General features: G+C 55.1%; 1 protein-coding gene and 1 long non-coding RNA gene across 4 annotated transcripts; one reads left to right on the forward strand and one right to left on the reverse strand.

Moving 5' to 3' along the window:
* Window positions 1-275: 275 nt before the first annotated feature.
* LOC128828922 (uncharacterized) lies at window positions 276-21,430 on the reverse strand. Of its 3 annotated transcripts, none has more exons than XR_008443257.1 (4): window positions 21,216-21,430; window positions 20,669-21,059; window positions 15,308-17,382; window positions 276-877 (listed from the first exon to the last, which is right to left on the reverse strand). It is a non-coding gene; the product is annotated as an uncharacterized LOC128828922 (long non-coding RNA). The 3 variants fall into 3 exon arrangements; XR_008443256.1 differs by having other exon boundaries at window positions 14,925-17,382; XR_008443255.1 differs by lacking the exon at window positions 276-877 and having other exon boundaries at window positions 13,659-17,382.
* Window positions 21,431-25,703: 4,273 nt separating this feature from the next.
* MFSD12 (major facilitator superfamily domain containing 12) lies at window positions 25,704-47,888 on the forward strand. The gene is made up of 10 exons (XM_054013580.1): window positions 25,704-26,143; window positions 38,132-38,342; window positions 40,179-40,302; window positions 40,504-40,701; window positions 41,755-41,847; window positions 42,119-42,211; window positions 44,819-44,989; window positions 45,497-45,591; window positions 46,024-46,154; window positions 47,389-47,888. The coding sequence occupies exons 1-10, from the start codon at window positions 25,876-25,878 to the stop codon at window positions 47,475-47,477; spliced, it is 1,473 nt and encodes a 490-aa protein (XP_053869555.1). The 5' UTR covers window positions 25,704-25,875; the 3' UTR covers window positions 47,478-47,888.
* Window positions 47,889-61,803: the final 13,915 nt, after the last annotated feature.

Genomic DNA, 61,803 nt, shown 5'->3' on the forward strand with positions numbered 1-61,803 from the left:
TCCTTTGAGGTCATGGATTAGTCCAGGAAAGGAGAGACGAATTAGGTGGCCCATGCTAGGAGATTCCCTATGCATCTACCAGAGGGGGGAAGAGAAGAGATGGAGGGCAGGGAATAAGTCAGTTCAGCCTGCTTATGGAGCTACAGCAATAACTGCAGTTGTGTATCCAGTTGTGTATCCCCACTCTATCACTGAATTGTTTTCTTTCTAACCAGGAGTCAGATTCTATTCTATTCATGTTCTTAAAACAATGCCCATCCCTGACTTATGTGAGCCCTGGGGCCTTGACAATTTGTCCCTTATATGGACTAACCTCATTCCTTGGATTTAAGCAAGTTATGTTAAATGATCACATTAATTTACATTTTGATAAAACAGCCAAAGTTTTATGGGTGGGGTAAAACATAGGAGTACTGTTAACTTTCTATAGCACTTTATGCTCTAAAAGAAGTTGGTGCCTAACTTCCCTTAGGCTACCACTTGTTCACAGAGGCTTACAAACATGCTTTATTTGGTTATGTTGACTGAACTGTAAAACCCAGCTCAGCCCTTTGGCCCCCACACCAGTCAGCTGACTCCTGGGACAAGGGACCAGGCTGGATCAGAGGTGCTGGAACAATTTTTATAGTGGGGTGCTGAGAGTCAGTGACCCAATCTGTAAACATAGGATGGAAACCACTTCAAGCCAGGGGGTGCGCACTTCAGCACCATGGGCTGGAATGGTGGTGGTGGAGGGTCTGGCTGGAGTCAGGGGACAAAGAGACTTGGCTGGGGCGGCGCATGACTACCATGATGGGGTGAGAGGCTGAAGATCCTCACTGGAGTGAGAGAAGATAGGAGCCCAAATGATTGGCCAACAGTATACGATTCACATCAACTAGAATAAAAAATAGAAAAAAGAATACGTTTATAAAAAGTGCAAAATAAATTTAAAATAGTAATAATGAATAAAATACAAAAATATTAACAGACTTAAAAAAAGTAAAATAATAAAAACTGAAAAATAAAAGAATTGTAAAATACATAAAAAACCATAAAAGGGGAAATAAAATTAAAAGAAACGTAATATATATATATATATATATATATATAAACAATAAAATAAAAAAGGAAATACAAGTAAAATATATTTAAAAGGTAAAAATATAACTATTAAGAAAAAACACACACACAAAAAGAAAGAAAAAAGAAGTACAATTGTAAAACCGAGGGCGAGAGTCCATGGGGCTTGTGCTCCTATATCATAGGTGAGGAGCTCTGATGTGTGCCCCCGTGTCCCCCTCTCTGCCCCCGTGTGGACAGGGCTAGACAGCAGTCTCACTCCGGTCATGTGGCCACCTCAGCCTGGGAGTGAGGGGCGGTGCCCTCCCGGGCTTCCGGACCCACAGACAAAGCCCGGGGGGAACCACTCCCATTTATACTTGCTGGACACAAGGCTCTTTCTCGTGTTGTACAGGAGGCTAAGCGACCCCCCTGTTATACACTGAGCAATGAGGGCTCCCTCCGTGTGGGGCAGAGGCGAGACCCTGCGCTCCAGGGACGAGGTAGCTGGTGGACAGACCCCGCAAGAGCGGGGAATGTCGGCAGGCGCCACTCTGCCTTGGACGGAGTCATCTCCACTTGAGCAAGCGAGACTCCCCGCAACCGCCAGGCACCTCTTCCATCAGTGGACGGTGACCCTGACTCCGAGAGAGACCCCCGGGAGAGCGAGAGAGAGACGGGGTGTCCCTCGGCTGGGCCCCCTGGGGCGAGATTCAGCCCAGCCGCAGCGGGGTACACAAGGTACTAGGTGGAGAGGGGAAGGAGAGAGAGAGCCAGGCTGGAGGCCTCTGGGCTCTGTTCCCCTCTCTGCACCAGCCTGAGTCCCCCCACTCAGGGCTTTTCCCAGCGTGTACCCAGCTCACCCAACCTTGTGTCATGGATCCGGGCCAAGCCTTCGGAATGAGGGGAGAGAAAAGGGCAACGCTGCCTCTGCCCAGGCTGTGCAGGGAATCACCCCGCCCTTCTGGAACTACCTCTGGGGACCCAGCTGGGATTGTAGCTCATTGAGACTTCCAGAGCCTGGCCCCATTGTGGTCACTAGATGAGGTAGAACAGAAACACCTGCCTTTAAAATTCAACTGTATCTGGGGTGACCCCACCTGTATTTCAAGTTCTGTAATAAAGGACACTGCTGCGGGGGGAGGGGGGGAGCTCGAGGGGGTATTTTGGGGTGCTGGAGGGGTGTGTCTGTACTGGGAGATGGTATTTGGGAGGTCCTGGACAGAGTATTTGGGGTGTGTAAGAGCAGGGGCGCCTCTCGGGACCGGGGGACCTCCCGCAGTCATGCTGCCCAAGGCAGCCTGACTGCCGCCCTCAGGGCGACCGGCGACAGCACCCCAGGCAGGTGCTTGCTGCGCTGGTGCCTGGAGCCGCCCCTGGTTGTCCCCCATAACGTCCATTCTTCTCCCCCCCACACCCCACGGAGCACTCCCCTTTTCTCCACCCCAAGGAGCACCCTGCTCTCTCTCTCCTCCCCTCCGGCAGGGCTGGGTTGGGGGAGGTGTTGGGGGGTCGGGGAGGCTGGCTGGCTGCCTGCTGAGGAATGAAAGTGAAAGTAACTCACTTCCTCGGCAGCCAGCCAGGACTGGAAGGGTCACGCGTGGCTGGGCTGGGGCTAGCCAGATAACATGTGTGAAAAATCAGGAGGGGGGGGGGGTTGGGATAGGGTGAGCAGATGTCCCACTTCTATAGGGACAGTCCCAAATTAGAGTCTTTTTCTTATATAGGCTCCTATTACCCCCCCCCCCCCCGTCCTGATTTTTCACATTTGCAGTCTGGTCACCCTAGGTGTGGATAATTGGTGCCTATATAAGACAAAGCCCCAAATATCGGGACTGGCCCTATAAAATCAGGACATCTGGATCTGGTCACCCTAGCTGGGGAGCGCATCTCTCCCCCGGGCTGGCAGCGATCTATCCCATCCGGGGGGAGCTGCGCAGGGCAGGACGCGCTGCTGTGGTTCCATGGGTGCCCCGTCCCTGAGATCAGATGCTGGGCTAACTTCACCATGGTCCGTGGGGCTGGCGGTGGTGCCCATTGGCGTGTGATCGGACCTGAGGGTTTGCTGCTGCTGTTGCCACTCTGCACCCCAAGAGGTGGATTTTGGGGTCCTGCAGTTTTCCACCGATCTCCTCCTCTACTGTAGCTGTTGGACCAGCAGGCTGGGGGGTGAGCCAAGCATGAAAGCAGGACTGTGTTGCCATTTAGATTGTCATTTAACAACTTTGTTTGCCAAAAATGCTGGCTAACAATCCCTGAATTCAATTTCAATATTTTTTTTTAAATCAATATTTTAGCCAAAAACAGAAAATTAAGTTGTTGACAATTATTTGTGACAAGTTTGGTTTGGGGCAGGGAGTGGGCCAGTTTTCATCAGAGAAACAAAAAATGTTGACTGACTTTCCTATAGCCCTGTGTAGCGGGGCGGCCTGGCTCCCAGGCGCCCCTGGAAGGGACGAGACAGAACAGCCGCCAGAGTGGGTGGAGCCACCGCCGCCTGTCTCCGCCCCCCGGAAGTCAAGGGGCGGGGCCGGAAGTATAAAGGCCAAGCCACAGCGCTCAGTAGCTGGCCGGCAGTGGGAGAGGACAGACGCTGGTGCCCGAGCTCCCGCGGGCCTGAGCCTGCCGAGAGCCCGGTATCCGGAGGAGGACTGGCCGAGCCTGCCGAGAGCCTGGTGTCCTGAGGAGGACTGGCCGAGCCTGCTGAGAGCCCGGTATCCTGAGGAGCGGTCTGAGCTTCCCCCCGCTGAGGGCCCAGAGGGAGCGACAAACCTACTCGGGGCCCGGAGGAGCCCATGATCTGGGACACGGCAGACGAGACTCAGGATGGACAGGTACCCATGGAGGAGGAGATGGGAAGTGGCCCGGGGATAGCAGACCCCGAACCCATGTCAGTGTGTTGCGGTCAGGATCCCCACTGACTGCGCGGCAGACGGACTGCTGCGGATAGGGCCCCGGGCTGGAACACAGTGGAGTGGGTGGGCCTGTGTTCCCCCCTGCCACCCCGTGCCGGGTGGCAGTCTCTCCTCCTCCTTGTCTAAGGGGCTTGGGCCTCTGACAGACTATTTGTTTGCTGCCCCGCCTTGACCTAGGGCCTGGGCTATCACAAACTGACCCAGCCCCTGCTACAAGGCCTGGGCCGCTGATTGACTATTGGGTTGCTGCCCCGCCCTGATCTAGGGCTGGGGCTGCTAATTGTGTGCTCCATTCCTGCCTAAGGGCCTGAGCCCTGAACTGTTATTAGCTTTGTAGCGGGGTGGCCTGGCTCCCAGGTGCCCCTGGAAGAGATGAGCCCCACCCTGGAACTACTACACCCTGTTACTGCTAAATAGAGCCTCCAACAACTGTGATATGCTCATCCCCTTACTAGTGTCTAGAGCAGGGGTCGGCAACCTGCGGCACACGTGCCAAAGGTGGCACGCAAGCTGATTTTTGATGGCACGCCGCGGCGGGCTGAGCGGCTCAGCCCACCGCCGCTCTGGGGTTCCGGCTGCTGCCCCATTGCCAGCCAGGGTCCCAGCTGCCGGCCCCACTCAGCACCTGCTGCTGGCCTGGGGACCCCCAAGGAACCCCAGGCTGGCAACGGGCTGAGCAGGCCGGCGGCTGAGATCCCGTCTGAGCCACTCAACCCGCTGCCAGCCTGGGGTTCCATTCACTCAGCCAGCAGTGGACTGAGCGGGGCTGGTGGGGGGCTGAGCGGGGCTGGCGGCTGGGACCCCGACTGGCAAAGGGCCGGCAGCCGGAACCCCAGAGCAGCAGCAGGCTGAGTGCTGCCGGCACCCCAGACTGGCAACGGACTGAGTCACTCAGCCCCCCCGCCGGTCCCACTGAGCCTGCCAGTGGCCCGCTCAGCCTGCTGCCAGCTGAGTGAATGGAATCCCAGACCGGCAGTGGGGTGAGTAGGGCCAGTAGCTGGACCTCAGACCGGCAGTGGGCTGAGCGGGACTGGTGGCTGGAACCCCAGACAAGGATCCCAGGCAAGGATCACACTAAATTGATAAGATCTGCATTTTAATTTGATTTTAAATGAAGCTTCTTAAATATTTTAAAAACCTTATTTACTTTAAATACAACAATAGTTTATTTATATAATATAGACATAGAGAGAGATCTTCTACAAATGTTAAAATGTATTACTGGCATGGGAAACCTTAAATGACAGTGAACTTGGCACACCACTTTGGAAAGGTTGCTGACCCCTGGTATAGAGTGACTGTCACGGAGTATTGGGGGACTCAGGGCCCTGCACCCCCGGCTTCCTGCGATTCACCATGACTCTCAGCCAGCCAGTAAAGCAGAAGGTTTATTTGGATGACAGGAATACAGCCCAAGGCAGGTCTTGCAGGCACAGACAACAGGGACCCCCTCAGTTTGGTCCATCTTGGGGTCCCAGCCCCCTTGGGAGGTCAGAGCCATCTCTGCCCCCCAGCCATCTCTCCAGCCTGCTTCCCACACTCTCCCTTCAGCCTCCCCTCCCACAGCCTTTGTTCAGTTTCCCGGGCTAAGGAGTCACCTGGCCTTCAACCCCTCCCTGGGTTCTCGTGTTACACACTTAGGTATGTGCCCTCGGGCTGTCTCCCATTCCCCAATGCAGACTATTCAGCCACACTTCCCTGTCCGCATTCACAGACCACAGTGAGAACAGGCCCAGTTCGTCACATCTCTCCCCCCTTCGAGACCGAACTGAGCAGGGTCACTTTAGCCAGTGACCTGGGGAAGTTCGAACTTACCCCCGTTCCCATGGATGCCCCCGCATTCCTCCAGTTCCTTGGTGGGAATTACACCAGGCCCCTTCAGTTTCACGCCCCCCCTTAGGTCGGGGTGCTTGATGGCACTCGCAGTTCGCATGTGGGAAGGTTTATGCGGCCTGTGCCCTTTTCCCACCCCCATACCTCTGGGGTTCCAACTGGGCTGTGGTCTTCTCCCAGCGCTCCAGTCTGGAGGTCTGTGCTTTGGGCTCTCTTGGTTTAGAGCCGCCCTTTTAACCTTGGCCACCCTCCGGAAAGGATCCTTATTGCTGGGCAAGGGTCCTAAAGCTGTTTTCCCCTTGTCCCAGGCCTTCCTCCCCCTCTGACAGGGGTCACAGGATCCGCAGTACTGTTGGACAGTAACAAAGACCCCAGGCCAGTAAAAGCTCCGTAGCAGCCTCTGCTGGGTACGCCAGGTTCCCTGGTGCCCTGAGAGGGGAATGTCATGGGCCCGGCACAGCAGCTGGCGGCGATACTTCTGGGGTACCACCAGCTGCCTCCTGATCCCCCCTGACTCCATTTCCCCTGGGGGAGCCCATTCTCGGTACAGGAACCCCTTCTCCCACAGGAACCTTTTCCGGCCACCTCGTCCCATGGTCTGTACCGCATTGAGGTCGGCCAGGTCCCTTATCTTCCGCAAGGAGAGATCTCTCTGTAACTCGGCCTGGAACTCAGCAGCTGGGACAGGGATGGCCACCTGCTCTTTCTCGCCCGCTGGGTCTGAAGCTGCAGCCTCCCTGAGCCGTGTCCCTGGGCGTTCCCTCCCCACCAGGTTAGGGTCCTGCGCCTCAGGCAAGGCACCCCCCCCCCAAGGCCAGGGCGCAGTGCCCCTCGCCGGCTCTGACTGCGGGTCACAACCAGTGCCTTTTGGGGGTTGCTTGGCCAGTTCTCCAGGTCCCCCCCCATCAATACCTCAGTGGGCAAATACGGGTGTACCCCCACATCCTTGGGGCCCTCCTTGGCCCCCCACTTCAGGTGTACCCTTGCCACGGGTACTTTGACTGGTGTTCCGCCCACCCCCGTCAGGGTCAGGTAGGTGTTGGGCACCACCTGATCTGGGGCCACCACCTCGGGCCGGGCCAGCGTCACCTCTGCGCCCGTATCCCAGTATCCATTGACCTTCCTCCCATCCACCTCCAGGGGAACAAGGTACTCTCTCCGGAGGGACAGCCCCGCGCCTACCATATAAACCAAAAACCCTGAGTCTGGAGCATCCAGCCCCCTAGAGGAGCTGGCCTGGAGCTCTCCTCCCTCCTTAGCAGGTGGTACTCTGCCAGCCCCTCTTCCCTGGGAATGCTGCCTTTCGCCGGGCTGGGTCTCTACCCAGTTAACCCTCTGTGGGTTCGGTCTGCTCAGTCTGTCCCTGAGCCTAGGGCACTGGGCCCGTATGTGGCCCTTTTGGCCACAGTGGTAGCAGCCCATGTCCCATGGGTCCCCTTGAGTAGGTCGGATGGTCCTGATGCCGGATGCTCCCCTCTGATGGGTTTTTTCTGTATTTTCCCATGGGGAGGTCCCATGGTGACTCTCTCTCTGCGTTGTGGTGGGACTGTTCCTTTGGGACTCCTCCCTTTTGTCTCCTGACCGGCTCTTTACAAACTCATCGGCCAGCTGCCCGGCGTGTCGCGGGGTCTCTGGCTTTCTGTCCACCAACCACAGCCTCAGGTCGGATGGGCACCGCTCATATAGTTGCTCCAGTACCAGCAGTTTAATCAGGTCCTCCTTCGTCTGGGCCCCACCAGCCCACTTGCTGGCGTATCTCTCCATGCGGGCGGCTAGTTGCAGATATGAGATCTCAGGGGTTTTATCTTGACTCCGGAACCTTTCCCGGTACATTTCAGGAGTCAGCCCAAACTCACGTAGCAGGGCCTTTTTGAATAGTTCGTAGTCCCCTTTCTCTGCCTCTCCCAGTTGGCGGTACAATGCCACGGATTTGGGGTCCAGTAAGGGGGTAAGGACCTGGAGTCTGTCCGCGGGATCAACCCGGTGCAGCTCGCAGGCTGTCTCAAAGGCCTCCAGGAAGTCATCCATGTCCTCCCCCTCCTTGTATGGGGCCATGATGCACTTATCAAAGCTCCGTGCAGTCCTGGGTCCCCCCTCACTCACCGCAGCCGGGGGTTCGCTGCCCTTCAATCTCGCCAGTTCCAGGTCATGCTGACGCTGTCTCTCATTCTCCTGTCTCTGTCTCTCATTCTCCTCCCGTTCATGCTGTCTCTGTCTCTCTTCACGCTGATGCTGTCTCTCTTTCTCCTCCCGTTCACGCTGATGCTGTCTCTCTTTCTCCTCCCGTTCATGCTGACGCTGTCTCTCTTCACGCTGATGCTGTCTCTCTTTCTCCTCCCGTTCATGCTGTCTCTGTTGTTCACGATCCTCCAGCTCTCTCAGTTTTAGCTCTTTCTCCCATTCCAGCCAATTCCGCTCCCCGGATGCCGAACGTAGCCGGGAGGATCCTCTGCTGGCCGGCGAGCTTCGCCGGGGGGACCCCCTGCCGGCCGGGGGGGTCACGGCGCCTTCGGTATTTGCTGGGCTCCTCCCCACCCTTCCCCTAGGCATAGGAAGGAGGGGTCTCGGGAAGCCCTCAGCAGCCGGCTGACCACTCCCAGCTGGGACAGACACTGGTGCCTGCGCTGCATTTGCCAGGCTGCTTCCCTGAGACACAGGGATCAGTTCATTCGCGCGATCTTCCGCCTCCAGCCGGGCAATGAGCTGTTCTTTGGTGAGCCTCCCAATGCGCAGCCGCCTCTGCTTGCACAGCTCCACCAGGTCGCTCTTAAGCCGCTTGGCATACATCTTCCTGCTGGTCACTCACCGGCCTGTGTGCTCACAGCTCCCCACAGTTCCCAGGGGGCCCCCTAGTGTGCCAGCCCTTCTCGAGGTCACCGCCTCTCTGCCAGGGTCGAGCTGCAGACTCCTCCGCCCCTGGGACCACTCGCTGCGATCCCCCCGGGGGACCCTGTTACTGCAAAAGTCCTTCTCGCTGGTCACACACTCCCAGGGGTAATAACCATCTCTCTCTCACTCTTCAGCGCGCCTGGTCCCCGTCAATCCCCCTTCGTTTTACTGCTCCCCAGTCACTTACTGCAGGAAGCGCCGTCCACGGGGTGCAGTAGATCCCGCCGCTGCCACCAGTTGTCACGGAGTATTGGGGGACTCAGGGCCCTGCACCCCCGGCTTCCTGCGATTCACCATGACTCTCAGCCAGCCAGTAAAGCAGAAGGTTTATTTGGATGACAGGAATACAGCCCAAGGCAGGTCTTGCAGGCACAGACAACAGGGACCCCCTCAGTTTGGTCCATCTTGGGGTCCCAGCCCCCTTGGGAGGTCAGAGCCATCTCTGCCCCCCAGCCATCTCTCCAGCCTGCTTCCCACACTCTCCCTTCAGCCTCCCCTCCCACAGCCTTTGTTCAGTTTCCCAGGCTAAGGAGTCACCTGGCCTTCAACCCCTCCCTGGGTTCTCGTGTTACACACTTAGGTATGCGCCCTCGGGCTGTCTCCCATTCCCCAATGCAGACTATTCAGCCACACTTCCCTGTCCGCATTCACAGACCACAGTGAGAACAGGCCCAGTTCGTCACATCGACCATATCCCATCCCATCTCCTAGAACTGGAAGGGACCTTGAAAGGTCATTGAGTCCAGCCCCCTGCCTTCACTAGCAGGACCAAGTACTGATTTTGCCCCAGATTCCCAAGTGGCCCCCTCAAGGATTGAACTCACAACCCTGGGTTTAGCAGGCCAATGCTCAAACCACTGAGCTATCCCTCCCCCCCCCTTATGTTGTACTAAGATTCTCTTGCTTTTTTCCCCAGTGAGTCAGTATAGCTTTTGCCAGCCCAGAGGTTGGGCAGCCAATGTCTTACGTTTTCACAATGTTTTGTCCAACTTTCATAAAGTAAATACATGGTTAATATGAGTTAAAAAGGCCAGGGACACGTCCTTGTGAAGAATCTGTGTAGCAGATCATGCGAGAGCTGTGAAAATGTCAGTTTTTGATGGAACTTTAGAGGCCGTGATTTATCCTGTATTTCTGGCAGTGCCCAAAATGTGCTGCTATTGCTAATGTCTTTCCAAACAAAAATGAGGCACAATAGGACTTCTGTAACATTTCTGTGCTACCTTCATCTAGAGGAGATGATTCTGTGCTGACTTCATTTTGGTCACTTTGTGTTTTACCTAGGAGTAAAACTAGGGTTATGTTTTCCACTGCTTGGAAACCCAGCTCATTAAACTGGATAATGCCATTGATCTATTTACAGTAGAAGGTTGATATAGAGTTGTAACTAACATTGAGACTGATGCCCACTATACATTTAAAACTAAAAAGTGGCTTTGTAAAAATGACCTGGGTTTCCAACTCTATTGTGTCTCAGTCAGGGCGGAGCGCCTTGTGAGGTGTCTTCACACTAGCTCAAGGTCACAGCACAAGAACCTAGAGAGCCTCCTGAAGCACAGTGATAGTTTTGATTTAAATGGACTTGAACTGGACGAAGAATTGAGGACACTGTCACCAATGTTGCCACATGCAAAATCGGTGATGGACATTGTACATTTATTCATACCAGCAAACTTGTTGACATATATCCTAATGTGTACGTTGCCCCTCGTATGCTACTGACAATTCCTGTAACAGTCGCATCAGGAGAACGGAGTTTCTCAGAACTAAAGCTCATTAAAAACTCTCTGCGTTCTACAATGAGTCAGGAACGCTTGACTGGTCTTGCTAGTCCTGCAATCGAACAAGACATCACTTTGTCTTTGTCATACAATGACATTATTACTGCTTTTGCAGCCAAAAAAAGCCAGAACGATTGCTTTGAATTCAAAACAAATCCTTGTTTCAATACCTCTTCATATCAATTTCCAATAAAATGTTGACAAAAATTATATTAGCATCATTCTGTCAAATCAGAATTTTTTTCTATAGCGCTACTTCTTTAGTGCTAGTCCATCGGCATTACAGTGGGCTTAATTAAGTTAAACTGGGTTTAATAACATGCATGTGGCAAGTTTTCCAATACTGTAAACTTATGTTTGTGTTGTTAAGAGCAAGTCAGGCACAGGGGCACCAGTTTAATAATCCCGCCTAGGGCACCATAAATCCTAAGGACGGCCCTGGCTGTGAGCAGTGTTACCATAGGGGGTGGTGACATGTTGTCATTTTTGTGTTGGGAATATAATTGTCTAGTTATACATGCGTTATTACTGGCAGAGGTGGCATCCGGTGAGCTGTTGTGTGTGACCTGAGAGAAGCCAGGGCCACGTGCTTACACAGAGCTCTCACAAATGACCTCTGATCTGGAAATCCTGGGTTTTATTAAGTCCCTCCTAGAACATATCCTGGTTCACTCTAGTCACTGGAGGACAAAGAACTTTACAAGTTCAACTAATCTCACACTTGTTGGCCCAAAGGTGCTTCTAAGGCCCGTTCCCACAGCATTCCATGTCACCAACCCCAAAAGTTCAAAAATCACAAATCAGGCCTCCAAAAATCACGAGTCTGTTCAATTTTAGGTTCTTTTAATTCATCTGCTGGTTTTTGACCCTTTGGGGCTCTCGTGTTCAAGCTTTTCACTGCAACCCTCAGAGCTAGAAACACACGAGTCAAACAAATGCAGAGATTCTCCGGTAATCACCAGCCTCCATGAGCTGAGGATTTAAGGAAAAAACTACCAACTATCAGGAGATTCTCTAGGAAGTCAGGAGAGTTGGCAACACTGCTGTGAGGGCCCCAATCCTGCAGACTCATGCCTGCTTCACACGTGAGGAGTTTTGAGGACTTCAGCGGCAGTGCTTACGTGTAGAGTTATGGACGTGGCAAGGGTTTGCAGGATTGGGGGCTATTAGGAAAGAACCGTGTTTAAAAGGACATTGTCAACTTACAAATCATACCTGATGTCAGTGGCCTGCACTGAGCACCTCTGACTGACAGAGATGAGAGATACAAACATTTCTTGGGTTTCTGTTTGTGCGCAACGCGTTCTCAGTGAGCAATCAGTCTCGTTGTTCGCCCTGTGTAAGCATTTATCAAGCACTCTCCCTTGTCGCTGTTATTTTTATTACAGGCCCGCCGGAGGGCCGGCAGAGAACAGGGCCCCACTGTGTCGGGCACTGCACAGAGTTATAGACAGGCCCTGCCCTGGAGCGCTTCCTGGCGAAATTAACCAGACTGACCCCCAGGAAGCAGGAGGGATGTAACTGATGAGCAGAGTATGGTTGCAAATATCACGTTAGTGCTGGGAGTTTTTTGGGTGAGGAGTTGAAACAGTTCAGGCCAACTGCACCTGAATTTCCTCTTCCTGGGCACCCACCCAAGGCTCCCGGCTTCTCAGCCATCACCTCTCCTGGGTGCAGACCCGCGTCTCTCTCTCCTTCCCTCCAGTCCGGGGTTGTTCCAGGCTGCACAGTTCCCTGCCTACACTGTGAGTTCCCCAGCAAGCCAGACGGCCTGACCTGGCCAGTGTCTGCACTTTGCTCACTCCCTTCAGGGGCGATGAACAAAGGAACTGCCCAGAGTGATAAGCTACCACCCAGCTCTTTCTAAGCTAGCGCATGTATTCTTAAGGTGAAACAATAAAAGAATCCCCGGAGCTCCCACAAGGGCTCTGCTAGGAGTCAGCCCTTCAAACCCCACCAATGGGGTTTTCTGTGATCACAAGTTTGTAGCAGCTTTTGCTCTGAACAAGAACACGCGTATCTAGGTCAGCCTTTCGCTGGGGACTCTGATCTTCAGAGATGGTAGGGAGGTAATCAGCCAGACACTGGGTCTCTCCTCAGGGCGTAGCTTCAAAAGAGTCTGTCCAGAGGTGAAATTTGCATCTCTCTCCCCTCCCCCCCCCCCCCCGGTATTTCCTAGGAAAACCACTTAACTTCGTTTGTCCCCAAAGTTCCTTCTTGTCTGGCACATTGCTTCCAAAAGTCCTTTGATGCTCAGAACACTGGTCACATCTCCCCTAGAGAAGTCAGAGGCAACCCCCCAAGAATACATAAATGTGGCCTCCAAAACTATTTAAACTAAATTGAAGATCTTGGAACGATCTTGGAGGAAATGGCTGTGTCTGTCCTGGGGGGGATTTACTAGATGGGGAGACCAGGGGAGGGAGTGGGGCAGTGGGAGGCAGTTGGGGTGGGGGGGCAGGCGGGGAGCATGCTGGGCAAGGGAAGTGAGACTAGGAAGGAGGGGTTGGAGCCAGCCAGTCAGTACAGGGGTGAGAATAGCGAGAGTCAAAGCGGCCTGGTGCCAGGATCTCTGTTTCTGTGGCTGTCCCTCACTGGAGTTTTTCTTCCCCAGAGTTGGCCACATGTTTCAGGGGAAGAGGGCACTGCCTGGGTCCTAGTGCCCCCAACTAGGAGTGTGTAGGGGGGGTGTCACCATTGCACAGCTGTGGGGCTTGCAGGTGTGTGAGGTGGCCCCCGCTGAGGGTCCTTGTTGCGGCTGCCCCTGCTCCCCGTTGTTTGATTGGGTCTTTCACACAACATCAGGGGAGAGAAAAACCCTACGTAGAACATGGGACTGCAACACCCACGCAAACCGGCAGGAGGATGTGGGGACCAGGCTACCTTGGGGCCCGAGCTATGGAGCAGAAGCTCACTGTGCTGGGGGGGCTGCACGGACATGCAGCCCCAAACGGCTCACAAGCAGGAGCAGAAACTGCTCATGTGGGACTGACTAGGGGGCCTGTCTCTGCCAGACGGTTTGTCCTGGTTCAGCCGCATCGCTGCAGCTAGGTTTCTTGGGCCCCTCAGCCAGAGCAAGTGGGGAGCCACTCCCCACCCCTTCTGCCTGCAGCCCCACCCACAGCCCCACCCCTTTTGCAGGCGTGCCACCCCTGTTCCATCCAGGATCCCCCCATTCGGCCCCCCCAGTGCAGTCCTGCAACCCTTTTTGGTATGGAGAAGCTCTGTCCCAGTGGGGAGTGAGAGCTCCTCCAGTCCCAGGGCCCCAGCAGGGGTCCAGATGCTGGGGCTTCCCCCCCCCCCGCCCTGCACTTCTGCGGGGGACCAGGGTCGGGTGCAGGGGCTTCCTTTGCTGCCCCCGGCTTCTGCTGGGGATGGATGGCAGGCACTGGGGCTCCCCCTGCCCGGGAACATCTGCTGGGGATGGGGTCAGGAGTCGCTGGGGGGGTTTCCCCCATCCCGCAGCTGCTGCCGGGGATGGGTCAGGGGCTGCTGGGGGGTGGGTTCTGGGGGCCTTTCAGTTGGCCCTGGGCACGGGCCCCATCAGTCCACTGGCTAATGCGCTACTGGGTGCACACGCCCCTCATGCACCAGTCTGCAGCAGGTGTTCTACTGGGGTGGGTTATAAGGTGTAGCCACACCTGCACAAAGTCCCTAATGCACACAGGCCCTGGACTTCACACTGCAGGTGTTCCCTTCTGGGGGGGCTGGGGAGCAGGTTAAGCTGTCGGGTAGATTCTGCCCTAGAAGGAGACAAAATGTTGTTTCCGGAGCTTTGCAATTCACGAGGTGTCTCCCGGGTAACTGGCTGGGGGGCATTTCCTACCTCGACTCGGGGGAGATTTTCCAAGGCCCCATGGCAGTCGGGCATCCATCGAATGTCAATGGGAGGCTGGAGCCTCAAAATGGAAACTCTCCATTTTGCCTGGGGCTCGTCCAAGGATGGCACTGCCTGCGGCGGCGTTTGCGCTAGAAAAACGGTGCCGCTGTAGCTATCCTGGCGAGCCCTCCTAGCATTGCCGCCTGGCTGCTCCAGGCAAGAGCTAAGGAATCGGAGACTGCTGGCCACAACACAAAGAGCTGTTCCCACGGGTGGATAAGGAGCAACGCCCACTAGTCACAAAGCAGGGCCCAGAGGGAAGGAGAAGGCCAGAGGCCAGACCAGACTCATTCACAGCAGCCCCCTTTGGCTGACACGCGCTCCAGCCCCACCAGGGAACGACGCAGACAGGGGGGAGGATTTCCAGAGCCCAGCCCCATGGGTGGCTGTTCATTCCAGACGTGCCACGGAGTCAGGAACCGGGGGCTTCCTGCCAGCACCCCCGTGAGACCTGCCCTCCTGCGTTTGTTCCCAGAGGCAAGGAAAGAACGCCTGCCTCCCGTTCAGCTTTAACACTCTGAGCTCTTTAGATGGGGAACGGATTTCTCCAGCCTGCATTGCCAGATTCGCCGTTTTCACACTTACCCTGGGGCACCAGATTAGCTGAGCAAATGATGTAGAGCGCGAGCCTCGCCCAGTGATCAGAGCAGGAGCCGGGTGTCAGGACTCCTGGGTTCTAGTCCCAGAGGTGCAGCTTTGGTTGCTACATGAGTCACTCCAGGAAATCTTGTGGCTGGATTTTACCTATTAAAGGGCTGGATCATTTGATTACCTCTAGTCACATTCCAGGTGTGATGACAGCGAGCAAACATCATGCTTCGGGGAACAGGCAGGTTATCTGTAGGGCTGGGGCAGGCAGGAAGCCTCAGTTTACCCTGCTATAAAATCATTATAATAATACCTACTTCCCAAGGCAATAATGAGGTTCTAGCCCAGGCTACAGTTAAAATTGAGGTCGATTGACTTACCTATGTCACTCAGGGGTGTGAAAAATCCACCCCCACCCCCCGAACGCTGTAGCTATTCTGACCTACAGCTAGGTCAGTGGAGGAATGCGTCCATCAATCCAGCTACTATCACTTGGGGAGGTGGAGTTCCTACAAAAACGGAAACCCCCTTCCTTCACTGTAGGCTGCCTCTAGCCTCTACACAATAGGGTTAAACCACAGTACACCCCAGAGGGTAGACCTGGCCTTAGTTCACTGTTTATAAAGTGCTTTAAATTAACAGCTCTGCATTCTGCAGGCCAAGAGAAGTTTCTCTCTGATTTCTCTTTAGTTTTGTTCCCTAGAAGCTATATTTGTCAGCCCACTGGTTTGTTTTCGCTTCCTTCTAGGTTCACTGATTCAAAAGCCTTCCTCACATGACAGACGGAAACTTTGAGCTGGCTGATGCAATGGCTTGACGATCTTCTTTGGTAACCACGGGGGAGTTTCTGCAAAAGTCACAAGACCTGGTGATAATGGGAATTGTTTGCTCAATGCCTCCCTGGTTCAGCCAGCTGCCCTGCAGAGCCTCCAAGAAGTCTACCTGGCAGAGCACAGGGAAACGAATCGAACAAACTCTGCTCATCTGTGGCTATTTGAGCTTCACTCTAGCAGTGGGCAAGAGAACCCAGATTCCGAGTCACAGCCATTTGAGCTAAAGGAGAATCTCTGTTAGTGGTATAGGGCCTATGACACGCAGTTGAGCAGTTCTGATTCCACACAACGGAAGGCAGTGGTGCATACACACACTGTCGGGCGCTTTACCATATGTTGCACCTCTGAAGGACTTTCCATCTGAAAGGCTCAAAGAGCTTTACAAATATTAACTAATTAAGCCTGAATGCAGCATGTAGGATTGCCTGCCTTACGGGCAGGTGGCGTATGTGTGTGTTCAGCACAAACAGCTCCTGGCCCTCGGGCACTGAGTATGGGCTCTGGAGACCAGAGTGACTGAACCGGAGGAGCTCAGGGAGACAGCCAGGGACACAGACCAGGTTTTCCTGGACACAGCAGAGCAGGCCCAGCCCCAGTCTGGCTGCTTCTGTGCTGTTGGGGAGGGTGAAAGTCTCGGGGACGGAGAACAGAGGGAAACTGAGTCCTGTAGTTGAGAGCCTCCTTCCAGAAGATGTCCTGGTATCCTCTCGCACTGAGGACACCCCTCCAGGGGAGGGGACCCTGTTGTTAGGAAGAGACAGGAGACAGTCATGGGGGTTGGTTATTAGAGAGTTGGGTTGTGATGACCGGGAGAACCACACGGTGAATTGCCTGCTGGGTGCGAATGTTGTGGATCTCTAGACAGACTTCTGTGCAGTGCTGGGGAGGAGCTGGTGGTCGTGGTACCAGTGATGTAGGGAATGGTAGGAGGGAGTTCCTGGAGGCCAAATTTAGGCTGCTAGGTCAGAGATTCGAGTCCAGACCCTCCTGGGAGCATTCTCTGAAATGCTTCCAGTTCCACGCACAGGTCCAGTAAGACGGGCAGAACTGCAGGGCCCCAACACGTGGATGAGACGATGGTGCTGGGAGGCGGGTTTAGGTTTGTTAGGACCCGGAGAACCATGTGGGGAAGGAGGAGCCTGTACAGGAAGGACGGGCTCCACCGAAGCCAAAACAGAACCAGATTGCTGGCGTGGAAAATTCAATCGTTCATCAAGGAGGGGGACAGCTGAGAGATGCGCAGGAGCATGCGGTTCTGAGACATGCCTTAGGGGAGGATTTATTGAAGGGGATTCGCTATATCCTAGTAGAGAGGAGGGGATCGAGGTTGATAAAGCGCAGGTAGGAACTGCAGAGAAACAGTCAAATGAAAAAGAGTCCCATTCAATTACTTCCCATGAAGGCAGACAATTCACTAGCGACAGATGTTATACGGGCTTGTACACGGACGCTAGAAGTCTAAATATTAAGCTGAGTGAACTTGAGCACCTGGTATTAAATGAGGCTATTGATATAGGCGGCATTACAGAAACTTGGTAGAACGATGATAACCGGGACACTGTAATACCAGGGTACAAAATATCCCGGACTGACGGAGTAGCTGCGCTGGTGGGCGAGCGGCACTGTAAGCGAAAGAAAGCACAGAGTCAAATATAGTGAAAATCTTAAATGAATCAGACGGTACCAGAGAATCTCTGTGGATAGAAAGTCCATGCGTGAATAATAAAAGTAGAGCAGTAGGAATGTATTACCGACCACCTGACCAGGAAGGTGACTGTGACGGGCTCAGGGAGATTAGAGAGGCTACAAAAACAGAAAACCCAGTAATACTGGGGGATTTCATCTATCCCCATTCTGACTGGGGACATGTCACCCCAGGACGGGGTGCAGAGATACATTTCTAGAACCCATTAATGACTGCTTCTTGGAGCAGCTAGTCCCAGAACCCACCCGGGGAGATTCTTGATTTCGCCCTAAGCGGTGCATAACATAGCAACCATAATGTAATTAAATGTAACACCTTGGTAAGGGGGAAAGTACCAAAGAAACCCATCACAGGAGCATTAACTTCAAAAACGGAACTGGCACAAAAATGAGGAGGCCAGTGAAACGGATATTAAAAGAACAGTCACAAGAGTGAAATGCCTGCAAGCTGCATGGAAATTATTTAAAACACCATAATAGGGGCTCAAACTAAATGTATACCCCAAATAAAACAAAAAATAAGAGGACCAAAAAAATGTCACCATGGCTGAACAATAGAGGCAAAAAGGCATCCTTTAAAAATCGGAAGTCCAATCCTACTGAGAAAAATAAAAAGGAGCATAAACTGTGGCAAGTCAAGTGTAAAAGTATAATTAAGCAGGCAAAAAAAAAAAAAAAAAGGAAAGCGCAACTAGCAAAAGACACAAAAATTAACAGCAAAAATGTTTAAGTTCATGCGCAGCAGGAAACTGCCAAACAACCAGTGTGGCCACTGGATGCTCGAGATGCTAACGGAGCACTGAAGGAAGACAAGGAAGGCCATTGTGGAGAAGCTAAAGGAATTCTTTGCATCGGTCTTCACTGCAGAGGAAGAGGGAGATTCTCACACCTGAGCTGTTCTTTTTTAGGTGACAAATCTGAGGAACTGTCCCAGATTGAGGAGTTGATAGAGGAGATTTTGGAACAAATTGATAAATTAAACGGCGATAAGTCACCAGGACCAGGGGGGATTTACCCAAGAGTTCTGAAGAAATTCAAAAATATGAAACTATTACTGTGGTATGTAACCTGTTGCTTAAATCAGCCTCTGGACCAGGTGACTGTAATGTGACACCAATTTCAAAAAAAGGCTCCAGGGGCTGGTGAGCCTGACTTCAGTACCAGGCAAACTGGAGGAAAGTACAGAATTATCCGACACATAGATAAACACGATAGGTTAGGGAAGAGTCAATGTGGCTTTCGTAAAGGGTAATCACACCTCACCAATCTATTAGAATTCTCTGAGGGGCTCAACAACCATGTGGACAAGGGTGATCCAGAGGATACAGTGTACTAGGACTTTCAGAAAGCCTTTGACAAGGTCCCTCACCAAAGGCTCTTAAGCAAACTAAGCAGTCATGGGATAAGAGGGAAGGTTCTCTCATGGATTGGTAACTGGTTAAAAGACAGGAAACAAAGGGTAGGAATAAAATGGTCAGTTTTCAGAATGGAGAGAGGTAAATAGTGGTGTCCCCCAAGGATCTATACTGGGCCCAGTGCTGTTCAACATATTCATAAATGATCTATGAAAGAGGGTAAACAATCAGGTGGCAAAGTTTACAGATGATACAAAATTACTCAGGACAGTTAAGTCCAGAGCAGACCACGAAGAGCTACAAAAGGATCTCACAAAACTGGGTGCCTGGGAAACAAAATGGCAGCTGAAAATCAATGTTGATAAATGCAAAGTAATGCACATTGGAAAACATGATCCCAAGCTAAGTTCCCTGTAAGCCCCACCGGAGCTGCTGTGGCCTGGGAGAGGCGCCTCTCACCCAGCCCTGAGCTGCTGCAGTGAGAGGGAGTTGAGGGAGTCCTCTCTCCCTGCCACAGCCCTGGGGCAGCCTGCACCCCAAACCCCTCATCCCCAGCCCCACCCCAGCACACCAACTCTCTGCCCCAGCCCTGAGTCCCCTTCCATGCCCTGAACCCCTCATCCCCAGCCCCACCCCAGAGCCCGCATCCCCAGCCAGAGCCCAAACTCCCCTGCACCCCAACCCTCTGCCCCAGCCCTGAGCCCCCTCCCATACTCCGAACCCCTCAGCCCCACCCCCACTACACATCACCTCCCTATTGGTGCACATAACAAAATTCATTCCACACATGGATGTAAAAAATTCGAGGGAACACTGGTCCCAAATATATGTACAAAAAGATGGAGACTAAAATAGCTGTTACCAGCCAAGAAGGAAATCTTGGAGTTATTGTGGCAGAGGCGGGTTAAGGTCTCCTGGGGTCCCAGGCCAGAGCAAGAGGGGGGCTGGCGCCAGAATGGTCACCCCACCCCTTCCGCTTGCGGTCCTGCCCCTGTTCTGCCCCTCCCCCCGCAGTCCTGCCCCTGTTTTTCCCTTGTGGGCCCATTGGATAATCCACCACTGCATGTGGGTAGTTCTCTGAAAACATCCGCTCAATGGGCAGCAGCAATCAAAAAAGCTCACAGAATGTTAGGAACCATTAAGAAAGGGATAGCTAATAAGGCAGAAAATATCATAACAACACTCTCTAAATCCATGGTACGTCCACATCGTGAATACAGCATGCAATTCTGGTCACCCCATTTCCAAACACGTATATTAGAATTGGAAAAAGTACAGAGAAGGGCAACATAAAAGATTTGGGGTTTGGAACATATGAGGAGAGATTAAAAAGCCTGGGACTGTTCATCTTAGAAAAGAGATGACTAAGAAGGGATAAAATAGAGGTCTATAAACCCTGAATAATGTGGAGAAAATCAATCAGGACGTGTTATTTACTCCTTCACATAACACACGAATCACAGATTCCCCCAACAAAATGAATAGCCAGAAAGTTTAAAACAAACATAAGAAAGTACTCCACACAACACACCGTCAATCTGTGAAACTCATTGCCAGGGGATGTTGTGAAGGCCAAAAGTATAACTGGGTTTAAAAAAGAATTAGATAAGTTCATTGAGGACAGGTCTGCCAATGACTATTAGCTAAGCTGGTCAGGGATGCAGCCTCATGCACTGGGTGTCCCTAAGCCTCTGACTGTCAGAAGCTGGGACTGGATGGCAGGGGATGGATCACGTGATAATTGCCCTGTTCTGTTCACTCCCTCTGAAGCAGGTGGCCCATGCCACTGTCAGAAGACAGGATACTAAGTTAGATGGATCATTGGTCTGACCTGGCATGCCATTCTTACCTTCCATTTTGCAGATGGGGAAACTGAGGCACGGAGTGGTTAAAGGCCTTATTTACAGTCACACAGCGAATCAGTGGCAGAGCCAAGCCCAGAGGTCAGGAGCCCTGACTCACAGTCCGGTGCTTTAATTTCAAGACCGTCCTCCATCTCAGTTGTGTCAGCTGATCAGCCCTGCGAAGAGGTGGGCAGCTCAATATTCTGGCAACGCATTCTCAGCCCACGTTGTTTTCTTGGGACAGTTTACTTTATAAATAGCGTCATCCCTATCCCGTCACATGCTATCCAGTCGGATGTCCTGCAGGGGCCAATACCAGATAGTGAGGGCCGGATTAACTCTCCTGTGGGCCCGGGGCTATTAGATTTTGCAGGACCCCGTATACAAGTCTTTTTCCTAATTTAAAACAAAATGATCACAATTATGGCATCAAGGCTATTAATGCTATACTAAACTTGCCTTTTAATTAACATAAAGCCGTTCTGTGGTTACATTTCAGTCTTCAAACATGTAGAATATAGTTAAGTTAATTCAAAATAGCCTACTTCTTACCTTAGAGCAGCTGTTAGATTAGTTTCTTTCTGGGAGGGAGATTGGGCGCAGGGGGGGATTCTGACCTGGGGCAGGGGGCTGGGGTGCAGGAGGGGGTGAGAAGTGTAGGCTCCGGCCGGGAGGCACTTACTACAGGTGGTTCCTGACCGGCGGCGCAGCAGGGCTCAGGCAGGCTGCCTGCATGCCATGGCCCCACGACGCTCCCAGAAGCAGCCGGCTGCTGGCACCTCTCTGCGTGCCCCTGAGGGGAGGGGGATAGCGTATCTCCGTGCTCTGCCCACGCCCACAAGCGCCGTCCCCCCCCCCCCCAGCTTCCATTGGCCTGTTCCCAGCGCGGAACCACCTCCCCCTCAGGGGCCGCAGAGACTTGCCAGCAGCCGGCTCCATCAGGGAGTGGCGTGAGGCCATGGCATGCAGGCAGCCTGACTGAGCCTTGCTGTGACGCTGGACTTTTAGCGGCCTGGAGATCACGATCGACGGGCAGAGGCTCCAGGATTGACGAGCCGATCATGATCAATGAGTTGGTGACCACTGAATTGTCTATAATTATGGATTTATTTTTGCGGGGGCCCCCCCCTTAGCCCGAGGCCCTGCGCTGCAGCCCCTAAAGTCCCTGCGTTAATCCAGCCCTGCAGATGGTTAAAAGGAGGATAACCCCCCCACACACCCATGAGTGCCTGAAAACACATCCCACCAAACCTGTACATGAGGGGAGAGACATTCCTGTCTGACTGTACAGGTGATCGGGTTATGGCCCAAAGCACAAAGGGTGAGCACCCCATCGTTATCAGTGCTTGCACAGCGGCAATTCCAAGTGGCCTCCTTTTTAAAATTCGGCCCTGCTGTTTGCCGACACAACCTCCTGTGGCGATGAGTTCGACAAGCTGCCCTCAGACTGCCCAACCGAGCATTAGCCCTCCCATCTACACTGCCACATATGCCCAGGCTCGCACGGAGCTGGGGCCTGGGTTGAGCCAGGTGCCCAGATGTGGTTGATTTGGGGGGTGTAGCCAGGGCTGAAGTTAGAGGTGAAGGAGGCAGCTCTCAGGAAAAGGCGTGTGTTTCTGTGCATGAGAGAGAGAGACAAAGACATCCTGTGTGCACTGCAGAAATAACCATGTCTGAACACAGCTGCAGCCAAAGGATGTTCCACATGTGGACATGCTATCGCCAAGTGAGAGCCTCGGTTTTTAGTCTATGTGCCAGACAGTTATAGCATGGTCTTTAGTCACGGAAATAACATGAAAAACAAACATGCACTGGGAGCATCCATGTTAACATCAGGATGTCTGTGCAGAGTAAACAGGATGTGGCAGGGGAGGGTCCTGGGTGAGTGGGTGGGAGGGGAGTTAGACAATGAGAGCGGGTTGGGGCTGCCACCCTATAGAGCATGGACCCTCCAAACGCCCCCGTGAGGAACCCGCAGAAAACCGTGTTCTTTTCTTCTGCACCTGCTGGGCAGGGCGTGGACCAGGGAGAGGGGCAGGGCTTCAAGTGACCTTGGGCTAGTGCAGAAAAGTCTTCCCAGCCTAGGGAGATTTGCCCCAGGTCCCAAAAGGGCTAGAGGGGTCCAGAGGTCAGAGCAGCAGCAGGAACCCCCAGCCCTACCGAGCTGGCAGCGTTCCCTAAAAATGGACCGACACGACCGCTGCGCTGTGAATGGTGAACTCCACGGAAATCTCTCCGTGCCTCTGGACTCAGGCCACTCGGCTCCGCCGGACTAAGGCTAATTAAGCCAAACAATCCCCGGCACATGCAGGTTCCTGGCTGCTGCAGGGAAATGTGAAAAAGTGAAGCCTGCATTTGCACACCTGGGTGTCTCAGAGGCGGCCAAATCACTTTTGACCCTGGTGCATCTACCGGAGGGGTGTGCACTGGTGCAAAACCCCCAGTACGGAGAAGCCATCGGACGCCTAACAATGGATTTAAGTGCCTGATTTTAATAATACAAATAACACCTCACTATTATGTGGCCCTTTCCATCTGTAGGCACCCGTGGTTGAAAACTGTCCTTAATATTTTTTAAATGAAATGAAATTTTAGGAAGTATTTATTTAGGGCCTGATCCTGCAAACACCGGTGTGTAGAGCTCACTGCCATCAGCTGGCTCATGAAACGCTGTACAGTTACTCGCTGTGGTAAACATGGCCCAGGCCCGCAGCAGTAGTTAGGTGCATAAGGGAATTAGGAGCCTAAATACCTTTGAGGCTCTGGGCCCAGATGCCTGGTAGTGTTTCCAGGATTGGGTCCTTAGGTTGTAACTCTCTTGGAAAAGAGACATCTGGCTTGATTCTGGCCTGCCTTGCACCTTGTGCAATTTACACCAGTCAGTGGGTGTCACGTGCTGGTGACAGCAGGGAATCCTGCTTCGGTGTTTAGCAATCGCTTCGCACGGACGTACAGAATCAGAGCCCTTGTCTCTTTGGTTGTGCCCTTCCTCTCTGTTGTTGTCCGTGTATACCTATGGCATCGGATGAATAATAAGCTCGTCAGAGGGCAAAACAATTACTCATTTAATTAGACCCGTTGCGCCATATTTTTTTCATTGCACAAACACATGCCCATTGAGAGCCCCCTGCTCAGATGTGGTACTGTGGTCGGGCCTAAAATTAGCCATGTGTTTGCAGGATCAAGCATTAGTCACATGAGTAACTTGACTCATGGACTCATCCCGTTGATTGCAATTAGGTTAACGGCCTCCAGAAGTGCTTGAGAGACAGGAGCAGTTAGAGTCGGACATTTACAGCCTGGTTTGCAAAGCATTATTGTGGGGGGCACGTAACCGCCATCTTTCATTCAGGAGCTCGGGGGGGAGGGATAGCTCAGTGGTTTGAGCATTGCCTGCTAAACCCACAGTTGTGAATTCAATCCTTGAGGGGGCCACTTGGGGAACTGGGGCAATATCAGTACTTGGTCCTACTAGTCCAGCAGGAGGCTGGACTCAATGACCTTTCAAGGTCCCTTCCAGTTCTAGGAGATGGGATATCTCCATTTATTTATAATTTAGCAATGTAAAGGGGACGTAAGAACAGCAGGACCAACGAAAATACAGGACACACGGAAAGGCTTGAGTAGGTCAGACTAGATGATCCCAGTGGCTTTTTCTGACCTTGGAATCTGTGCATCTAAGATGAACGTGTGAGCCAAGGGGTTTCAAATGCAGAGGCTGTGGCTCTCAGTGGTGGGACTGTTTTTGTCTGAGTGTGAGGAGGGGCACAGACAGGCCAGGAAGCCAGGCAGACAGTAACAGAAGCGCTGGTAACATGGGCCTGAGAGGATGCTTTTGGGGCACAGTGCTGGCTGGAAAAACTGGCTTGGAACAGCAAGCAAAGGAGCTGTCTGTCTTCTGCTGCGGGCTGAGCCCTGTGTTCAGGGAAACGGGACTTCGTGTATAATCTTTGTAAGTAAACAAGATTGCATCAAAGAACATACCTGACTCTAGCATCAATTTCTCCTCCTAATGGAAACAACTCACAGGGCCCCGTTTGGGGCACAAGGGTAAGAGTAGTATCCACAATGCCCCTTGAATTCCCTGAGAAGTGGGACTTGCTTCCAGAGCCCCGTTATTTTTACTCCTTCACCTTTTGCCTCAACTCTACGGAGTCTAGTAAGTCTGGTAAGAGACTCCTTCGTGTATGGATTAATTGCAAGGCAGCTGCTTATCTTACTGGCTGGCCTTGGGCACTTCCTCTGCCCAAGTTCGTTTCCGCGTTTGTACACTCAGTTGTTCTCTAGACAAATCTTACCGGAGCCAACCAATTTTTGGCAACGAGCCCACAAACTCCAGGGCCTCTGGCGCGCCTGATGCATCCGATGGAGCAAAGATTCCACTGCCTGAATAGGGAGCCAGGGCAGCGGCTCCCACCACTGGGACTCCACTACTTCCAGTGCAACAGCCCCACCGCAACCTTGCTGTGTTTACTCTGGGACCGGTCAGATGCCCGCAGTGACCCCAGGATCTGTCGGGGCGGGGCTTTCTGGGGAGCCCAGGGAGCACCCCTGCCCTAGTTCGATGGAACAATTTGGGGTGTAGAGCAAAAAAAAAAAAAAAAAATCCAGCAAGATGCAGGTTTTACTTCCCCCTGTCAATGGACGCAGCGAGGTAGGCCGGGCTCCTGGGGAGCGGGTAACATGGACCTCGCCGAGCACCGGGGAGGCTCAGGAAAGCACTGGGAGCTCCTGAGCGGGCGTAGTGCCGGGCAGTGCTGCTAATAACACCCGGCCCTTTCCGCCGCCAAGCGCTTTCAGTGTCGCTGCCCCACTTGAACAGATGGGGAAACTGAGGCCCGGAGCGGGCCAGCGAGACCCAAGGCAGCGCTCGCCCTGCCAGCAATCACAGCCTCCCGCTCGCCTCCTGCCAGCGCCACCCTCGGCCGCAGCCCCGGCGATCCCTGCGGCTCGGCGCGGCCCCGGGGCGGGGCGAGCCTGGCCGAGCCCCGCCCGCCGCCCTCCCCATTGGCCCCGGCTGCCGGCCGAGCCCTGCCCCGGGCGCTTGGCCCCTGTCCCTCCATGGCTGCGGCGGGGCGGGGGGCTCGGCTGAGCGAGGCGGGCGCCGGGCCGTAAAACCCCCGCGCCGGGCGCCCCATGGTCCCAGGCCCCGGCCGCGCCGCTTGATGCAGCTGCGGGCAGCCGCTGCGCGCCCATCCCCGGGAGCCCCGCCATGGCGGAGACCCCGCCGCCGCTCTCCGGCCCGGCCCGGCTCAGCTACGCTCTGGGGCACTTTCTGAACGACCTGTGCGCCTCCATGTGGTTCACCTACCTGCTGGTCTATTTCCACGCCGTGCTGGGCTACAGCACCACCCACGCGGGGACCCTGCTGCTCGTGGGGCAGGTGGCCGACGGGGTCTGCACGCCGCTGGTGGGCTACGAGTCCGACCGCTCGGCCGGCTGCGGCCGCTACGGCCGGAGGAAAACCTGGCACCTCGTGGGTAAGGCTCCGGGAGGGAGTCTGGGGGGCTGGGAGAGGTGGGCACGGGGTTGGGAGTCCCCTTCCGAGGCAGCCCTTGCGGCCGGGGCTGGAGAAGAGCTGCCCCCCCCCCGATCTCAAAGCGTTTTGGGGAGCCCCCGCTTCGCAGGGGGGGCCTAGGCGAGCCTGCGGCTGAGCAGAGGCGAGAAGGAAGGAGAAGCCGGCGAGGCGTTTGAACGCCACTGTCCCTGCACTGCTCCCTCCGCCCCCAGTATTGTAGCAGCTCCCGGCTGTCTCCGTTCCCTGGCCGCTGCTCGGCCGCCCAGCCCTGCGCCCGACTTCCCCTCGGAGCATCCCGTCAATCCCAGGGGCAGGAGGGCTCCCAGGGGCCGGCCTCCCTGCTGTGCGACCCTGGTTCGCCAATACGGCGCTAGTGCGCACGGGCCCTGCTGGTGTGATGTGTCCTGCTCTGAACCGGGACGTGTCTGCCAGAGCTCCTGCCTCGGGCACTGAGTCCTCGGGTTCACATTGAACTCTGCGGCTGTGGGTTCGATCCCCGGTGACAGCCAGGGTGACAGTCCGCTCTGCTCAGAGGCTACGGCTACACTACAAAGGGAAGTCGACCTGTGTTAGGTTGACTTGCTGCCACCGGTGGCTGATGTCCACGCTACCCTCCTGTCGGTGGTACCCAGGAGCGCTTCCACTGACCGAAGAGGGGCAGTGTGGGGGGCTGAGAGCCTGGACTCGCAGCTCCTCACTGAGAGCCCAGCTGCCACCCAGGGTTTCTCGCCTCTGTGCTCCCAGCTGGGGGGGGCAGCTGCCCAGGGCTTTTCACCTGTGGCAGGGAGATCCACGCCCGGAGTCCAGTTGGCTGCGGTGTCCCCAGCAGGCAGTGGGGAGCTGGGAACTCGGGGGGCAGCAGGGCTCCTGGTGGGGAGGGGGTAGCCCAGGTGGCAATCCAAGCTGGGAGCCTGGGTGGCAGCCGGGTTTGGAGCAGAGACCAGGTAGCAACCCAGCTTGAGATCCAGGAGCCAGATTTCTTGTCAATTTCGCAGCTCCAGTGGCACAGTGAAATTGACAAGCATGACAGCCAAAGGCCTTCGCCCTACATCTTTCCCTGAGCTGGTTTTATTAGGTCAGGGGAGTTACATCAGCAGGAGGAGAATTTCACTGTGTGCACCTCTGCTGTTTTGTCGACAAGGTTGAACCTTCTGCTGTATCGGGCACAGGTGTCTTCTCCACTTGGGGTATGTCCACACTTAAAACACTACAGCCGTAGCTCTTAGTATAGACACCACCTAAGCCAAGGGGATAGGTTCTCCCATCAGCAATCTGCCCGCCCTGGACGCGGCACTATCTATACCCGGGTCAAGTCTGCATAGCTGTGGTTCCCTGAGAACCCTGGCCATACCAATGCAAGTTCCTAGTGTAGAGCAGGCCTTGGAGGGGATGTGATTAAATGCATAGTCCATCATACAATAGAATCCTAGAATACTGGGATTGGACTAGATGATCTCTTGAGGTCCCCCTCCAACTCCCTGCTCAAAGCAGGACCAACACCAACTAAATCATCCCAACCAGGGCTTTGTCAAGCCGGGCCTTAAAAACCTCTAAGGATGGAGATTCCACCACCTCCCTAGGGAACCCATTCCAGTGCTTCACCACCCTCCTAGTGAACTAGTGTTTCCTAATATTCAACCTAGACCTCCCCCACTGCAACTTGAGACCATTGCTCCTTGTTCTGTCATCTGCCACCACTGAGAACAGCCGAGCTCCATCCTCTTTGGATCCCCCCTTCAGGTAGTTGAAGGCTACTATCAAATCCCCCCTCATTCTTCTCTTCTGCAGACTAAATAAGCCCAAGTTTCAGAGTAACAGCCGTGTTAGTCTGTATCCGCAAAAAGAAGAACAGGAGTACTTGTGGCACCTTAGAGAACATTATATAGAACATTATATGTTCCATTCTATATGCATCCGAAGAAGTGGGCTGTAGTCCACGAAAGCTTATGCTCTAATAAATTTGTTAGTCTCTAAGGTGCCACAAGTACTCCTGTTCTTCTTTTTAAATAAGCCCAGTTACCTCAGTCAATCCTCATAAGTCATGTGCCCCAGCTCTTTAATCATTTTTGTTGCCCTCCGCTGGACTTTCTCCAATTTGTCCACATCCTTTCTGTAGTGGGGGGGACCAAAACTGGACACAATACTCCAGGAGTGGCCTCACTAGTGCTGAATAGAGGGGAATAGTCACTTCCCTCAATCTGCTGGCAATGCTCCTACTAATACAGCGCAATATGCTTTTGGCTTCTTTGCGAGAAGGGCACACTGCTGACTCATATCCAGCTTCTCGTCCACTGTAATCCCCAATTTCTGCAGAACTGCTGCTTAGCCAGTCAGTCCCCAGCCTGTAGCAGTGCATGGGATTCTTCTGTCCTAAGTGCAGGACTCTGCACTTGTCCTTGTTGAACCAAATCAGATTTCTTTTGGCCCAATCCTCCAATTTGTCTAGGTCACTCTGGATCCTACCCCTACCCTCCAGTGTATCTACCTCTCCCCCCAGCTTGGTGTCATCCGCGAACTTGCTGAGGGTGCAATTAATCCCATCATCCAGATCATTAATAAAGATGTTGAACAAAACCTGCCCCAGGACCGACCCCTGGGGCACTCTGCTTGATACCAGCTGCCAACTAGACATGGAGCCATTGATCACTACCCGTTGAGCCCGACAATCTAGCCAGCTTTCTATCCACCTTATAGTCTGTTCATCCAATCCATACTTCTTTAACTTGCTGGGAAGAATACTGTGGGAGACCGTATCAAAAGCTTTTCTAAAGTCAAGGTATATCACATCTACCACTTTTCCCCATATCCACAGAGCCAGTTATCTCATCATAGAAGGCAATCAGGTTGGTCACGTATGACTTGCCCTTGGTGAATCCATGTTGACTGTTCCTGATCACTTTCCTCTCCTCCAAGTGCTTCAAAATGGATTCCTTGAGGATCTGCTCCATGATTTTGCCTGGGAATGAAGTGAGGCTGACCAGTATGTAGTTCCCCGGGTTCTCCTTCTTCCCTTTTTTAAATATGGGAACTCTATTTGCCTTTTTCCAATGGTCCAGGACCTCCCCGATCACCACAAATTTTCAAAGATAATGGCCAATGACTCTGCAATCACATCAGCCAACTCCCTCAGTACCCTTGGATGCATTAGAAAAGCTCGACATGCACAAGTCCATGGGTCCAGATCTAAATAGTCCTTAACCTGTTCTTTCACCACTGAGGGCTGCTCACCTCCTCCCCATACTGTGTTGCCCAGTGCAGCAGTCTGGGAGCTGACCTTGTCTGTGAAGACCGAGGCAAAAAAAAAGCATTGAGTACTTCAGCTGTTTCCACATCATCTGTCACTAGGTTGCCTCCCCATTCAGTAAGGGGCCCACACTTTCCCTGACCACCTTCTTGTTGCTAACATACCTGTAGAAACCCTTCTTGTTACCCTTCACATTCCTTGCTAGCTGCAACTCCAATTGTGCTTTGGCCTTCCTGATTACACCCCTGCACGCTTGAGCAATATTTTGATACTCCTCCCTAGTCATCTGTCCAAGTTTCCACTTCTTGTAAGCTTCCTTTCCGAGTTTAAGCTCACCGAAGATTTCGTTGTTAAGCCAAGCTGGTCGCCTACCATATTTGCTAGTCTTTCTGCAGACCCCCTGCTGTTGCTACTCCTGGAGGAGCTGCAGTGGAGACTTCTCAAATTGGCATAGGCTCCTGGGGCAGTTGAAGAACAACGAGGAGTCCTTGTGGCACCTTAGAGACTAACACATTTATTTGGGCATAAGCTTTCGTGGGCTAGAACCCATTTCATCGGATGCATGGAGTGGAAAATACCGAGGCAGGTATAAATACACACCACATGAAAAGATGGGAGTGGCCTTACCCAGTGGGGGGCCAGTGCTAACGGCCCAGTTCAGTTAAGGTGGAAGTGGGCTATTCTCAACAGTTTAACAAGAAGGGGTGAATACCCAGGGAAGAAAAATCACTTTTGCAGTGCTAATGAGGTCAATGTAATCAAGGTGGCTCATTTCAAACCGTTGACAAGAAGGGGAAAATTTAGTTTTTGTGGTGACCCATTGGCTACAAAGGGGAGGTTCCGTTAATGTGAAGAAATGGGCACCTAGTACTTTTGAGAGAACCCCCCCCCCCCCCCCCCCAGGCACTTCCCTCTGATAACAGTGTAGTAATAGTTCTAAACCAGCCCCTCTCCTACTGTGCGGGCAGAATGCAGAACCCCAGAGCTGCTGGGGAGAAGCGCTGACTTAACCCTTGGGACACCTCTTCCTTCTCAATTCCTAGCTTCATCTCTGCAGGGTGGCCTGGGACAGACAGGTAGATGCTTATGAACTGAAAGATAGTCGGGCTGAGAGACTTGGCTTGGAGGGGACTGTCCCGACGTTCCTCTTGGGGTGCTGGTCAACCTCAAAGCTGAGCATCTCACGGGTCCTTTGCAGCTGCCCAGTGAAGCGAAGGCCTCTCCCTGTCTGACCGGTGGGGACACTTTTTAGACGCATGGGGGCGGGGGAGAGATTCACTCCAGGGCTCGAGAGTCCGTGGCAAAGCCAGAAATTGATCCCAGGAGCCAGACTCCTCGTGTGCTGTTAGAAGAAGGTTACAAATTGCTGGGTGAGGTGCAGGAATTCAGACACCACGGTTGCACCTTCTAGTTCCTAAGTTGCCTGTTCTGCTTTGTTGTGTACGCCCGGCTGGCCCGCGTTGGCCCGTGAGGGCTGGGGGTGTGATCTGGGTCCCTGCTTGGTGGGTGTAGAGGACACCTGGCCCTTTGCTGCGGGGGGCTGTCGAGTGGAAGCTGCTCTCTCATTGTCTCCTTTCTTGTACTTCCATCGCAGTCGTATCTGAGCTCTTCACACCCACAGCACTGCTGTGAAACCAGGCCCTGCTCCCCACACCCTCCCCATTGTACAGATGGGGCCCGGAGAGGCTGTGTCTACACTGCATGCTAAGGCTGGGCTCTGACTCCGGTTTAAGCCCAAGCTCCCTCTTCCATCCATGCAAATCATTCTGACTCTGGTCAGCAAACACCCAGGATCTGCTGGGGGGTGGGGGGGGCGGTCAGAGTCCGAGTCCTGCTGAGAATCAGGTCATTGTGCAGTGTGGACGCAGCTCAAGCCGCAGACCTGAGCCAGCAGGTCTGTGCATTGTGGGTGTGTTCACACGGCTGTCAGACCCGGGTCCTGCAATGGTAAACCCAGGTTTACAATGTAGTGTGGATGCTTACACCAGGACTTGGAGACAGCGAGTCCACAAGCCTGGGACCCACGCGCCTTGGTTTACAATGCAGTGTAAATGCACCCCTAGTGACTTGCCCATGGTTACCCAGTGAGCCTGTGGCAGAGAAAAGAATCAAACCCAAATTACCAGAGTCCAATGCTAGTGCACTCCCTGGTGGGCCACTTTTCCCCAGCTCACACCACAGTCACCAGCTAGCAGGAGAGGCTGGGAAACAGGGCAGGGTGTAGGCTGAGCCAGGAGTCCCACAGTGGCCGCTTTCTCTCCATAATCTGCTGTGACGAAGTGGCACAATTCTTAATGTTTCCTCTGAATACTGTGTGGGTGCCTCAGTTTCCCCTAGGCATTTCTTAAGTCTCTAGGTGGTGGGATAAAGGCCAGTGTGCATAAATGTCACTCTGTCTCCTGGCAACTAATGGCCGGGGCCCTTCCCCCCCCTGCAAGGGGATAGCTAAAGGTGTTGGAGAACAAAGGAATCAGGTGACCTCCTGGCCTGGAAAAGGAAAAAGCCCAGAGGAGGAGGGGCTGGAGGGCGTTTCAGTTTGGCGCTGGCTGGGGACGGGAAGTGAGTGCAGACGTGGGTGTCTGGCTTGCTACCCCCCCAAAATGGACCCGGCTGAGGGGTCCTGTTCTCTATACCTACAAGCTCTGTTTTAGACCGTGTTCCTGTCAGCCAACCAGTAAAACAGAGGTTTAATAGATAAGTCACATCTGACTGCGAAGTTGGGGTGTAGGACCCTCTGGCTTCCCCAGGACCCCGCCTGAGCGGACTCGCTGTGGGAAGCGCACGGAGAGGCAGAGGATGCTGAATGCTGCAAGGTCAGACCCAGAAAGGTGAAGCCGTGTGAGCTTCTTGCCCTGAAGTCAGTCTGCTCCAAGGGAGAGGAGGCTCCCCAGAGTCCTGTCTGGCTTCGTAGGGAGCAGGTCCAGAGCATCGCCTGGGGACTCCGTGACACCAGCCTGTCGAGCAGCCCGTCTCTGCCTTTGGCCCTAGCACCTTGAATGGTGCACGCCAGTTCCATGGCTGGCTCCCTGGGGCACATCCTGCCCTCCATTCATGCCCAGCTCTCTCGCTGATCTGTGTGCCCCAAGGGTGCATAGCCAGGGGCTGGTCCCTTTGACTGGGGGCCTTTGTTTCCTAGGCTGCTGGAAAGGGGAGCTTCCCCCCCCCCACCCCCCTGCAGCATTTGCAGCTCTCCTGAGATGCTGTCACAGCTCCAGGTTCCAGACATCTGGAAGTGTCCCTCAAGGAGCGTCTGGGCCTGTTGGGTCATGGAGCTCCCTGCCTGTGTTCGGAAAGGCCAGAGCTGGAGCAGCTGGGCACGAATGATGCCCATGCGGGACTTCCTGGGCAGGGGCTATTCCTGTCCGGGGGAGCCTGTACCTGCTCTGGCCTGGACGCACTGTTGTGTTTACCGGCAGCTCTCAGGGCAGCTGTGTCAGGGGCAGCTGTGGTTGGAAGGAGCGAATGTCTGCTGCCAGCGCACCCTGAGACACGGTCTTCCTCTGCCGTCGGGATTCATAATGGGCAGTGTGGGCCAGGGTAGTGCCCCAGACTGAGACTTGGGAGAGCAGGTTTTGCCCCTGGCTCTGCCACTGACCTGCTTGGTGACCTTGGGCAAGTCCTTTCCCTTCTAGCTGCCTCAGTTTCCCCTCCCACCCATTGTCAGTCTGGTCTGTTTAGAGTGTGAGCTCTCTGAGGCAAGGACTGTCTTCCTCTGTGCTTGTGCAGCACCTCACCCAAGGGGGCTGTGATCTGTGCTGGTGTCGCTGTCACACCCCCACGATCCATCCTCTGATAATCTGGCTCTAGAGCCAGGCAGTGTGGAAACTGCCCCCCACCCCCCGGAGTACCTGAGGCTCTGCAGCCCGATCCAGAGGCCAGTGTGAGGACTCCTGTGGACTCGGTGGGTTTTGGATCAGCCCCTGGAAGAGGTGGGGGGAGGTAACTGCGCAACCAAACCTCCTTGGCTGCTATTAATGGAGAATTTGACCCATGCGAAGCACTTGCTGCGCATCCCTGTGCCCCGCCCTATGTAGCATCTGGCTACTGACATGGAGCAGAACTGGGGGCTTGAGCCCTGTCATCTCAACTGCCCCCAAACATGGTTTAGGTTTGGGCCCATCTCTAAATTAAACCCTTGTGAATTGCAGACAACCCTCAGCCGCGAACTGTCTGATGAAACCTTCTGAGAGCCCTTTTATCTCCAGATGACAGGAACCTCTTTCATCTTGTATCTTGTGCAAGGCCGTTATTCACGTGAACCTGTCATGAGGACACGTTGGGGAACAGACCTTCCTGGGGCTGCTGGCTTGAGCTGCAGGAGTCTAGGAGCTGCCGATGGCCCAGATGAAAAGCACAGTGGGCCTGAATCCTTTCATGCCATTGCAGTTCTGCCCAGCACTGGGGGCTGCATTGAGACACAACCCCCATTGATGTCCCCACTCGAGGGCAGTGTACGGCCCCAATCTTGGTCTTTGAGTTCAGGCTTTTGATCCTGGAATAAGGGGATGCTTTCAAGCTTGGGCAGAGCTAATCTGTTGTGAAAGGCGTATCAAAATCCACTCAAAGCTTGTGGGTCCTGTCCTGAGGCCAACTTCCTACCAATTCCACAAAGACTGATCTCTGTGTGCTCCGGGATGGACAGCCGAGGCACGTAGCGTGGAGCTGATCACAGATGGGTAAATGTATGGGGGGCAGAGGTCTGGCTTAGGCTAGGAAATCTGCCCATTGGCAACGACGGTTGCAGTGAAATGTGCCTCCAGACCATGTTAGGAGGCCACGCCTAGCGTCAGCTGCACTGAACCTGTTGTTGGCAGCAGGTAACTTGTCTAAAGCGGACCAGGCCTGCAAGGAGCAAGGGAAGAACAAGTCTAGCGCTGCACTAACTATGGGATCATGATATTGGTTGCAAAATATGAGTGTTCCCCCCCCCCCCCCCACCGCAAGTGGGTTCCTCTTCCAGTTAATGAGTCAGTTCTGGGGGGGAACTGTGCCATCTGGGGTGATGGGGGAATAGGTGATGCCATGGAGGGGAGAGGATCTCATGGTTAAAGAGTTGAACTGGGACTCATGAGATTTGGGTGGATTCCCCAGCTCTGCCCCCCCCCCCCCCTTCCTGAGTCATTTCGTCCTCACTGAGCCTCGGTTCCCCATTTTACAAGGGGCGGGGTGGGGGGGGAGTGTTCCCTTAGAAATCATAGAATCTCAGGGTTGGAACTGACCTCAGGAGGTCATTTAGTCCAGCCCCCTGCTCAAAGCAGGACCAATCCCCAACTAAATCATCCCAGCCAGGGCTTTGTCAAGCCGGGCCTTAAAAACCTCTAAGGACGGAGATTCCATCACCTCCCTAGGGAGCCCTTTGTCTTGGGGCTCGTGTATGTGAGAGCTGACCTGGTTTAATTTAAGGGGAAATTAACCCCCCAGCCCCAGTGTGGATGCCCTGGCTCCGGTGTAAGAGGCTAAAGGAAAATATCTCCGAGTTGAACAGGTTTATGTTAAAGTGAAACGAGCTCCCCTTGCTCTGACGAGCATCCCCGTGGGGGTGGGGGTGGGCATGCGCTGCACTGACTTAGCATGTGCCAACACTACAGTGTTTCAGCTGCACAGCTGGGCGCTGCAGCTCGACCACTGTGGTGTAGACGTGCTACAGCGGCAGAAGGGGGTTTCGATGCAGTAGTCGATCCACCCCCTCGAGGCGGCAGCTGGGCCGACACCAGGTCTTAGTTCAGTTTAATGACACCTCGGGTGGGATTTTCACACCCCTGAGTGTCTTAGTTGGGTTGACCTAAGTTTCAGCTATAGGGTCTAAGGCAGTGGTTCCCAAACTTTAACAACCTGTGAACCCCTTTCACCAAAATGTCAAGTCTCGTGAACCCCCTCCTAAAAAAGAATATTTCCAGGGATTTTCTCCTTTATCGAAGTATAAATGATAAAAGCAGTGATTTTGGAAATATAAAATTTGTTTTATGACATGCTTATTACACACTATTATTAATTATTTATCATTACAGTACTTTTGTTACATTATGAAAATGGCAACACTCTTCCAAGATCTCGCTTTTGTAGCTTGTATCACTTTGAATAAGCCTGTTATAAGACAAGGCGCCTATATTTCATCAAGGAGTATCGGATGTGTAACAGCATCAAGGTATCTAAGAAGCCAACTCAAAGCGTTCCTCTTATACAAGCATTCGGGTCTTGAGCAGTTCAAGCAAACAATGCATGTTACAACAAAGCTTAAAGTTGTTCTTCATAATCCTTTTAAAAACAATACTAGCTGCCTATTTAATTTTAAAAACAGCAAAAAATATCCCCCTCCCTTTCCATTTCTTATAAAGAGTCTTGACGTTTAAATCTTCTCAATGTGATAGATCTGCTTAGCTCTTGGAAGTCCAGGGGCTCCGGGCTGCTCGTCCCATGCTGCCCGGGGTCCCTAGGGACAGCTCTGTCCGCCATTAGAGAATTTTTTCCCGAGAACCCCCGTAACATTTCGCGAACCCCAGTTTGGGAACCACTGGTCTAAGGGTTTGTCTACATGTGGCATTAATCAGGAATGGCTAATCTGCTTTCCATTCCTATCCTGCCTTAATCTGGATTAGTTTTCATGTGTAGACAAGCCCTGAGTGGGTTCAGATTCACACTGGTAGCCTGAACTGGTGCCACTTTCCTGTTTAGACAAGGCCTGAGATTGTTGGGCCTGCAGGGCAGGGACTTGCGCCAAGGGTCTGCAGCGCCTGGTGCAACAGGGCCCTTATCTGGGGCAGACCCATGCTGATGGCGGAAGAGATTGCGCCAGCTGCGGTGCCCGCGAGCGACATAGCTGGTTTCCGTGGCTGGGAAGGAGCGTCTCTGCATGCTCCGGGATGCGTGTTAGGCAGCAGGCCACGCGTGAAGGGCTGCGGCCCAGTGCTAGGGACTTGAAGCTGGAGGACTCTTTTGGCTCTGATGCGTACGCCGACGGAGAGGGGGAACAGGAGCTGCGGGGAGCGTCTCTGGTTTCGCTCTGACTCCACCTGGAATTGGTTTCTGGCCCTGCTGGGCTTTTTAGGAAACTGAAACCACCGCGGGGTGTGGAGAAAGCAGCTGGGCAGAACGGTGATGCTGGGCTGGGCTGGGACGCGGGGGGCCGGCGTGCAGACTCGCAATGAGGTTCCTAGGCCTGCTGGGCCATCGGTGCCTCTGATGCGCTGATCTTGGGCCCCCGGCGAATGCGCTAGGGCACGGCTTGTGCTGCCTTCTGGCTTCCCTGTTCTCAGCATGGTCGTTTTCCTCCGGCCAAGGGACGGAGGCTCTCGGCCCGCTCCAGCAGCGGAAGGAAATGGCCCGTTAGCCACGCTGTGCTGTCTTTCCTGGCCAGCCCTTTCTCACCCTTTGCCGTCTCCTGGGGATGGTGTATGTGCCCTTGTTCCTCCCACCGCTGGCTGCTCACTGGTAGCAAAGCCTGCTCTGGGGGGTGGGCTGGGGCATGCGGAGAGGGGGGGCGTGGGCGAGTCACAGGGGTTGGGAGACCAGCCCTCAACTACCACCAGATGCTGAGGGATCAGACCCCAAACCTTGTGGGCTTCTCTGGCCAGTGAAGGCTGCAGGCCTTCCTGAGGGGATGGGGGGTGTTCTCCAAAATCCCCTCTAGTGCAGTGCCTGTGAAGGACGGGCTGGAGCCAGCGCCCTGCGGGGCGGGGGAATAACCAGCCAGTGGGTCTGTTCAGCGACGAACGTTCAGCTGTCGCGTTGTGCTAGGAATGGCAAAGCCCCGAGCAATCCGGGGCTCAGGAGTGCAGACAGCAGCCGTCTGGGCTAAGCACCAGTCTCACTACACTAGACCCAGGTGGGGCCGCGTCAGTGCCCCCTCGTGTGACCCATGCCGCTTGCTTGGATTGGAGCCAGGCGGCGGGCGGAGCTGCGTTGCCTGGACCCTTTTCCCCTGCCCCTGGTGGCTGGCTCTGCCAACTCTCCGGATTGGAGAATCCCCCTGAGCCCTCGCTGGCCCGGGCAGCATTGCGAGGACCAGACGCTGCTCTAGGGCTGCCCAGCGCTCTACAGCCATGGGGCTGCGTTGTTCCGGCGTCGGCGGCTCACTGTGCCTGCGCCCTAAGGAGCACGGTCCCGTGTTTGGATCAGGGCCTGGCATCGTAGCTCCTGGGTCCTACACAGACTGTCTGACTCTGGGGCTGGGCGTGGCTCTGCCCTCTCCCCCCCCCCCCCCCCCCCCCCGGGTTGAAGGGCCTAACAATGGGCATAACAATGAACCTTGCTGGGGCTGGACAGCATCCCGGTGCAGAACTGGCCGGCAGTGCTGACTGTGCGAGCTTCCAGCTGCTGAGTTTCAGTAATTGGACTAGGCGCTTGGCTCTGGCCTGCGAGTAGCTGCTGTGGTAGCAGGAGGCCGGGCGGGAACCCCCGAGGCAGCCTGGCCGGAGACAGGAGCCCCACCAGAGTAAGCTTGGGAGTCCCTGGGGAGAGGGACTTGCTGGCTGCCTGGGCAGAGGGCTGCCGGCTCCGAGTACCCACGGAGCAGGAGCGGGAAGATGAGAGGAGTTGGCTTTACAGGCCAGTGCATTGCAGACACTCTGCCCATGGCATAGATCCCTGCTGTGCGCCGTGGGGTGCCCAAGAAACTTGGGACTGGTGTCTCTCCCCCCCACCTCCCCCCAGCTCCTGGCCTCGTGTCCAGCCGGGCCCAGCGCTAACTCCTGTCTCTTGCCTCCCCAGGGACTGTCTGCGTCCTGCTGTCCTTCCCCTTCATATTCAATCCCTGCCTGGGCTGCACGGAGGCCACGCCCCAGTGGGTCGCGCTCATCTACTTCATCCCCTTCATAGTCATCTTCCAGTTCGGCTGGGCGGCCACCCAGATCTCCCACCTGTCGCTCATCCCCGAGCTGGTGACCACCGACCACGAGAAAGTGGAGCTCACAGCGCTCAGGTAACCAGCCACGGGTGCTGGCAGGCCTCGAACCAGGGGCTTGGTGACAACAGCACAGGCTGCTTCTCCTGCAGCTAAAGGCGCAGCACCATCAGCTGTGAGCCAGTAGTGGGCTGTTCTCCCCACTTAGTGTGGGTGACTTTCCGACCGCCCCCTCTGTTACCAGCACCGCTTGAATAGCGTAGGGGGGAGCGTGTCTGAACTCAGCAGCCGGAGCAGATGGGGCACATACACACCCCGCCCCGAGGTAGTGCGGCGAAGCCTGGGTGGAGGTGTGGGTCCTGGAGCCTCCCTTGGAGAGCTGTGTGTGAGGACCCGAGATCTCCGCAGACAGCTGTGCCGTGTGAATGGCCCGGCTGGGGGTGCCACTCGCTGTCATGCTGCACTGCACGCCTGCCTGGCTGCATAGGGACCAGGGCGGTCGCTACCTCTCTGTAGGCACCCCACCCCCGGCACGTGCACCCCCCCTCTCCTGAGCCTGGATCCTGCTGCTCACTGGGACTGAGACCCCCCCCCAGGGACTCGTCTCCTGAGCGAGGCCAAGGGCTGCGTCCGGCCTCTGAACAGTGCTGGGGTGCACCGGGGGCCAAGCTCCTGCCCCCTGCCAGGCCCAAGGAGCCTACGTGCCGCTTGTAGCCGTGTCCATGGTCTCCGCTTGGTGTAGAGAAGCCCCCGAGCACCTGCACAAACCCGTATCCGGAGGGCGCCCAGAGCGACAGGCACGTTGTAAACAACCCCCCACACACACCCCGGCTGGCAGCTGCAGGAGAGGACGGCGGGACGGATGGCTCCGTTTCAAACACCGAGGCACCTGTCAAATCCCCCCTGCCCCCCTGGCCTGGCTAGAGGGGCTGGCGGAGGAGCGTGGGGGTGGCTGGGTCTGGGGTCCTGGTTGTGATTCCAGCTGGAGGGGCGGGGGGCTGTACTCGGCGAGAAGAGTCAGTCGCTCACATCACGCACCAGCGAGTGGCTGTGCAGGTGAACAGGGCCTGGGGCTGCCCCCCCCCCAGCAAACCCCGGAGGGGGGGAAATGGCCCCATGGCTTCACAGGTGGAGCGTTACGGGCCCCTCCAGCCTGCGCGGTGCTGAGTCAGCATGTGGGGAAGCGTCTCTTATCAGCAGGCGAGCGGCAAACAGGCCCGGTTATCTGCCATCAGCGGGCGGAAGTCCCCTCCGCACTGGGTCTGCACCCAGCAGATAACTCTCCACAGGAAGGTTGTGGAGCCACGCTGGGGCTGCGGGAGGCTTCACTGCCTCTCTGAGAAGCTGCCGTCCGTCAAACCGTCTGTCCCGTGCAGCCACGCAGCTCCCTGCTGCAGGACAGCCCCCGGGTCGCTTGTTAAACCACGCACCGGGGCAGGGCTGGGCGGTCCCGTGGGGCAGAGGAGAGCCTGGGCTCGGCTGTCGTGGATCCAAAGGGGGGTTGGGACCGCGGCTGCTGGACAGGGACCCTGTGCGGGGTCTAGCTCCTGGCATGCCCTGCCCTGTCTGCGTCCCCGGAGCGCCTCCGGCTGTCTGGGGATTCTGTTCTCTGTGCAGCGTAATCCCAACTGCACCGGCCAGTCTGGCTCCCTCCAGCAGGGGGCAGCACTGCTTGTCTGTGCAAATTCACCCCCACGGGAGCGTTCACACTCAGTTCTCCTCCCACCCCCACCCCCCAAGGGCGGGTTTGTGCTGCGGACGTGCCTGACGCTGGCTGTGGAATGTGAGGGGGATGTGACCGGCTCAGGCTCCAGATCTTGTTCTGCACCACCATGCAGTGTTTCCCCCTCCTTCTCGCGCACGTGGGCACTCGGGGTGGGAGCGCCCCGTGACTCGCTGCCTCCTCTCCCCCAGGTACGCCTTCACCGTCGCGGCCAACATCACCGTGTACGGCGTGGCCTGGCTGCTCCTGCACTTCCAGCTCGGACACTCGGGGCCGACGGAGCAGCTGGGCAAGCCTGACATCCATATCTTCCGGGTGAGTGCGGCGGGGCCAAGTCCCGGGCAGCGCAGCTGTGATGGGGGAGAAGCTGTGAGGCAGCGCAGGGCTTATGGGGCAGTTGTGGGTCTCTCGGCAGAGACTGGGATCAAACCGGCCTTCCCCTCTCCAAGTGCCCCCCGACCACCCCCACCCCCTGGCTTCCTGAGGATTTGCTGAGTCTCCTTCCTATCCCATCAGAACCTGTCCCTGATCGTGGTGGCGGTGGGCGCTGTGTTCTCACTCCTGTTCCACCTGGGCACCAAGGAGCGGCGCCACCCCCAGGCCAAGCTGCTGGAGCCCGAGGAGCACACGCCGCTGCTGCAGAAGGGGCACAGAATCCCCCCGCGCCCACTGCTACTGTGGAAACACTGGCTGCAGGAGCCTGCCTTCTACCAGGTACGGGGTGTGCCCGGTGAGGGGGACAGGTGTGTGAGGAGCAGGGGGCCTCGCAAGAGATGGGCATAGCTGTGTGGCAGGCCTGGCAGCTGGATCTCTGTATCCACAGGACAGGTGCGGCACAGGCAGGCACCTGATGCCCCCCAGCCGTGCACCCTCGGACCCCTGCCTTGGCCGTGCCCTGCTGGGAGGGGAGGCCAGTCTCCAGGCTTGGCCTCCCAGTCATGCCAGCAGTGCTGGTGGCTTTTGCCATGGCCGCCCTCCCCACCCTCCCCCCCCGGACACAGGAGCCCCCAAATAGCTACTGAGCACTGGCCCCTGCATTGTCCCCGCGGCTCAGCACCTGGTGCTGGGTCAGGAGCGTCTGGTGCCGGGTGTGACGGGCTGCCCGCCCCTCCGGGACCTGCCGGGGAGAGCGCGGGAGTGTGGCCAGCAGCTGTCTGCCCCTGCGGCTCTCTGGGGCTTTGCACAGCTGTGTGGCACCCAGGGCGTGTTGCTGGGCCTGGACTGTCGCCCTCTGGGGCTGGGGAGAAGCAGAGCTTTGGGTGGCTCAACAGCGCCCCCTCAGGCCAAGGCAGGAGTAGCACTGCCTCCCTAGTGGGTGCCAAGGAGAAGGGGTGCTGGAGGGTTCGAGCAGCAGCACAGGTGACCTGAGGGGAGAGAGACGCCCCACTCAGGACGCTCAGACCTGGCCACGTGTCACTGCGCCCAGCCGGCCAGGCCTGTGGGCACCCCAGCGAGGCAGGTAATGACTCTAGATTCAAAGGGGCTCGTTATTGGGGGAGGGACACTTGTGCGGTAGGAGAGAAGCCCCCTTTGGTACAGGAACCTCTGTCTTCTGCCCCACAGCTTTCTACAGGGGCCTGCAGGACTGGCCTGTGCTGGCTCCTTGGCTCTGCGTCCTGTGGCTGCGATGGCCCTGGTCCTCTGCCCGCCTGGGGGAGACATGGGCCATGAGCCTCAGGGTCTCCGTTCCTTCCAGCACAAACCACTCAGAGCTGGGCTGGAGGGCAGGGGCGTGGCTGGCGTAATGGCTGGCGTGTCTCCCTCTAGGTGGCGATGCTGTACATGGCCACGCGGCTGATTGTCAACCTGTCCCAGACCTACATCGCCATGTACCTGACCAACTCGCTGATGCTGCCCAAGGTGAGTGAGCAGCAGGGGGTGCCAGTGGGCAGGTCCAGCCCAGCACTGGGCGTCACTTCACACCAGGCACCGGCTCGACCAGGACAATCCTGCGATGCCCATGGGGGGGTCCCTGTGTTGCTGGAGGGGCTGGTTTATAGGTGGGGAACCCCCTGGGTGGCTGGTGGAAGGCAGAATAGGGCAGGGGATCCCAGGTGTGTGTGTGAGTGGGGGCACAGACCCTTGGGGCGTCTGTGAGCCAAGCACTCTGCTCTGTCTCTCTCCTCCCCAGAAATTCATCGCCACCATCCCCCTGGTGATGTACATCAGCGGCTTCCTCTCCTCCTTCCTCATGAAGCCCGTCAACAGGTGGATCGGCCGAAACGTGAGTAGCTTGCGGGGGAATGGGGGGCAGCGTCCCGCTGTAACCGCGCACGTCTGGGCCTGCGGGGAGATGCCCGTCGGCAGGAGTGACCCGGGCACCTAGGAGGTGCCCTGAACAAACGGCTCATGCTGGGTGGGTGTGATGTGCCCTCTACCCTGGTGGCACCCCTGCCCTTTACGTGCTTTGCTGCTGTAGCCGCCAGCACGTGAGTCCCTCCCAGCCCCGTCTGGGTGCTGCAGCCGGCCATGCCTTGGCTCTCCCCACCCTGGGAGCACCACACGCTGCCGGCCCCAGCTTCCCCCCAGCAGGGCGTGTCCAGTGCTGCCCCGCCCACCCCGGACAACACAAACTTATCTAGAGCCTGTCGCTTTATGACTAGAAACGCTAGCCCATAACTTCCCCCCAAGTGGAGTTTCCCAGCCACGTCTGCTCAAACACGCTCTATTAGCTAAAGCAACAGCCCCCGTTTGTTACCGACCGCGAGACTGTCAGTGAGTACGAAAAGCCAGAAATGGTTACAAGGAAAACAAAGCCGAAGCAAGGCACCAGCTGCGCTTACCAAACTAGGCTAAACGCCAGGCAGTCTTTCTCCCCATGTGCTCTCAACAGCCTTCCTGGTCAAACTCCTCGGGCCAGGAGCCCGTCTTCTGCTCACTGGCTGCTTCCTTTGTTCCTTCTGGTGCAGCGAATCGATGGGGAGGGAGGTTGTGGGGGGCTTGTCCCTCCTTTGATAGCCTCAGGCCCCCCCTTGGAAAACGTTTCCAGCTGACATTCAGGAGACAGAGTCCACAGGAAAGGCTGGTAGCGCTTGACCTTCCTTGGTCTCCCCTTCCTGCGTGGTGACTCTGCTGTGCATTTGAGGGGATTATGGGGTGCAGTCTGTCACGGGGGGGTGGGCTCAGCTCCTTGGAAGGGGCTGCTCGGTGCACCGTCGGCATCCAAATCCAACCAGCTATTGGGCCGTGCAGAGCAGGGGTCAGAGTCCCAGAGGAGAGGGGCCTGATCCTGAACCTGCAGCTCCCACGGATCCCAGATTGAGTTGCACGCTCCGCTCTCCAGAAAATCAGCCCCCGATGGTGTAAATTCCCCACCCTCTCCAATGTCCCGTCTAAACTACTTGCCCTCCCTTGTCTGGCCACCTCTCCTGCTCCCCACACAGCTCCGTGCATGGACCCCAGCCCTGTTCCAGGCCTGCCACAACCACCCACAGGCAAGGAATTAACCCACTAATAAGAGATGGAGTTTTAGCTTAAATATCAACTCTCCCTCCCTGGCTGTCCTCTTCGCATCAGCACTGCCCTCTGCCTCCCTGTCGAACTGGGGGGCGGGAGGTGCTGCTGCACTACGAACAGGGTCATGTCACTGTGACCTGTTGGGGTGCCTACTGCTCGGTTCTGGTCGCCCCACTTCGGAAAGGTGTTCAGAGCCGGGCAGGGAGGAAGTCCGGGAATACTCTTATTTACCCTTCCGGCTGCAAGAACAAGGGAAACCAGGGCGCGTTCAGAACCGATGGTGTCCTGTGTAGGAATCTCGTGGCATTAACAATTATGGCAGAACTATCCTGCCTTTTGACCTTGAAAATACGATCCCCTTAGCCAAGTACCCAAACGGCCTCTGAACCTGGCCACGCAGCTCTGCCAAAACACCTTGATCTGGCCCACAGCCCCCTGCTCCTCCACTCCTGGCCTCCCACCCCACCCCCAACAGCACTTCTGACCCCTAGCATAGAGCTGGAGGGTGATCATAGAGCCATGGGGTTAGGAGGGACCGCAAGGGTCATCTAGTCCAGGGGTTCTCAACGTGTAACCATGGGGGTACGCAGGGGTTTTCCAGGGCGTACATCAACTCAGCCAGAGATTTGCCTAGTTTTACACCAGGCTACAGAAAAAGCACCAGCCAAGTCAGTACAAACTAACATTTCATACAGACAAAACGAGAAAAGAGGCAGTTTTCCAGTAGCCGTGTGACTGAGACTCTCGTATTTTTATGGCTGATTTTGTGAGCAAGTCGTGTTGAAGTGAGGTGAGACTTGGGGGTACATGAGACATCCGCCTCCTGCAAGGGGGGCAGTCGTCTGGAAAGGTCGAGAGCCCCGACCTAGTCTAACCCCTGCCAAGAGGCAGGATTTGCTGTATCTGCACCATCCAAGACAGGTGTTCTCCAGCCTCCTTTCAAAAACCTCCAGTGAAGGGGCTTCCACAACTCCCGAGGCAGGTCTGGTCCGTTGTCCTACTGTTCTTACTGAGATTTAATCTAAATCTGCTCCGCTGTCGTTGGAACCCACTGCCTCTTGTCCTGCCCTGTGTGGCAAGAGAGAAGAACGTTTCTCCATCTTTCTTATGGCAGCCTGTCAAGTATTTGAAGATCGCTACCATGTCCCCCCTCAATCTCCTCTTTTCCAAACTAACCCACCCCCTTCCTTCAGCCTTTGCTCGTCTGGCTGCATTCCAGCCCTTTGATCGTCCTTGTCGCTCGCCTTTGTATCTTTTCCAGTTTCTCTGCATCCTTCCTATACATGAACCTATGTACTGCAGCTCTGGGGAGTCCTGGGTTTAATGAGTGTTTCTCCCCTCCCCCCTTCTCTCCCTGCCCTTCGCCTCCGAGCAGCTGACCTACTTCATGGGGTTACTCATTATCCTGGCCTTCGCCTCCTGGGTGGCCCTGGACAGCCGGCTGGGAGCGGAGGTTTATGGAGCAGCTGTGCTGCTCGGGGCTGGCTCGGCCACTATCTTGGTCACATCCCTCTCCATGACGGCTGACCTCATTGGGAGCAACACGGTAGGTTCCTGCAGGGGCGAGTGATAGGACGGGCGCAGCCACTGCCCAGCTAGTGCTCTTGGGGGTAGAGCAGTGGGTACGACCTCCCCTTTGCCAGGCCCAGCAGGGGTCACTGAACAGGGCTGCCTTCCTTCAGCACAGCGTGGTCCAGCACGGGCGTCCCAGGCTCTCTGGGTTTGTGGGGCCATCGCCCTTCCTGGGTTTCTGAAGGGGCTTTAGAGAGCCCGGGGGTCTGTACAGAACGGGGCGCTGGCCCTGGTACCAGACGGGAATTAGCTTCTGCTGCAGGAGCGAGTTTTCCCACAAGAGGGCACGAGACTCCCTGATTCTGTACCTGGCTGATCCGAGCTGCGCCCGCCCTGAGCTGGCTGAGCGAGGACTAGGGGGTCCCAGCGTGTGTCTGCAGGGAGCCCGGGGCGGCTGTGGGAGATGCCAGAGGAGGCAGAGTCGTGGGTGGGTCGAGCCCTGGGGTGTGGAATGAGGCTGATGCTGTTCGTTTCCCTGCAGCACAGCGGAGCTTTCGTCTACGGGGCCATGAGCTTCACGGACAAAGTGGCCAACGGGGTGGCGGTGATGGCCATCCAGAACCTGCACCCCTGCCCGTAAGTGTCGTGGCTGGCCTGGGACGTGGGCCTGGGGCTGCTGGAGAAGACCCCTGCGGCAGGCACCGCTGTTCCCCTCTGGCAGCAAACCAGTCGCCCAGTCCGGAGCATCTACCAGCCCTTCCCCTCGCCCCATGGGAGACCCCAAGACCTTCCAGCTCCCAGCACAGTCCCCCGCTGCTCGAGCTGAAGAGTTGCTCCCCTAGCTGCTGCCTGTCGTAGGCCAACCAGCGGGGGGATGCGGTACACTCTGGCGGTGCCTTACCACAGAATTGTGCCATCCCCAGAGCCAGCACGTGCCCCCTCCCAGCCCCACTGGGGGCAGCTGCCAGCCTGCCTTCCCCCTGCAGTGACGGTCCCCTCTCCGGTGCGTACGTGGGGCTGGGGGAGCCGGGGTCCCTGCTGGAGCCTCACTTGTCCCTTTGCCTTCAGGACCCAGCTCTGCTGCGCCGGCTGCGTCGAGTTCTACCACTGGGTGATGGTGGTCGTCACCGGGGGCGTCGCTGTGGCCGCCATCGTGTGTCTGTGCTGCATTATGATCTGGCCAATCCGGGTCCGATTCCGTGAGTCCTGTGTCCCGGAGGAGGGGCTGGCAGCAGAGCGGAGGCTGGTTTGGGGGGGGGGGGGAGGGGGCGCGTCTGTCTTCAGATCCTGCTGGCTGTGGGGGGGCGTTCTCTGCTACCCCAGTCCCAGCAGGGGGGGCTGTATCAAGGCTGGCTGCGGGGAAGCTCACAGCTACTCCAGTTCCAGCCACTTCCACCAGGAGGCGCTGTAGGGGAGCCAGATAACCGCACGAGAGGCATTGAAATGAGCTAGAAAACCCGCTCTCCTCTGACATGGTGACTTACACAGAACCACTGGGGGTGAAATGAAGAGGGCTTAAGCTGAGGCACTGCTGAGCTGGGGGGCCAGGTCTGTTAGCAGATGCTCTCCCCCACCCTGCACCTCCCTCACTCTGCCGACTCAGTGGCAGCTCTAATGTGACTATGGGGTGCTGGATTTTGGGGGCCACTGCAGCTCCTTAGCTGAACACTGGGGGCGCTGCCCAGCCTCTGCTCCTGCTGCTCTCTGAGGTCTGGTCCCCACCCCCCCCGAGCAGGGTAGTTATACCGACCTAACCCCCGTGTAGACCGCGCTGTCCATTGGAGAGCTGCTACCACCCCTCGGGGGCAGGGGGAGAGCTCTCTCCTGGCGGCTTGGAGCATCTTCGTTAACGTTTCAGCGTAGACGTGCCCTCGCTCCTGTGAAGCTGGTGCCTCTTGGCCAAGACCTGGTGGGAGGCAGCGGGGCTAGTGGTCAGAGCACAGGGCTGGGCGCCAGGTGGCTGTGGTCCGTGCTGGCGTGTAGCTGGCCTTGCCTGGGTGCTCTCCAGCGGGGCTGGCAGATGTGGGCTGAGACCTTTCAAAACTGTCCAAGGGATTTGTGCACCCGCTGCCCTGAGAGTGAGCAGGGAATGAGGGTACGATTCTTGTAACTGTGTAAAATGCCGCAGGCCCAGAGTGCTTCTTGGCAGGGAGGGTGGCTGGGGCAGGATGTCTGCTCCGGCTCTGGAGAAAACGTGGCCTCCTGTTAGTCATCCCCCGCGCCCCCGGTGGAAGCCCCTGGGCCCCCTGGGTTAAGGTGGACGCTAGTGGGCAGGCCCAGTCTAAGTTTGGGGCCACGGGATGCAGACTGGGGTCCTGTCAGTCAGCTGCTTAGTGCTTTTCTGCCCCATGTCCCATGCCTGGAGGGGGCACCTCAGGGCCTGGGGACCTGTTAACCCAAAGGCCAACCTGCTGCTGTTTCTCTCTGCTGCAGATGACGTCTCGGTGCTGCCGCTGGCAGGGGCAGGGCCGGGCGAGGCTGGGAGCACGGGGAAAAGGAGTCGAAGCAGCACCGTCAACTGAGCCGGGCGCTCGCACTCGGAACTGGGACCGCGCCACTTGCACTTTATACCTGGGATGCTCCAAAGGAAGGGAACTGATGCTGGGACCCGGGGCAGGGCCGGTGCTGAGGTCGTGCAGCAGGTCGGCCTGTTCCTTTGCATCTCCCTCCCGCCACTGTGCATGGACTTTCCTTCCCCCATCACTGTGTAACGTTGCCCCCCTGCTGGCAGCGGGGGGAATCCCATGTCTTTGCACATGTCTAATCCTAGGACTTGCCGGGCGGCGGCACGAATCGGATCTGCCCCATGCACTGTGGGAAGGGGGCACTCAAGAACCTGTACGTTTTAACACGTGTTGTGCAATCTGTCTGTGAATAACACTTTTTTAAATGAGTGCCATCCTGAGTAAAGAGAGGACGTCTGAAGGACAGCAGCGCTGTGTGCAGGGGGTTCCGATCTGCGTCACCACTGGCAATTCTCCTGCAAACTGCGTTTCCAGCTGGGGGCGGGGACCTGCCCCTCCTTCACCCCTTAGAAATTCTGCTGATTGGCCTCTGCACAGGGGATCTGGCTGCAGCATCACAGCATAGCCAGCGCTTGTGAGATTTAAAGTCCCAGCTCCTGGAGTCAGGTGCCTAATGGGAATTTTGGCTTTGATTTTGTTTTAAGCAAGTTTCCAGCTCTTGTGGCTGCAGCGAAGTGTGAACCCCTTAAGGCGCCGCCCCCAGAAGGGGACCCCACACAGCGCTACGTGGGCTAAAAATCACAACGCTTTTTAATCTCAGGACTTGGAGGTGGCTGCTTGTGGTTTTTGTTTTTAACACTTGGGCCCACAGCGCCAGCCTGTCTCTAGCCTCCTCTCCCCCACCCCCTTCCCAGGGCTGGGGAGGGGATTGGGGAGCTGCTAACGTGCCTTCCCCTGAACTGCTTCTGCCCTATGTACAGCTTCTCCCAAGCGGCCGACCCCTTCTCTGGCAGCTGCCCCTCCCAGCTGTGCAGCTGCTGTCCCACTGCTCTAGACCCCTGCCCCCCCCGTTCCCCCAGGGCCTTTGGCTGCCAGTAGGTGGGAAGAACCAGCCCTGCTACTCCCCACCTCGCTCCAAAGGCAGGCGGCTGGAGTGCCTCGGAGGAGGAACAGGGCTGTGGCTGGCAGGGTCTGGCCCTCCTGGGGACATGGGGGAGGGGGAGATGGTACCCTGGTGGGGGTGGGGCGAGATGGTACTTGCCGGGGGGGCAGGGCCTGGTCCCCACTGGGGTGACCAGCTGGAAGCAGCTTAGCACTGAGTTCCCAGGGAGTTGGGGCTGCCCAGAGCCCATTGTTTAGCTCCAGTCTGTGCGCGCCAGCCTGCCAGTGTGGGGCCGTGTCCTGCTCGTCCATCCCAGCCCCCAAGGCGCTTCCCTGGCTCGCTGCTCTCCAGGCTGCCCAGGGGCTCGGAGCGCCATTTTGCGGCGTCTCCCCCTCCTCTTTCAGCAGATAAACCAGCAGCTGGTTTCCCAGCAGCCCCTGCTCTGAGCACGCCCAGCATTGCTCTAAAATAGCATGAGGAACTGAGCACGGCTGAGTAAACAGAGGGTGGAGAAAAACCTCAGCCGAGCGTCTGCCTTGAACTCCCAGCCCACAGCCCTAATTGCACGGCCGGGCTCTGCTTCCTGGGAGCTGGAGGGGGACAGGCCCTCGCCCTGGGGCCTGCACGCCTGTCGACTGTGCTGAAAGCCCCTGTCCTAGGCCACCTCCATCTGCATCACTCAGCAGCCAGGGGGCCAAGGCCTGAATCTCTTCTCTCTGTGCCCATTGCTAGCTGGGCTGAGCGTGTGAGCTTGGACAGTTTGGGCTGGTGTCTGGCCAGGGGCTGGTGGGCACCCCGCCTGCCCCAGAGATCAGCACTACCCTCTAGGGCTCTGGCATAGGGGTGCCAGGCGTCTGGTTTTTGACCGAAACACCTGGTCAGAAAGGGGCCAGGCGGCTCTGGTCAGCACTGCTGACCTGGCTGTTAAAAGTCCGGTTGGCAGCACAGCGGGGCTAAGGCAGGCTCCCTGTCCGGCTCCCTGGGGCTCCCAGGAAGCAGCCGGCATGTTCCTCTGGCTCCTAAACACACGGGGGCCCAGCACGCTGTCCCGGCCTGAGCGCCAGCTCTGCAGCTCCCATTGGTCAGGAACCACCCCTGAACCCCCTCCTGCATTCTGAACCCCTTGCCCCCAACCTCTTTACCCCCCCAAGTAAACACCCTGAATCCCTTTAACCAGCCTGCTTCAACCTGAACCCCTTGTTTCTAGCCCCACCCCAGAGCCCGCATCCCCAGCCCAGAACCCATACGCCGAACCCCTCGGACCCAGCCTGGAGCTCCCTCCTGTACCCCAAATCCCTCATCCCTGCCCCTACCCCAGAGCCCACACCCCCCAGGCAGAGCCCTCGCCCCCTCCCGTACCCCAACTCCCAGCCCGGTGGAATTGACCAAGTGAGTGAGGGTGGGAGAGCGTGATGGAGAACGGAGTGAGTGGGGGTGTGGCCTCAGTGAAGGGGCGGGGCAAGGGTGTCCAATTTTCTGCAAACAGACAGTTGGCAACTCTAGTCTCTCCTGAGCGGGGAGAGACACACACACAACCCGCCTGCCCAGCCCAGGCCCAGGCAGGGAGAATGACTGGCCGGCTCCCCTGTGGCCCACCCCCCAGCAGACACAAGATCCTGCCTGGGCTGGGCTTTTTCAGGGCTAGTGCTGGGAACCGTTTGGGGGGGTGGGGCTGGGACTGGGCCAGGACCCCCTGGTGGCACAGGGATGAGGCTGGACAGTGGGGCCGTGGCCCCCAGGAGAGTCTGAGCCCCGCTTGCTGAACTGGACAGGTGGGTGCTCCCCGCTGGCACCTCGCCCGCTGGGGTGCACTGCCCACTGCCCGTTCCTGCTGCCCTCTGAGGCCCAGAACTCGGGGGGGTAAAGAGGCTCTCTGGACGCTCAGGGGGTTGAAGCAGGCAGTTAAAGGCGATTGGGGTGCAGTTAAAGCCAAACCAAGCAAAGTCTGAGCTTCCACATGGGTTTGCGCCAAATTAACCACCTTGCTTCAGATGGGTTTGTTCCAGTAGCACGACTTGCAGACAAGGCCTTGGTCTCCCCCAGGCCTCCCTCCCCCACTGCAACTTGAGACCATTGCTCCTTGTTCTGTCATCTGCTACCACTGAGAACAGTCTAGATCAGGGGTAGGCAACCTATGGCCGAAGATGGCACGCAAGCTGATTTTTCAGGGGCACTCACACTGCCTGGGTCCTGGCCACCGGTCCAGGGGGCGCTGCATTTTAATTTCATTTTAAATTAAGCTTCTTAAACGTTTTAAAAACCTTATTTACTTTACATACAACAATAGTTTAGTTATATATTATAGACTTATAGAAAGAGACCTTCTAAAAATGTTAAAATGTATTACTGGCACACGAAACCTTAAATCAGAGTGAATAAATGAAGACTCGGCACACCACTTCTGAAAGGTTGCTGACCCCTGGTCTAGATCCATCCTCTTTGGAATCCCCTTTCAGGTAGTTGAAAGCAGCTATCAAATCCCCCCTCACTCTTCTCTTCTGCAGACTAAACAATCCCAGTTCCCTCAGCCTCTCCTCATAAATCATGTGCTCCAGCCCCCTAATCATTTTTGTTGCCCTCCGCTGGACTCTTTCCAATTTTTCCACATCCTTCTTGTAGTGTGGGGCCCAAAACTGGACACAGTATTCCAGATGAGGCCTCACCAATGCCGAAAAGAGGGGAATGATCATGTCTTTCGATCTGCTGGCAATGCCCCTACTTATACAGCCCAAAATGCTGTTAGCCTTCTTGGCAACAAGAGCACACTGTTGACTCATATCCAGCTTCTCGTCCACTGTAACCCCTAGGTCCTTTTCTGCAGACCTGCTGCCTAGCCATTCGGTCCCTAGTCTGTAGCGGTGCATGGGATTCTTCCGTCCTAAGTGCAGGACTCTGCACTTGTCCTTGTTGAACCTCATCAGGTTTCTTTTGGCCCAATCCTCCAATTTGTCTAAGTCCCTCTGTATCCGATCCCTACCCTCCAGTGTATCTACCTCTCCCCCCAGTTTAGTGTCAGTGACAGGTTTGGAAAGTGGGACTACGCTCTGAGCAGTCATACTGCTCTCTTACATACAACGCAACTCCCCCACCTTTTCTGCCCTGCCTGTCCTTCCTGAACAGTTTCTATCCATCCATGACAGTGCACCAGTCATGTGAGTTATGCCACCAAGTCTCTTTTATTCCAATCATATCATAATTCCTTGACAGTGCCAGGACTTCCAGTTCTCCCTGCTTGTTTCGGGGTGTGTGTGTGGGGGGGGGGGTGTCAAAGGCACGCGTAGTCCCGCTTTCCAAAGCTGTCACAAGCATTCAGCGACTGTGGGGCTGGGCCACGCGCTGCCAGCCGAGTCGCTCCTTCGCAGCTTTGCAGCAGTGGGGGGGTACCCAGGTCTGTGCCTTTAGCAATGGATGCTGCAGCTCAGCGTCTCTAACCTGCCTGGCTGTGCCCAGCCTCCAGCCGGGACCATTGGCTCATCTCATCTCCATGCCGACAGAGCCCAGGCTGTTGTACTTAAAGTCCTGCACAGGATCTTTTCAGGGGGAATAAGGCAAAACGCCACATTTATTAGTAATACATGTATTCACTAACACTGTATCATATGCATATAATATATTACACTTACACTCACACACAAACACACTCCGTCTTGTTGTTACCAATTAGTTGCTCCCCTTAACTGCACTGGCCAGGTGAGTTAGATGGGGGAGGGGGTGGAGCCGGGCTTCTGCTGACCCGGATCGATGCTCCCATGTTGACAAGACGAGACCCAGGGTCCTCTGCAAGACACCTCACTTTTATAGCAGCTTTCCTCTTATGTAAATCTGTACCAGATTCAAACTCTGTGTCTGTGTCCATTGGTCCTTTTGTTAGAACAAAGGCCAAATACTCGCCTATTATTTCAGCTGTTCCCCATGGCCATAAACTCCCTTTCCCATATATGAACATATAGCAAGACAATCAATCAAAGAGGCTCAACAAATGTATCCTATTTACAGCCCCAACAGATGTATTCTATATACCCCTAAAAGGGAATTTAAAAATTCCCTAGGTCAGCAGAATGTATGCACGTTAAGTCATTTGTTACTGGGTATAAAAAGGCTTGCTCTACGCTTGTAAGGTGTGCTCCTCCCTCTGGCATGAGTCGAGGGGGACACCCGCTCAGCTGACTGATCAATAAAGAACTTGAAGCCATCTTCTAGACTCCCGTGCCTCCTTGGGGTAATTGGGCAGCTCCAGGGGGAAACGAGCCCATTTGGCTAACAAATGGCGACCACGAAGGGACTTCTCTCCCTGTAGAGGGCACTGACCGACGGCCGAGGGCGATTCCGAGGAGTGGCCACCTCGAGCTGTTGCTTTGCTCGGGCCTCGGATCGTCACAATCGGCCGGGGCGGCTGCGTCCTCTCTAAAGAGAACTCTGAAGGACACGGAAGCAAGACGGCTTCAGAAGAAGGGGAAGTCTGACTGCTGGACGCGGCCACTTCGGGCGGTAAGTGCGTTTACCTCCTGGGTTTGAGGAATAACGCCCCCGAGGTGTGGGTTGGACAGTGGAAATCCCCTAGGCAGCCTGTATACGGGAAGGTATGTTAACATTATTGTAGCTTTGTAAATGTCTTGTTGTTGTGTTTTTGGTTAAAGGGTAAGCAAATAATGGCCAATGAGTAACGTAACTAACTCCACAAGTCCATGGGCCGTTTTTAACAATTATTGGGACTTGGAGCAACCTCAGGGATTACTCTTGTTTATAGGAAGGGTAATCTCGTTTCTCCTCTTAATGGTGTGTTGGAAACCGAGATTGTAACTGATTAAAGGATCTGTGTGAAAGATGAATGAGTGCTGCTGACAGGTCTGAGGCTTAAGCTGACTTCAGCCGCCCCAAGACTCCTGCGAGGGGAAACCCGATGACCAGGATATCTTGATTGCAAGGGGGGTCAGCCGAACCTCGTGACCCAGCGGATATCTGAGTTAGAACTAGATCTATACCTTTTTCCCCTCTTGATATCTCTGTCTCGGAAAACTCTGGGTAAAGCATAATGGGGTCCGGACAAAGCACCTTCTCCTGGACACCCCTGGGATGTATGCTGCATAACTGGAAGGCGTTTAGACGCCAGGCTGATTATGGAATTGTATTATGTAAAGACAAGCTTGTAAAATTCTGTACTCTTGAATGGATGACATACGGGGTGGAATGGCCCGAGGGAGGGACGCTCAAACCAGGGGTTGTACAAGCAGTACATAGCATTGTGACCTGGGATGGGCATTGGGACCAATATCCCTATATAGATATTTGGCAGGACCTTGTGGCCAATCATCCCCCATGGTTGCAAAAATGTAGATCACAAACTATTAAGACCTTAATGGCCCGTGCCCCTGTTAGGAAACCCTGTTTCCCTGTTAAGAAATCTTGTCTGCGGGCTGTGATTCCTTCTGCCCCGGATCCTATGCCCCCTCCCCCTTTGTATCCTGGCCTCCCGGCTCCGGTACCCTCAATTGAAATCCCCACCCCCTCCTCTGAGGATAATGCCTCAACTGAAAGGGGTGAGCCAAGCGACCAGGACTTTTCCAAACGGGAGCCCCCTCCGATCTCTCTGAGCTCCCAGGTGTCTAACCACACCAGGAGAAAGACTGGCCCCGTGACAGCTCAGAGCTCTGAAACGCAGTGGAACTTGTCATCTGACTATAACCCTGGGGATATTCGGTTTACCCTTATTAGCTCATCGAGCAAGGGTGGCCCGGGACTCCAAGGGCCCCTGCAACAGAATTATTTGTGTCCACTGCAGGAAACTGTAGCCCCTGAGGGTAATCTCACTATGGTATATGTTCCCTTTACCACTAGTGAGCTATATAATTGTAAGGGGCTTCGGGCAAGAATATAGAGGAACTTTTAGAAATAGCCATGAAGGTTTATGATCGGAGGGATGATGAGGAGCGAAAGAAAGGGGCCCGCGTTTTGGCCATGGCCCTGAGAGAAGGATATGCAGAAAGGGGGGACAAGGTTAAGGAGAAGCCAGGGCCACCTGGGAGGGGACGGGACCCCTGCCTGGGTCGAAACCAGTGCGCTATCTGTAGGGAAGAGGGGCACTGGAAGAATGAATGCCCCCGGCGACAGGCCATGGGAAAGGAACGTAAAAACAAAACCCCGTCCCTTCCCATCCTTTACAACAACACGGGACGTTCAGGGGAGGGATCTTCCCCATAGAGAAGCCGAGGGACCCAGCGGCCCCTCCTGGCTGCGCAAGCTGCCAGTCTGGATCCCACGGTAAAAATTAATGTGGAGGGCCGCCCAATTGAAGCCCTTATTGACACTGGGGCCACTCTTAGTTTGCTCCCCCTTAGTAAGGCTCCCCGAGGTAGAGCTCGGGAATGTGCCATGGTACAGGGGATAGAGGGACAAACTACAGCTTTGGAAAAAACTTTGCCTCTCCTAGTAAAGGTAGGGGACCGCCAAATTTCCCACCAATTTGTTTGCAGCCCCTCTTGCCCCATCGCGCTGCTCGGACGAGATATTCTTACTAAATTACAGGCAGAAATCTCGTTTGATAAAGGGACTATGGAAGTTAGAATCCCTAAGCAGCAGTCCTCAAATTACCAGATGGCCCTGATAACCGCTGGAAATCACTTCCCGGAGTGCTGGGGGAGGAATGAAGAAAGCCAGCTGTCAGGGGTTAACCTTGAGGTTTGGGCAGAGGAGGGAGGCGTCGCTCGAGCCCGGAATGCTACACCAGTGCATATTTTCCTTAAGGAGGGAAGCAGCCCAGTCCGAATTCGACAATACCCCCTTAAGTTAACCACTCGGATCGGGTTAAAACCCCTGATTCAAAAGTTCTTGCAGTGCGGGTGGTTAAAGGAAGACACGTCCCCATACAATACTCCAATAATGGGGGTGCCTAAGCCTAATGGGCATTATCGGTTGGTCCAGGATCTAAGACAAATTAACAAGTTAATAGCAGAGACTGTTTGCCTTTGAGTGGGAGGACCCAGATACCCACTACAAAGCTCAATACCTTTGAACCGTTGTTCCACAAGGACTTACCTGTGCACCCGAGAGTTTTGGCAGCCAGTTAAAAAGGGACCTCGCCCCATTCCTGGCTAAACACCCTTCATGTAACATAGTTCAGTACTGTGATGATCTGCTCTTGAGTACTGAACAGAGACAGTCTGCAAGGAGCAAACTGTCGAGCTCCTCAATCCCCTTGGGGTACAGGGGTATAAGGTTTCCAAGGAAAAAGCACAATTGGTTAGGCGACAGGTCACTTTTCTTGGGTATCATTTGTGCCAGGGAAGTCGTAGTCTGGGTAAAGAAAGAATCCAGGTGATACTCAATAACCCTCGACCTCAAAACCCCCGGGAGTTGAGGGCTTTCCTGGGGTTAACTGGATTTTGTCGACGCTGGATCCCTGACTACGGGGGAAGAGCCAAACCACTGTATGAATCCTTAACTAAAGAGGGTCTGCTTCATTGGACATGGACTAAAGAGATGGAAAAAGCATTTCGAGAGCTAAAAGAAGCCTTGGTTCAGCCTCCCGCTCTAGCCCTCCCCGACCCTCGGAGGCCGTTCACTCTATATGTTCATGAGAGGGGAGGGGTGGCTGCTGGAGTTCTATGCCAAAGGTCGGGGCCAACCTGGCGACCCATTGGATACTACTCAAAGGTGTTGGACCCTGTCGCCAAGGGGTGGCCTGCCTGTTTACGGGCCGTTGCAGCGACCGCTCTCCTCGTACAGGAGGCTGAAAAGTTGACCCTGGGGGGGGACACTGAGGTTGTGGTTCCCCACGGGATGCCTCAAATACTGGGGACAGGCGCTGGGGAAAAGCATTTAAATCCCAGTTGACATACCAGATATGAGGTAGGGCTCTTGCTAGCCCCTAACCTAACCTTTAGGACAGTTAGCTCCATAAACCCAGCTACCCTGCTGCCTGATCCTGAGGTTTCCCATGAGACTAGCCCCACTCATGACTGTATTGAAGTCTTGCAACAGGTGTCCCAGGCACTCAGTATACAATGGAAGTTGCATACACCCTGGAGGTCGCAGAGCTCGGGTCAGGTGGAAAGAATAAATAGAACTCTCAAGGATACCCTCACTAAACTATGCACAGAGTCTAGTTTAAAGTGGCTTGATGCGTTACCACTCGCCCTTAACTGCATTCGAAGGGCCCCACGTAAGGGTCTTAAGCTTTCACCATTTGAACTGGTCTTTGGGTTCCCTCCCCGAATACTTATCCCAGGATTCCGGGAGGATGTAACCTGGGAAGTGGGAAATGACTTACTATGGAAACAGGTTTCCGGGTTGCAATCTGTTTTGTTACAGCTGCATCGGTACGCGGTGCCTTTCCAAGCCCTTCCCCTGGACCAGCCCGCGCATCCGTTCCAGATCGGCGATCAGGTCCTTGTCAAGAAATGGAGGCGTGACCCCCTTACACCACGGTGGGACGGTCCACACACCGTTTCGCTCATCAGCCAGGCCGCAGTTAAAATTCTTGGGAGCGACAAATGGACACATCACACCCGGGTAAAGCGGTTTCTGAATCCTGACCAGGGAACCAATCCCACGGAAGAGGACACCGGCCCTCTGCCCACCCCGGCCCCGGAAGCCCGGGGTGGCACGGGCGAAGACACCGTCTGGGAGTATCAAGGACTCGATGGGCTAAAAGGACTGTTTAGGAAAAAGCAATAATGAACTCATTATTGATATTTCTGTTCATAGGTGTCTATCACGGCTATGGTTGGGAGAATAGGTTTATACAACTGGGAGAAATAATAGTGAGTTCCTTCAATCTTAGTAGCTGCTGGGTTTGTGGAGGTCCAGGGGATTGGAATGAATGGCCTTGGGTAGCCCAGCCAGTGCCAGCTAAATGGTGGATTAGTAATTTAAGTATAGTCCACAAAGGAACAGAAGTTTGGGATGAGGATAGTAGCCCTTGGTGACTCTATTCCTCTGAGATGGGGATCCTTTGTCTAAACCGAACAAAACCAGAAGGGGTGTATGTGGGCCAAAGCCAATGTGACTGGACCCTATCTCTAGGATTTGACTGCTATGATCACCCTAGTTGCCATACGTATGACTGTTCTAAATATCAAGGACGGTGGAACCATACCCACGTAAAACTCACTAATCATAGCTGGGTACAATGTTCCTACCAACAGCATACTGGCGAAGGCTGTAAGGCAGTTGGACAAGATGGGTTCTTTGATGCCCTCTTTCTAAGTTGCCAGCGAGATAATACCGACAGTAAGGATCACATGGTACGCTGGTATCAGTGGGCATGGCAACATTCTAATGGAACTCGGGTAACCCATTTTAATCATTTTTGGTCTACTACCAATAGCCCTAAATTTGGTTGTAATTGCGCTTGGAAGGAAGGGGCTGGGGCCTGGAAATGTGACTACTGTAATCCTGACGGTACATCTATTGTATTAGGGGGGCCCCTGGAGATGGGTAACTCCTTGTATTACGAAGAACCGGGCCCCGAGGACTATCCCGAAACCTGGGATGGCCCTTTTGCGAATGGACAATGGGCCCTAAAAGGCCATTACTGGATATGTGGGCAATATGCTTATCGAAGATTGCCTCCAAATTGGTCAGGAATTTGTTATGTTGGGTACATTAGGCCCTTATTCTTTCTACTACCCCAAATCCAGGGAAATAAATTAGGAATTAAGGTATATGACGACTTGATTAGGGAGAGGCGGTCCGTTGATTCCGCATTGATTGCTGGAAGCTCCCAAAAGTGGGGGGCTCAAGAGTGGCTCCCTGTGTAATTGCATTAGTCCGACAAATGGCTAATCAAATTGTACGCCAATGCATGATGGCATTATATCAACCGGTAAAAGCTGAGGATTGGGGGCCATAAGGCTCTCAAAATGCTTTTAAGGGGGGAGAACCTTGTTAGAACAAAGGCCAAATACTCGCCTATTATTTCAGCTGTTCCCCATGGCCATAAACTCCCTTTCCCATATATGAACATATAGCAAGACAATCAATCAAAGAGGCTCAACAAATGTATCCTATTTACGGCCCCAACAGATGTATTCTATATACCCCTAAAAGGGAATTTAAAAATTCCCTAGGTCAGCAGAATGTATGCACGTTAAGTCATTTGTTACTGGGTATAAAAAGGCTTGCTCTACGCTTGTAAGGTGTGCTCCTCCCTCTGGCATGAGTCGAGGGGGACACCCGCTCAGCTGACTGATCAATAAAGAACTTGAAGCCGTCTTCTAGACTCCCGTGCCTCCTTGGGGTAATTGGGCAGCTCCAGGGGGAAACGAGCCCATTTGGCTAACACTTTGTGCTGCTTTCTTTTGAGTGTTGTCCCAATGCTGCAAAGAGGGTGTTTCCAAAAGAAAGTGCTTGCTTCTAACCCCCGAGGCCGTCGGTATGTCTGCTTGTCTTTAATGAGCCCACTTGACACGTTTTATTGTCCTTGGGTCTGGCTCCCAGCCCCTCTCCAACAGTTGAGGCTGTCTGGAGGTGCTGCCTTCCATGCCTTGCTCATCCACACCTCATTCATTCAACAGGGCAATTGATTAAGAGTGGGGGGCGGAGAGCTCTTGTTCTACTGCTAGCAAAAGGAAATTTTCTTCTATCTTATTCTATCCTTAGGGGCTATAATATTATACCAAGGGCAATGCAAAGTTTCTAAATGAGGCTTTGATACAAAGTCCCATGAAAACAGAGGTCACACGTGGGTAGACCCACCACAAGGTTATATGAAGAGGCACAATGTAAAGTCATATGAAAATTATCAGAGATTTATCTACAAGGCCAGGTACCCTGCAGCGAGACCCATCACCAGCGTTCGGCTGAAGCAGCTCCCAGAAGGGCAGCCAGCCTGGCTCTAGAGACGGGGAATCTACCGCGTCCCTCGGGACTTTGCTCCAGCAATTCGGGACTGTGGAAAGTTTGTGCCTAATTTCTAATTTGACTGTGTCTGGCTCCAGCTCCCGGCTGCCGGTTCTTGCTGTAAAGAGCCCTTTAGGCTGGTGTTTCCCCACGTGAGGTGTTAGACACTCTACTCAACTCACCTCTTGATCTGCTTTTTGACAAGCTGAACAGCCTGAGCTCCTTACTTGGCTCGGTGTTGGGCTTTCTCTCCAGCCCTCGGGTCAGGTCTGTGGCTCTTACCCGCACCCTGCCCCGTTTTTCACCATCCTCTTTAAAATGTGGACCCAGAGCTGGACGCAGTGTCCAAGATTGGTCTCCCCTAGGCTGGACACAGAGGTAAAATCACCTCCCTGCTCCGGCTCACCACGGCCCCGTTTATCCAGCCAAGGATTGTGTCAGCCCTTTTTGCCCCAGTGTTGCACTGGGAGCTTGGGGTGAGGTGCTTGTCCACTCTGACCCCTAACTCCTTTCCAGAGTCCCTACTTTCCAGAGCCGGCCCCAGCCTGCAGGTGTGCCCAGCATTCCTGGCTGCTAGTTGGATGTCCTTGCCATATTAAAACACACGTTGTTTGACGGGGCTCAGTTTCCCAAGCAATGCAGTTTGCTCTGTATGACAGCCCTGTTCTCATCCTTCATCACCACTCCGGTCCTTGAGCCAGCTGCAAATGTTAGAAGCAGCAGCCAAATTAGATGATGCACTTTGCAAACAATAACTGATCCATTTCCCCTCCCCCACACTTCTGTGTGCAGTCAGCATGTGGGATCATTAGCCCCAGGGGAAACTGAGGCACTTGGTGTTGCTGTGACTTGCCCGAAGTGGCAGCGAGTCACTGGCTGCCAGCCTTGTGCTCAGAGCAGATCACACATGAATCCCCGTTTCACCCAGAGCTCTCGCTCTCCCTGATGCATTTGCAGTGCAGACAGGCTGGGAAGAGGTTAATAGTGCTCCAGGGCCCAAGTGTTTGGGAAGCTCCGTTTATTGCAGCCTGGCCTTCACCCAGTAAACTGGGCTACACAATTACCGCTCATAAAAGCATTAATCAGCAGCTCAGGTGAGAGCTGTAAACTGCACAGGTGGCTGAGCGCTGGCCTGCTTCCTCCAGGCTGCCCCAGGTGGCTCAGGTTCCCTGGCTGTGCTCAGCGTTACACAGCTGTGCAGGGAAGCGGCCCAGTGTCCTTGTACCTGCTCTGCTTAGGGACGCTCTGAGCCTGCCGCAGCAAGAGCTGTGTAGGGCAATAACTGGCAAACACCTGCTTCCCTTCTCAGGCCTGCCCCAACCTGCGCACTCGCACTCAGAGAATCATAGACTATCAGGTTGGAAGAGACCTCAGGAGTCATCTAGTCCCACCCCCTGCTCAAAGCAGGACCAACCCCAACTAAATCATCCCAGCCAGGGCTTTGTCAAGTTGGGCCTTAAAAACCTCTAAGGAAGGAGATTCCACCACCTCCCTAGGGAACCCATTCCAGTGCTTCACCACCCTCCTAGTGAAATAGTGTTTCCTAATATCCAACCTAGACCTCCCCCACTGCGACTTGAGACCATTGCTCCTTGTTCTGTCATCTGCCACCACTGAGAACAGCCGAGCTCCATCCCCTTTGGATCCCCCCTTCAGGTAGTTGAAGGCTGCTATCAAATCCCACCCCCCCCCCTCACTCTTCTCTTCTGCAGACTAAATAACCCCAGTTTCCTCAGCCGCTCCTCATAAGTCATGTGCCCCAACCCCCTGATCATTTTCGTTTCCCTCCGCTGGACTCTCTCCAATTTGTCCACATCCCTTCTGTAGTGGAGGGCCCAAAACTGGACACAATACTCCAGATGTGGCCTCACCAGTGCCGAATAGAGGGGGATGATCACGTCCCTCAATCTGCTGGCAATGCTCCTACTAATGCAGCCCAATATGCCATTGGCCTTCTTGGCAACAAGGGCACACTTGATTCATATCCAGCTTCTCGTCCACTGTAACCCCCAGGTTCTTTTCTGCAGAACAGCTGCTTAGCCAGTTGGTCCCTAGTCTGTAGCAGTGCATGGGATTCTTCCGTCCTAAGTGCAGGACTCTGCACTTGTCCTTGTTGAACCTCATCAGCTTGCTTTTGGCCCAATCCTCCAATTTGTCTAGGTCACTCTGGACCCTGTCCCTACCCTCCAGCGTATCTACCTCTCCCCCCAGCTCAGTGTCACTCCTCTTCAGACACACGCACCCGCTAAAGACTGGCATGAACCCGCAGAGCCCCACCTGCTCTGCATTCACATTGCCATGCACACATGTATGTGCAGCGACATTTGCACACTTGTGTGCACCTACGCACACCACAGCGTGCAGCCAGCCCCTCAGCGTGCAGCTCAGAGCGCACACCAACCTGTGGACACGCTCGCACATGCACTGACATGCTGATGAGAT

The sequence above is a fragment of the Malaclemys terrapin genome, chromosome 24 (assembly GCF_027887155.1).
Source record: "Malaclemys terrapin pileata isolate rMalTer1 chromosome 24, rMalTer1.hap1, whole genome shotgun sequence".
Classification (NCBI taxonomy): domain Eukaryota; kingdom Metazoa; phylum Chordata; order Testudines; family Emydidae; genus Malaclemys; species Malaclemys terrapin.

Coding starts and splice junctions, on each gene's coding strand:
- MFSD12 (XM_054013580.1), top strand. CDS start 25,876: ATGGCGGAGACCCCGCCGCCGCTCTCCGGCCCGGCCCGGCTCAGCTAC. Junction 42,212..44,818: donor ACAGGTGGATCGGCCGAAAC/GTGAGTAGCTTG, acceptor GCCTCCGAGCAG/CTGACCTACTTCATGGGGTT. Junction 45,592..46,023: donor CAGAACCTGCACCCCTGCCC/GTAAGTGTCGTG, acceptor CTTTGCCTTCAG/GACCCAGCTCTGCTGCGCCG.